Source organism: Lynx rufus, unplaced genomic scaffold, assembly GCF_022079265.1.
Source record: "Lynx rufus isolate CCGP_SWC_20201006 ecotype Redwood Valley unplaced genomic scaffold, mLynRuf1.p SCAF_2, whole genome shotgun sequence".
NCBI lineage: Eukaryota > Metazoa > Chordata > Mammalia > Carnivora > Felidae > Lynx > Lynx rufus.
Genome location: NW_025814834.1, coordinates 65,463,550 through 65,535,638, shown reverse-complemented (window position 1 = coordinate 65,535,638; position 72,089 = coordinate 65,463,550).

Genomic DNA, 72,089 nt, shown 5'->3' with positions numbered 1-72,089 from the left:
CAGCTATTCCAAATTTCCCACCAACGTCCGTTGATAGCTTGAAGTTGTAAGTATCTTTATTAAAAAAGACCTTCAACCGCTTTTCAAGCTCTAAAAACATATTCATTTAAAGTTACATTTATAGATAAATGTCCAGCCCATAATTAGGAGGGAAGACAAGGTGCCTGGGTGGCTCAGTCAGTTAAGCATAGACTCTTGATTTCTGCTCAGGTCATGATCTTATGGTTTGTGAGTTAGAGACCCACATAGGGCTCTGCACTTCTCTCTACCTCTCTCTCAAAATAAATAAATAAATAAATAAATAAATAAATAAATAAATAAATAAATAAATAAGCAAGCAAGCAAGCTTTTTTTTTTTAAAGGAGTAGGGATGGCATAAGAAGGTTTGCAAATAAAGTTAAAATATCATTATAGTAAATAGGACAATAGTTCCTGTCTCGTTGAACTTTTTATTGAGAATAATAGTAACAGTAAATAAAAGGGGAGTGTTACTATGTGTTAGAGAATTGCTAATCATTTTACAGGCATCATATGAACTAATACTTAGTGAAACTAAGCCACACCTGGGTGGCTCAGTCAGTTAAGCCTCCAACTTCAGCTCAGGTCATGAGCTCATGGTTCGTGGGTCTGAGCCCTGTCTTGGGCTCTGTGCTGACAGCTCAGAGCCAGGACACTGCTTCTGATTCTGTGTCTCCCTCTCTCTCTGATCCTCCCCTGCTTGTGCTCTGTCTCTGTCTCTCTCTCTCTCTCAAAAATGAACATTAAAAATTTTTTTTAAGAAAACTATTAAAAAAATACTTAGCAAAACTATTTAGGAGGCAGATGTCATTAACATTTCCATTTTATAAGTTGAAGCCGAGAAAAAGATATAGGTTAGGTAATAAGTCTCAAAAATGAGTTTTTGATAGAGCTAAGAGTTCAACATCAGATCCTCAACAAAAAGTGTATGGTTTTTGTTTATTGGCTTTTAGTATAGACTGATTGAATTTTCATCTTTTCCCCCTCTGCTGAACAAACCCAGTAAAGGAAGTGAAATTTAAAATACACAGGTGCCTGGGTGGCTCATTCAGCTACATCTGACTCTTGGTTTCGGCTCAGGTCATGATCTCATGGTTTGTGAGTTCAAGCCCCATGCATGGCCCTGCACTGACAGTGTGGAGCCTGCTTAGGATTCTCTCTCCCTCCCTCTCTGCTTCCCCCCTGACCTCAAATAAATAAAAAAAAAACTTACAAAAAATATACACACACATACACATGCACACACATATGCATATATATGTATATATGAATATGTATATGTGTATCTATACCATTAGAAAGGAGATTTCAGGTGAACAGGCACAGTGTAGTCTAATGGAAAAACAACTCCATTTTCCTCTTACCTTGGCTATAATTTCTGTCTTATTCATGTAGTTTACTATGCTGTTTTATTATTCCATATTTCAGTTTAAAATTGGGAAATGAAATAAGGGATATTTTAAAATCAAATCAGCGGGGCGCTTGGATAGCTCAGTCAGTTAAGCATCCTATTTTGGGTCAGGTCATAATCTCATGGTTCATGAGTTCAAGCCCCACATTGGGCTCTCTGCTATCTGTGCAGAGCCCACTCTGGATCTCTGTCCCCCTCTCTCTCTGCTCCTCCCCTGATCATGCTCTCTCTCAAAAAATAAACATTTTTAAAATATAAATAAAATAAAATTTGAAAATCCTCCAATAAGTTTCCCTCCAGTTTAAAAATGAAAGTAAGAGATCTGGCTGCTAAGCAAAGCTTTTGGTGGGGGGGGGGGTGGGGGGGAGGAGAGGAGGAGAGTGAGGAGTTGAGTGCATTGCTACTATTAGATCTTTTTTAAAGCCTCATTTTAAGGTGATAGTTTATTTTCCATTTTTAGTTGGTGATGGGAAAATGACATCCTATACTAAATTTCCCACTATAACTCAGATAGGATTTGAGAAATACATTATACCATCAGTGGCTTGGCAAATATTTATGATGGCTGATCATCTTCATGTATATTAAATCCTAAAAAATACCCCAAAATATCTAAAGCATGATTTCAGTATTCATAAACTCGATGATTAACTCCTGTTTGAACTGAGGGCTTACACCTGAAGCCTTGTTCCTTCGTTCTTTTAGTGTCATATTAATTGTCATATTTATATCTGCAGCTTTACCAGTTGCAAAAGTAATTTACTCAGCAGGACCTAGCTTAACATCTAAGGGGCCATGAATCACAATCATGATTTTTTTTAAACTAAATACATTAATATTGTATTTCAAGAAACCGACTTCTCATAACTTATGATTGAAGACTATTAAATGTAACCTGGTCTACTTTCTTACACCATACACAAAAATAAACTAAAAATGGATGAAAGACTTAAATGCAAGACAGGAAGCCATCAAAATCCTAGAGAGAGAGCAGGCAAGAACCTTTTTGACCTTCACCACAGCAACTTCCTCAACACATCTCCAGAGGCAAGGGAAACAAAAGCAAAAATGAACTATTGGGTTCTCATCAAAATAAAATATTTCTGCACAGCGAAGGAAACAATCAGAAAAACTAAAAGGCAACTGACAGAATGGGAGAAGATATTTGCAAACAACATATCAGATAAAGGGTTAGTATCCAAAATCTATAAAGAACTTATCAAACTCAACACCCAAAAAATGAATAATACAGTGAAGAAATGGGCAAAAGACATGAATAGACATTTCTCAAAGAAGACATCCAGATGGCTAACAGACACATGAAAAAATGCTCAACATCACTCATCATCAGGGAAATACAAATCAAAAGCACAATGAGATACCACCTACACCTGTCAGAATGGCTAGCATTAACAACTCAGGCAGCAACAGATGTTGGCGAGGATGCAGAGAAAGAGGATCTCTTTTGCACTGCTGGTGGGAATGCAAACTGGTGCAGCCACTCTGGAAAACAATATGGAGGCTCCTCAAAAAATTAAAAATAGAGCTACCCTATGACCCAGCAATTACACTACTAGGTATTTTTCCAAGGGATACAGGTGTGCTGTTTTGAAGGGGCACATGCACCCCAGTTTTTATAGCAGCACTAGTGACAATAGCCAAAGTATGGAAAGAGCCCAAATGTCCACTGACGGATGAATGGATAAAGAAGATGTGGTGTATATATAATGGAGTATTACTTGGCAATCAAAAAGAATGAAATCTTGCCATTTGCAACTACATGGATGGAACTGTAGGGTATCATGCTAAGAAAAATTAGAGAAAGACAAATATATGACTTCACTCATATGAGGACTTCAAGATACAAAACAGATGGACATAAGGGAAGGGAAGAAAAATAATTTAAAAACAGGGAGGGGGACAAAACATAAAAGACTCTCAAATATAGAGAACAAACAGACGGGTGCTGGAGGGGTTGTGGGAGGGGGATGGTGTGAATGGGTAAAGGGCATTAAGGAATCTACTCCTGAAATCATTGTTGCACCATATGCTAACTAACTTGGATGTGAATTAATAAATAAATTTTTAAAAATGTAACCTGGTCTATATTTGATCCTAGATGCTCCAGAATAGGAAGGTTAGATTCAGCATTAATCATTATTACTCACTTTTTCTTTCCTCTCATTTGCTTTGCTTTCTTTCTGGTTGCTTCTTATACATCTAGTGCTAGCTCAAAACTAAATTAATGTACTATAGGATCCCCCCAAAATAGCAAGAGTTCAGAATTTCTGAGAATGAAGAAATAGATGATATATGAACACAGGAAAGATGAAAATTTAGAGTTTATGTATCTTAGAATTATATACCCACTTCTTTGGTATTACTTTGTATTCCTGAACCACTTTTTATGTGTGGCAGAATTAGTGTATGTTGTACACACAAGTAAATGTCCTAGTGTTCATAGTTACATTGACTTCCTCTTAAAAATTATGTAGACTGTTTTTTAATCTCAGTCATCTAAATGAGTTAGAAAGTATTCAACATCTATATTCTCTTATGCTTTTCAAATCACATTATAATTCCAAGAGCCCAATTCATTAACAATGAAGAGTGAAAAGATAAAAAATGACTTGTAAAAAAATTTAAGTTGATGATTTTGAAAAACTTAATTTGGAAAATGCATATATATCTAAGTTAATATTGTATTTTCACTTTCATTTTTGAAATAGGTGTGCCATAAATAGAAAAAAGTATCTAGATACTTTTTCTGTTTATAAGTTTTATTAAAATTTTGTTTTTCAGCAAATGCTGAAGTGTTCAAAACCAGCAGGAACTGCAGTTCAAATAAACTAATAATAAATGGGTTAATGAATATTTCAATATCATATGTATGCAATAAGTGTTAGTTTTAACAGAAATGTCAAATACATACCACAAAAATAGTAAACAAGAATATGTACAAGATTTTCTATGTAGACATCAAAAGCAAACTGTTTTAGCAATGTGCAGCATTGTTTATGATTTAATTTTTTTCAATGGGATGCATTATTTTCACTGAACAACTTCTATTTGCACTGGTGAACCAGTATCTTCCTTATAGAGTATATTTGTGTGTGTGTGTGTGTGTGTGTGTGTGTGTATGTGTGTGTCTTTGGCCTAGGTTAAAAGAAAATAATTTAAAAATATTTAACCTCAATTACAGTTACGTATTCAACTATAGTTTATTTAGTCCCTATTATGTGCCAGGTACTGTTCTACTGAATGAGAATGAAGCAGTGTATAAACAAAGCCTCTCTCCTCATGGGATTTTCTTTTTAGTTGGGGTGGGGAGTCATAGGACAGGGAGAGGGGACAGGACAGGGCAGGAGGAGAGAAGCAACAATCATATAAGGAATATAATGACACATCAGGTAGTGTTCTATAAATAAAAACAAAAGCAGAGGAAGGGCATAGAGACTTTTGGAAGAATGAGCTATAGCTTTTAGGTAGGGTGGGTAAGAAAGGTTTTTCAGAAGATGTGATGTTGAGCAGAGACCTGAATTAAAAGAAGGACCATGCCATGTTGTGTCTGGTGAAGAATCCTCCAGGCAGAGGGGCTTGAAAAGGAATGAGCCTGGTGGATCAGAGACACTTTGGTCAACTTAGTGCTACTGGAAGGAATGAGTAAGGAAGAATGGTAGGAGGTGAGATTGGAGAGGTAGGCAGAGCTGGAGAATGAGCCCTTTGTAAGCTATGGAAAGGATTATGGAGTTTGACATGTGAACAGTAAGAGAGTTTTGACTGGGAAGATGGGTTGATAGGTTTCTGGCTGCCAGGTGTAGAATTGACAATAGGGGGAAAAAGCCTGGTAGGGAAACCATAGAGAGGCTATTTCAGAGACCCACGAGGGATAATTGTAGCCTTGGAAACATGGGCTAGAAACGCCTCAGCTGTGTTCAGGCACTTCTGAAAATGAACTTTCTTGTTTGCTAATGTCTCACTTTTTATTCTGCGTGTTACATAAGAATAATGACAAAAACCAAGGTGCTGTGGACTCAGTGGGGAACAGTATTGTACACTTACCATGTATGTGCATTTTATTTTTCCTAAGGCAGCTTATCAATAATAAAAACACTAAAGGATTTAGGTATGTGAAAATTAAATATGCTGTTAGCATTTCCACCCTTTCTTCTCTTTAGATTTAATTTCTACTCTACAATATACCATTTTATATGCCTTCTTCTCTTCCTTTGGCTCACTGATCTGCAAGTTCTGAGTGGAGACCTACTCTGTGCTTACATACAGAATTGAATTGTGTACATAGATTTTATCCTTATTTTTTTAAATGTTTATTTATTTTGAGAGAGAGAGAGAGAGTATGAGTGGGGGAGGGAACAGAGGGAAAGAATCCCAAGTAGGCTCCATGCCATCAGCTGTCAGCGTAGAGCCTGAATGTGGGGCTTAACCTCATGACTGTAAGATCAGGCAGGACCCGAGCTGATGTCAAAAGCTGTATGCTCACCTGACTGAGCCACCCAGGCAGCCAGGGATTTTAAAACTTTCTAATCAGGCTGGACTCTAAGTTGCAAGACAGAATTCCAATTCAAAATAACTTAGAAGAATTTCTTGGCTTCTTTAACTGAGTGACCCAAGGAATAAGTTCGGTTGTATCAGGATTAAGGTTTCAGCCAAGGATACGAAGGTATTCTATAACCCTACATCTTTGTATTATGGCTAACATCTGTGTAGTTTGATTCTCAGGCAGTTTCTCTCTCTTTCTCATACCTCACACTCCCACCTCCTCACACCACAACTGGCACTTTCCAAATTAAAGATGCCAGAAAAGGAGCGAGTCTCTTTTCCTCATAACTCTAGCAAAGGTCACAATTTGGGTCATGTGACTGAATTAATGTGATCAGAAGAGAGTGCTGCCTCACATTTGTTCTCTGGAACTACATATAAGGGCTGATCATGACCCTAACCAAAGTTGTTGAGGATACAAAAAGAAATTATATCCACTTCTTTTGAATCCCTCTATGGAGGGGGACTTACTGCAAATGAACTTCAGCTTTCTGGATTTCTTGGAAGCTACCACTCTGAATTTTGGGTTACTTTTTGTGAGAAGAAGTATTTAGAGTCCAAGTTAACAGAACAAACTTCATTATCATTTGGATGAATGGAAAAATTGCCCAATGGCCGTTAGATAACAATGGGCAGATCATTTTCTGTTAAACATAGCTTTCAACGATGATACACACATTAATTTGAACCACCCTTTGCATCACCAACACAAATTGCATGAAATTTAAAAGAAAATGAAAACATTCTTAAAAATAACAATGGGTTATAGTGCTGAAATCTGGGAGAGGACAGCTATGTGTCTACCATTTGAGTATATTTTTATCATCAAAAGAAAAATGTCTGAGAGATTGAGTTGCAATTTCTGTGATCTTGTGGGTCTGGGTAGAATCCAAGAACCTCCACAGGGAGATTCACTAGCTAATCATCCTCCCCTTGGGACTGAACTTATAAAAATCTGAACTTTAGGAATAAGTTTTTTTGGAAGCAAACTTGTCTTTGCATCAGTTGCAACCCACCTGCACATTATATGGATGGCCTGGAAAACCACAAACCTTGAAATCAGATTAAGGTGGTTCAAGCTGGCTAGCATCTTGATTGTCAGAAGAAAATGAAAATCCTCTCTGAGGGAAATATCATCTTAGGCTTAAAATGTTTTAGTAAATAATTTTCACATATGATATTCAGTATACATTCTGATCAGATACACATTGACCAAGTCATCAAAATTGGCATTGTCAATGAAGGGCCAATGGTCAGCATGTACCTCCTGATATAGTGTTCTGAGAGGGAGAAAATACCATTTATGTAGTATTATGGTTCAGAATGTATAACTTACATCATTGGGAAACAACAGATAAAGCTTAATGAGGTCATTCTATTTAAAAGAGGGAGAGCCAGACTGTTGCTCAAATATATCAGTGTCATAAAAGACAAAAGATGTGGAAATGTTCCGAATTAAAGGAAATTAAGGAGTCATGACAACTAAAAACTATACATGGAAAAGATAAAAGAGAAACAAATGAGGCAGCTCAAAGTTATGGCTCTCTATGGCTTGTAGGTCTCTCATACATTTTTGTAAAACGTATATCAGAGCTTCTGAATTGTTACCTATGCAAAGGTGACATAGCAGAATTGAAAAAGAATCATACTGAAATTATGAATTGAAAATACAGTAACTGAAACTGAGAAGTTGCTCAACTGGATATAAAAGAAGAGGGACTTACCAAGTTGAAAGTTAAGGCAGTAGAAGCAATCATCATTGTCAGATGAAGGTAAAGAAAGGAGGGCAAGAGAACAGTGGGAGGGCTTTCCAAATTTTTAATAGAGCTTAGAAGGAAAGAAAAGAAGGAAGCAGAAGCAATATTTAATGATATGATGCCTGAAAAATTTCCAGAACTGACTAAAAATTTTAGTCCAAAGATTTAAGGAGTCCAAAGAGTCCCAAGTAATTAAAAAAAATAGATCATGCTTAGACACATCACAATAAAATTATAAAACCAGTAGTACAAGAGGAAAAACACAGCTTTCCTTCATAAACTAGATTAGAACATCTACAACACCAGTGGAAGCCAGAAAATAGTGAAATATTATAGTCAGTATAATGAATGAAAATAACCGCTTATCTATAAATTTATGCTCAATGGAAATATTGTTAAAACAACAGAACATAATAAAATGGAAAACAGAAAAGAAAAAAATTGCCAGACAAAACCTGACTTCATCACCAGCAAACAACTGAAAAAGTTACTTTGTGTATGAGAAAAAATGATCCCACAGGTACAGGAAACAATAAAGACCAAAAAAGGATGAAAAGTGTGTACATAAATTTAAATGAAATTTGGCATTATAAAACAATAATGAAGTTGAATAAATTGAATTGAGAGAATTACAATACACACCAAAAAATCATCTGAGTCAAGGGGAAATTAAGTGGAGTTAAATTGGCCTTTTTGGTCCTTGAATTGTCTGAAGAAGGACATACGACTTTGATACGTTGAGGATGTGTGCTACAATTTCTAGCATAAATCTGGGAGAATAAAAATTGCATAATACTGGAGGAAAAATGAAATGCTAACTAAACATTCACTCTAAAAGGAGACCAAAAAATAAAAATGGCAAATAATTATAGTACAATCAGAATAAATAGAAAAGATAAGATGGTCAAGTCATAACAGTATTTTGGTAATAACATAAACTGTAAATTGATTAAATGATGTCAGTCTCAAAGTTTTTTGGACTGTGTTAAAAAATGTAACAATGTAGAATTTACAAAGGAATACCTTCCCCCCCCCCCAAATATTCTTTTTTTGAAAGAGAAAGTTACCACTACTCACTGATTCATGTGCAGGTATTGATGGCTTTTTTAAAGATAGCACATCAATTAGGCATAGCTAATTATAATAATTACACATCTATACATCTGAAATAAATATCACACCAGTATTAATATTTAAAAATTATTTGTGATATAATCATGAGGAAAATGCAAATCAAAACCATAATGAAATAATACCACGCACTTGTTAGAATAGCTGTCATCAAAAAGATAAGAATCACAACTGTTGGTGAGGATTTGGAGAAAAAGGAACCCTTGTGGACTGTTGATAGGAATGTAAATTGGTACAGCCACTATGGGAAACAGTATGGTGGTTCTCCAAAAGATTAAAAATAGAACTATACTATAATCCAGCAATCCCACTTCTGGGGATATAGCTGAAGGAAATGGGAACATGGCATCAAAGAGATGTCTGTACTCCCATGTTCATTCCAGCACTATTTAAAATAACCAAAACATGGGAACGATGTAAGTGTCCATAAATACGTGAATGGATAAAGAAAATGTGTCTATTATCTATCTATCTATCTATCTATCTATCTATCTATCTATCTATGTATTTATCTATCGACACAGGTCTACTATCAGGCCATGAAAAAGGAGGAAATCCTGCCTTTTGCAACAACATGGATGGACCTTGAGGGCATTATGCTGAGTGAAATAAGGTAGAGAGACAAATGCTATGTGATATTACTTATATGTGGATTCTATAAAGCTGAACTCATAAAAACAGGAAGTAGAATGGTGGTTGCCAGTGGCTGGGGTGGAGAAAATGGGGAGATGTTGGTCAAAGGTATAAATTTCCTATTATAAGATGAATAAATTCTGGGGATATATGTACCTACTGTACTTAATAATACCATATTATATACTTGAAAGATACTAAGAGATTAGATCTTATATGTTCTCACCCGCTCCAAAGTGATTATGTAAGGTGATAAAAGTGTTAACTTATTGTGGTAACTGTATTTTGCAATATGCACATATATCAAATCAACATGTACCTTGAATTTATACAAGGGTATATGTCAATTATACTTCAATAAAACTGGAAAAATTCTTTGTGATAAAACATAAGATTTCATTCATATATACTATGCATACATAGGTTAGTTTAAAAGTACTACAAAGAACAGATATAGAAATGTACCATTAGACTATTACTATAGTTCAGTTGTAGTTTTATTCCGTTTGTCTGGCATATAGACAGATAGACAAATAGAATTTGTCTTTCTCACTCCCTCAAAGTATACTCAATTATGTGAAGCAATGTCTCAACATGATGATCTGGTAGAGTACTTTACTTGCTAAATGCTGCCACATTTTGGATTTATTGTGTCCTTGATTTTCCTTCTCATTCATGAAAAAGCCAGTATAGCATCACTTTTGCCATTTTCTATGTAGATCTCACTAAACTAACTCTCCCTCATGATAACTTGCTATATATTTTTGTCTGTGTATTCTCTGCTTCTTATAGAGAAAGGCATAGGGCATATTTTGAAGTCCATATCTCAATTTCCACACCATCTTTCAGTAAATTACCCGGTGTGATTTAAATAATCTTACAAGGACAGACTGTCCTTGGCTATGATCAACATGTTAAATGATTTAATGTAATAATTTTAATTTAAACATAAGTAGATGTCTGTATATAGAAAGATTAAGGATATTTTTAGAGTCTCAATCCAGGCTGGATCTCCCAATCCAAAAGGACTCTAAGAACTCTGGTCCTCTGATAACTCTAATTAAGATGTCAGATAAAGTACCCCTCCAATGCAAAGTATTCAGTTTGTTGCTTTTTTAACTTTTTAAATTTTAATTTAATTTAATTTTATATTTTTGCCCTGGTTAAGGCAGGGAGAGATACAATTATTTGTTTACTCCAGCATTTGGATGCTGTCATATGGAATTTCTTGATTTGGGATTTTCTTTTTTCTTTTCTTTTCTTTTCTTTTCTTTTCTTTCTTTCTTTCTTTCTTTCTTTCTTTCTTTCTTTCTTTCTTTCTTTCTTTTTTCTTTCTTTTTTATATTTTGCATTTTTTTCTAATTTATTTATTGTCAACTTAGCCAACATAGCTTTAGGAGTAGACTGCCATGATTCATCACTTACATACAATACCTAGTGCTCATCCCAACAAGTGCTCTCCTTAGTGCCCATCACCTGTATTCCCCATCCCCCAACCCCCTGCCCCCATCAACTCTCAATTTGTTCTTTGTTTTTAAGAATCTCTTATGGTTCACCTCCCTCTCTGTATCTTATTTTTCCTTCCCTTCCTGTATGGTCATCTGTTTAGTTTCTCAGATTTGGGACTTTTTGTGAAAGGTGGTATCCACTCTTATTTCCCTCAGTTTTTGAGAAAATAATTCATTTGTTGATAATTGTTATGTGACAATTGAAATAATTGTGTATTTGATAGATACACAAAAAGTTAATATACTTAACAAAAAATATTCTTCTTTTTCAGGCTTGTCAAAGCCCAGATTACTTATAGTCACTTAGATTTTCTTTGTCCATGCTTTCCTTTGATGAAATAAAAGTGCCCTTCTATCTTTTGATTACATATCTGAAGTTCTGAAGTATGCAAAGAGTATCTCTTATGCTGCACCCACTAAAAATAGTGTGGCTTTGTCATTAGGTTAAAATCCTCAGTAAGATCATATCCTATTATGAGCATCGCTGGTCGGGAGATTGGAGGGTCCTAATCTTTACAAAAAAATTGTTGTTAACAATATTAGCCTGATGTGCTTTTGAACTGAGCTTAGCAGTGAGTATTTAAAATACTTCCTATTTAATAAGTATAAATGCTGCTTGGCATTGGTTGTCATATTTAAAATGTGGAAGAGAAAAAAAAAATTTAAGAAGAAGTTTTGGAAAAATTGGCCTAGATGCTGAAGAATCTAAGAGTCCTTTGGGAAGGGGAAAGAAAATTGTTTAAATGATGTCTTTGCCCTAATAATTTAACCTGGCTTCCTACCAGCACCAGACTCAAGTCTGTCACTGTGACTAACATATACAATTTTACTTTCACTTGTATGAACATTACAAGCTAATTGGTATGTTGTCAGTGTGTTCTTTAACAAGTGTCCCTCTGGTCATATATGTTCACTAGCTCTTCTAGTAAGGACACAGTTTGTGCCAGGAGTTGATGTATCATTTGTGGTTTTATCAAATTAATTGTGTAGAATCAAACTATAGATTTTTTTTGTTTTAAAAATATTCAGAACTCCTAATAGGGATTTATTTATCATTTTAAATTGTCATTTTTATTTTATTTTTTATTGAGGTATACTTGACATATACATTGTCATTTTTATTAAAAATACCTGTTTTGTCTTGGCTTGCCTGCAAATATGACACATTTTTTTTTTTTTCTGAGTGTGATAACACTGTTAACTTAGGCTGCTGAAATGTTTTGGTGCATTTATATGGATTAAAATAATGCTTCTATTTTATATTTTAAAACCCTTCAAGATTTTGGACCTTCTTTTTCTCATAAATAAAGGTTATAAGAGATGTTTTGCATAAATTATACGGATATATAATCTTATAATAAAACTTCTTTAAATTTACATAAATGAGTTGTTACATATTGACTATTTCTTTTTAAAAAAATTTTTTTTCTTAATGTTTTTATTTATTTTTAAGACAGAGAGAGACAGAGCATGAGCAGGGAAGGGGCAGAGAGAGAGGGAGACACAGAATCGGAAGCAGGCTCCAGGCTCTGAGCCATCAGCACAGAGCTCGATATGGGGCTCAAACTCACGGACTGTGAGATCATGACCTGAGCTGAAGCCGGACGCTCAACCGACTGAGCCACCCAGGCGCCCCTTGACTATCTATTTCTAATTAGAGAACTGTTTCATGATTCAGTTCAATGTGTCCATTAGATTGCAAAGTATCTCCAGAACAGGAATACTTACTAAATTCTCTCTCTTAAACATTATTAAAATAAATTATGCATATTTAGTAAGAACTCTGTTAAAGTGGTGTTAGTGATATATATCCATTGAGTCTTGAGACTTAATTGAAATATTAACCTTTTAAAAATGGAGAGCTTTTTCTACATAATAAAATATAAGCTGCAGAATAATAAACCATGCTTTTTGCTGCATGTCAACTCATGTTTAAAAGTCTCTTTAATATAGTGACTAAGTATAAATCTACCTACTATGAAGAGGATCCTAGAATAGTTGCTAACCCAGATACAAAATGAAGTGAGGATTTTTTAATACAGACTTGTTATGTTCTGTTACATGTCAACGAGAAACACTGGGCTTTTTCAGTCATAGATGGGATTCTTTGAGAGTGTATTACCCCGTGGCCTATGGCATAATATTTGGTTTTCTGTAACAGAGGTAGAGTGAACGATAGTAGGTACCTTCATCATCCCCTACATTCTGGTCCCTTGTTTTTTTTTTTTTTTTTTTTTTTTTGGTGGGCAGTTGGTGGGGTGTGGTGGCTGGCAGGGAGATCTTCAATAATCACTGAATTTTCTATCTAAAAAATGGAAAGAAGCAGCACTTTACCTCAGAAAAGTTTTATGAGGATAAAATGAGATACTTGTATCTTGAAAGTGCAGACTAACATAATACTTTATAATTGCCATGAAATTTAAAATGTCTTTCTCCCCCCCGCCAATCCTTCCATTGCCAAACATAATCCCATTTTAGCTCAGTGAGTTGAGCAGAATTAACTCCTTGCAGACTTGACTTCACAGCCTTTCTATTTACTTCCAAAGTTTATGATGAGAGAAGATCTTTTAAAAATGTAATGATAGTTTTATTTCCATATGGTAAGGAAAAGGTTTCACTTGGCTTGATAAATGAGAGGGTATGTTTTGAAGCATTTCTATGTACTATATCATATTTACCATCTATTTTTTACCTATTAATAAACCACAAGTGTTTTTCAGTACCTAGTCCATAATTCCTAATAGGATGAGAATAAATATACTACAATTGACCAGGATTTTCTTTCTCATGTAACCAGGCCTTGAAAATAAAACAAAAAAAAAAAAATCCTGAATTTCTAGTACAGTTGTGCTTTTACCAAGAATGTGAGAACTGATAGAGATGGAAGGGAGGGTGGGAGAGCTAGGGTATTTAGCGCACAAGACTCTATACCAGCTCTTTAGAATTTTTCTCTTTCTGGGAGGAAATGGTAAGGAATGCTTTATGCACACCTAAGTGTGAAAATGTATAACAATAGCAAAAACCAAGTGGGGATGGGTATTAGATGTGCAAAAACTTTTGCCACAGAATTCTTGCATAACGCAATGCTTTCTGGCCCATCGTAGGCAATTGGAAAACAATTATCACATAAACAGCCATCTTGCAAAATCCTTTATAATATGACTTAAAATATTTTGACATCACACTTGCTATGTAAAGAAGAGTGGTATCTGCCCTTTATTTGATTTCTGCCCATAAGTCATTCAGCATTGGCCATGCTGGCACATGCCATTGCTGCAAGTCTTATCACTCTCCAGCTGAGGGCTTTCAGCTTGCAGGGCAGACTGAGCATGCCCAGAGGTTACTGTACTCAGGAACATCTCAGTGAATAACATATTGAAGTCGGAGGTAAGTTCACAGCTTCCTGTTTCCGAGGTAGGATAAGTCTGAGGTATAGCCTATGCTGTCTCCTAGCATTCCCTAGCAAGACAGTTGCCTAAAGCAGTAACCTACTCCCCTATATATCCTTTATTGACTCCCCTCCCCGATCTTTATCTCACTTTGGCACTCCCTTATTAGTGCTTTCTGACATCAGCTCCCAAATACACTACTACCACTCAAACTCTCCTCACAGGTCTAATTCTGGGGGAATCCAAACTAACAGAAGTACCTTCTGCAAAATTCTGTAGGCACAAACAAGGGAAAATTTATAGCACAGGTACTGAAGGGATATACTAGTCAAGTTTTTTGTTTATTTGGTTGTTCTACCAATTCCTAGTTTACATCATTCCTCTGAGACTTGGTGATATAACTATTCCATTTCCCCAGGCCACTGAGGATTGACTGTGGAGGATGTCTTAGGATGAGAGGAATAAACAAAGAGATCAGTCCTAATTATTTCATGGTGAAGCAATATAAGCATTTAGAGGGCTTCATAAATAATGTGTTTGTGTCAGAGGATAGACTGAAACATGTGGGCTATTCCAGTATTGATCAAAACATAAATGAACATTGCAGACATGTTAGAGAGTCTGGATAATCAGCTCAGCTACCTGGGATAGCAGTTGAACAGACAAATGAGTGGGCAAATCCAGCTTTAGAGGGAAGCATTTGCTAATAGAACTCAGCCTACCTCCAGTGCCTGGACATTATGGAGAAGAAAAAGCTAGGGTGCTTTAACTCTTCTAATACAGTACAGTCACATTGTTGCTGGGGGTGACTTGAAGACACATTTAAAAGTATGTAAGCCTCCTGAGCACTCTGACTAAGATGATCTGGTGTACTCTATGAAACCATAAAAAAGAAACCTACCCCCTTATTTGAATTTCCAAAAGAAAGCATTATGTTCTCCTTGAGAAACATCACCACAATTTGGGGTGGATATAGATTTCATACTTACAATCCAGCATATTAACAAATTCCCTTAAAAATAAAAAATCAGATAATTAAGGATAATGTTTATCACAGCAATTATAGTAAAATAAATCAATACATCTTATGATTTTAATGTAAATGGTTGCTGCTGCTTGTGTATAAGAACGACAGGATTTTTTCTAAACAAATTGCAGAATTTAAATTCTGAGATTATTTCACTTAAAAATGGGAAACCTTTCAGAATTTCTGGAAGATGAGTTTTCACCTTGCAAATTAGACTCCATTCCAACATGAAAACCTAAATCCATCATTAGAAGCTGAATGAAACTTGATAAAATGTTGCAAATATACTCAAAATCAGTTTAGTTATATTTAATACTAAAATTATTATCCTGTGTTTTTTTTGTGATTTTAATATTCTGATGTTTACATTTAAAAAGTCCTGCTAAAACCCAAATAATAGCAGACATTTGCCCAAGCAAATCTACATACAAAATAGATTTCCTGATTACTTGTGTTATGGGACCCATGAGTGAATCAGGTTTCTACCATTAGTCTGCTCTCTCCAACTAGGCCCTTATCCTATTAAGAAATTTGAAGTTTGGGAAGGGTGGGGAGAAAAAAATCCAACTGTGTCTCTGCAGTTATTTCCTATAAAAGGTTATGTTGTTTTTTAAAATGTTCAGTAAGATTTTATCATTATTTAATTTAACATTCGTTGACCTTAATTATCCAATTTTGGTTCAGAAATGCAAGCCAACCACACTCCTTGTCTAAGGAGAGGAAAAAAATTCCTTCTCCAGCCTCCTGGATTCCCTGCGGTCCCTGGGCTTTCCGCCAGCCTCCCTGGGGGATGCGCTGTGCCACCGTGGCAGGTAGATTCTGGTGTGCATAGAGGCTGAGAAAAGTCCCTCTGACAAGCCGAAAATTGGCCCCAGAAAGCAAATGCAAACAGGACAACGGGTCCCTGGGCAGCCCGGAGGGTCTAGCCTGTCGTAGCCTGCAGGGTGCCATTCGCTGTCAAGAACACCTTTTTTGCCACCTTTGCTCTCAGAGGAGCTTGAGCCACTTCTATTTATAGCTGTGAAGGATGACTACCAGAGGTGGGTCAGACTGGCATTAGAGAATCCAGCGTTAGATGCCCTTGCCTTGCTTTGTGATGGGTTTTAGGACTCTTTGTGAGGAATAATAATAGCGTGGGCAAAGTGAAGGCTGACCTCTTTTTGCTCATGATGTCTATCTTGAGCACATTAGGGGTGAAGCTGCCATAATCTCCATGCCCTTGATCTCATTTCTACAATCGGTAGGGCTGTATGCAAACACCGCTAAACTTTTAGGAGGGCTTTCTAAACCTTCCATTTTTTTCCTGAATGTAGTTTACTTTTTGTAATTTTCTTCTCTGGGAGATGAAGTTTCTTTCCAGGAAGCCTAGGTGTCTTCTCACCTGATGGTCTGGAGATGGTACTTACGCACAAAAGCAGCAAAAGCAAAATTGTTTTCAGTTATTAGATACCTGTGCAAAGATGCAAGTGATAATAATTCCTTTCCACAGTGGCCATGGTAATGAGAAAATAGAAAAGCATAGAGGGTCTCTATGCCTTATGTTGAACTTTCTAAGAATTCTCTTACAAGAATAACACACCACTGACCTAATTACTTTTTTGACACAAGGGACAAAAAAAGAGCACATTCTCTTTAGTTCAAACAAAGAAGCTTATCTCCTTGTCATTTAAAAGAGGGACATACCAAGTCATAGTACATATGATGTTTGTAATTCATCAAGTATAGTTACTTAATCATATACAAAGAAAAGTCTTTTGATGATTAATAATCACGACTAATGGCACCCCATGTTTCCTGTGTGCCAAGGCCCTGTGCTTAGGACTCTGGTAAAGCTATGTAGTTGATCCCAATAGGCTGGGTGGTAGATACATTAGCTCCGTTTTCCTATGAAAACACTGTAGTTAAGTGACTTGGTTACTTGCATACTTTCTATTCCATACCTTGGAAGTGATCAAGTTATGATTTGAATCCAGATCTAGTATAATCGTATGTTGGTATGATTAATCACTGTTCTATATTGCTTGCTATTTAATATATGTATACATTGCAAAATGATTACCACCATCAAGTTAATTAACACATCTATCACTTTACATCCTCACATTGATACCTTTTGTGTGTGTGTGTGTATTTGTGTGTGTGTGTGTGTGTGTGTGTGTGTGTGTGTGTGTGGTGAGAACACTTAAGATCTGCTTTCAGCAAATTTCAAGTGTATAATACGGTGTTATTAACTAGTCACCATGCTGTACCTTAGAACCTTATTTATCTTATAACTGAAAATTTGCACCCTTTGGCTTTTCTTTTTGAAACACAATAAAACTTGCCTTTTATAATGAGGTTGAAGAATGTTCTGGTATTATGAATCTTTTAAGTATTTCCCCATTTATGCAATTCTGGTTTATTTATTTAAACTTATATAAATTCTGGTTTATTTATATATTTATTTATGACATACTGGGTTATTTTTTAAGACTGTCTCTGTTGCTCCAGACCTAGGCTTTCAGGTTTATGCTAAAGCTGGACATTGCCATGCTTATGTTTAGGAGTGAAATCCACTTTCCTCTCTTCAGAATGTCTTCACCCCAATACATGAGTATAAAAGCATTTTCAAGGCACTTTAGGTAATGTTTCCTGTATAGATTATAAACTGATATGATGTAGCTATATTTTTAGAAAACAACATGTTTTTAAAAAATCCATTGAAAACATTTAATTGGATAAATGGAAGGAAACAATTCAGAAGTGGGCATTGTAGCAGTATAATGACTCTTGAAGAAAAATGTTCGTCTAACATCTGCTTTTTAGGTTAAAAGGAAGACATCCAAGTTTAAATCTACCAATCACCAGAAAACAGAATCCTTACTCTCGAATATCCTAAGCAATGAAAAAGATAAAGTCACATTTTTAACATAGTTTGGGAATCAGGGCAAAAAGGAAATCGTTTAAAAGATTGAAAAGAAAAATGAACTAAAGTCAAAAAGCTAGTATGTATTAAAATACAGAAAAAGCTAAAATAGAAGAAAAAAATTAAGCCAAGGCCTTCATGTCACTTTTTTTTTTTTTTAAATTTTAAATTTTTTTTTTTTCAACGTTTATTTATTTTTGGGACAGAGAGAGACAGAGCATGAACGGGGGAGGGGCAGAGAGAGAGGGAGACACAGAATCGGAAACAGGCTCCAGGCTCTGAGCCATCAGCCCAGAGCCCGACGCGGGGCTCGAACTCACGGAGCGCGAACTCACGGAGCGCGAGATCGTGACCTGGCTGAAGTCGGACGCTTAACCGACTGCGCCACCCAGGCGCCCCCTTCATGTCACTTTTTTAAAAGACTTTATTTTTTTAGAGCAGTTTTAGGTTTCTAACAAAATTGAGAGGATGGTAAACATGTTTCCCACATAACCCATGCCCCCACAGATGCATGGCCTTCCCCAATTATCAACATCACTCACCAAAATGGTGCATTTTTTCAAACTAAGGATAAACCTACACTGACACATGATAGTCATCCAAAATCCATAGTTTACATTATGGTTCATTCTTGGTATTGTACGTTCTATGGGTTTGGACAAATGCATAATGACATAAACCCTTCATTATAATATTATATAGGATATTTTCACTGTCACTAAACTCCTCTGTCCTCTGCCTATTCATCTCTGTGACCCCTCTTCCTGCAACCACTGATCTTTCTTTTTATTTATTTTTTGTCTCTATAGTTTTTTCTGGAATGACATATAGTTGAAACCATACAGTACATAACCTTCTTCAGATTGGCTTCTTTCACTTAGTAATATGTATTTAAGTTTCCTCCATGTGTTTTCATGGCTTGTGAGTGCATTTCTTTTTAGCACTGAAAAATATTCTGTTGTGGATGTACCACACTTTATTCATTCACCCACCAAAGGAAAAGGACATCTTCGCTTGCTTCCAAGTTGTGACAGTTATGAACAGAGCTGCTATGAACATCTGTACAGGTTTTTCTATGGACATAAGTTTTCAACTCCTTTGGTTAAATACCAAGGACTGTGATTGTCTGATCATATGGTAAGACATGTCTAGTTTAGTAACATACCAGCAGACTGTTTTCTAAAGTGGCATTTTGCATTTTCATCAGCAGTGAGTGAGAGTTCATGTTGCTCATCTTCACCAACATTTGGTATCAGTGTTCTGGATTTTGCCCATTCTAATAGGTATATAGTGGTATCTTACTGTTGTTTTAATTTGCATTTCCCTGATGACATCACATGAAATATTTTTTTCATGTCCCTTTTTGCAAGTTGTATGTCTTGTTTGGTGGAGTGTCTGTTAAGGTCTGTGGCCAATTTTTTAATCAGATTATTTGTTTTCTTTTAAAAAATTGTTTTTAATGTTTAATTATTTTTGAGACAATGCAAGAGACAGAGTGCAAGCAGTGGAGGGGCAGACAGAGGAACACACAGAATCTGAAGCGGGGTCCAGGCTCCAAGCTGTCAGCCCAGAGCCTGATGCGGGGCTCGAACTCATGAACCGTGAGATCATGACCTGAGCCGAAGTCGGACGCTTAACCAACTGAGCCACTCAGGCACCCCTAGGTTATTTGGGGTTGTTGTTGAGCTTATTGTTGAGCTATAAGAGTTCTTTGTATATTCTGGGCAACTGTCCCTTATCAGATGTGTCTTTTGCTAATACTTTCTCCCGGTCTGTGGCTTGTCTTCCAACTCACTTGATCACTCTTTTTTCTTTCCAAGTTTATTGAAATGGAATTGATGTGTAACATTGTATAAATTTAAGGTGTGCATTGTGTGATTTCATACACTTCTGTCTTGCAGTATGATTACCACCAGAATGTTAACTAACAGCTTCACCATGTCACTCTCTTAGCAAATTTCCAGTATAGGTATTGTGACCTATAATCACAGTATTGTGGTTATTGTGATCTATAATCACAATGTTATACATTAGAGTCTCAGAAGTCACTCATTTCCTAGCTGGAAGTTTATACACTTTGACCAACATCTCTCCATTGTCTTCACCCATCAAGTCCTGGTACCCACCATTCTACTTTCTGTTTCTATGAATTTGACTTTTTTTTTTAGATTCTGGATATAAGTAATATCAAACATTATTCATCTTTCTCTGATTTCACTTAGCACAGTGCCCTCAAGGGCCATCCATATTATCACAAATGGTAGGATTTTCTTCTTTCTCATGGCAAGATAAGAAGATTCCTGTGTGTGTGTGTGTGTGTGTGTGTGTGTGTGTGTGTGTGTGCATGCGCCCGCGCGTCTACATTTACATCTTTATCCATTCATCTATAGATAGACACTTAGGTTGATTCCACATCCTGACCATTACGAATAATACTACAATAAACATGGGAGTGAAGATACCTCTCTGATATCCTGTTTTCATTTCCTTTGGTTATATACCCAGAAGTGAGATTGCTGGATCATACGGTAGTTCTATTTTTAATTTTGGGGGGAACCTCCGTACTGTTTTCCATCGTGACTGCACCAATTTGTATTCCCACCAAGAGTGCACAAGGATTGCTTTTCCCCCCACTTTCTTGCAGACACTTTTTATTTCTTTTTGATTATAGCCATGGTAATAGGTGTGAGATGGCATCTTATTATGGTTTTGATTTGCATTTCCCTAATAATTAGTGATGTTGAATACTTTTTCATGCATTTGTTGGCCATCTATCTGTATTTCTTCTTTGGAAAATTCCATTTAATTCCTCTGCCCATTTTTAAATCAGATTGTTGTTGTTGTTATTGATTTATATTTGTTTCTAATATATTTTGGATATTAGTCCCTTATCAGATACATGGTTTGCAAATATTTTCTCTCATTCCATAGATTGTCTTTTCATTAGTTTGATTGTTTCTTATGATGTGCAGAAGATTTTTAGTTTGATGTGGTCCTTACTGTTGTCTTTGTTGTTTGTATTTTTGGCATCATATCCAAAAAATCATTGCCAAAGAACTATGCCAAAGAACTTTTTTCCTATGTTTTCTTCTAGGAGTTTTATGGTTTCCAGTTTCTCATTTAAGTTTGATTCATTTTGAGTAGTAAGTTAGGAGTCCAATTTCATTTTTTCTGTATATGGTTATCCAGTGTTCCCAGTATCATTTATTGAAGAGACTATATGTTCCCACTGAATATTGTGGGGTCCCTTGTCAAATATTAGTTGTCTTTATATGTGGAGTTTATTTCTGGGCTCTCAATTCTGTTCCATTAGTCTATATGTCTACTTTTATACTAGTACCATACTGCTTTACCATAGCTTTGTAGTACAGTTTGAAATCAGGAAGGGTGATGCCTCTACCTCTGTTCTTTCTTAGGATTGCTTTAGCTATCAAGGTCTTTTGCGATTACATACAAATTTTAGGATTAGATCTAACATTTCCTTCATTAAATTTATTCCTAAATTATTTTTTATTTGTGATGCATTATTTTTATATGAGATTTTCTGTGTTGGTTAACATATGATAATGTGATCCTCAAAATCTATTAATGTAAAAAGTTAAAAGTTATAGAGTTACAAAGTTTTCTGTATAAAGTTAAAGAAAAAAGGATATTTATTGAAGTGAATGAATGCTGAAAAGTTAGTACTTACAATTCTTTTTTTTTTAATTTTTTTTAATGCTTATTTATTTTTGAGACAGAGACAGAGTATGAACGGGGGAGGTTCCGAGAGAGAGGGAGACACAGAATCTGAAACAGGCTCCAGGCTCTGAGCTGTCAGCACAGAGCCCGACGCGGGGCTCAAACTCACGGACCATGAGATCATGACCTGAGCTGAAGTCGGACGCTTAACCGACTGAGCCACCCAGGTGCCCCTAGTACTTAAAATTCTATTATAGAAAATAAATCCCTGAAAATAGTCTTGAAAAAATGTCTCAGCATATATAAAGTTACTAATTGTAGCATACAGACTATTAGATTAACTGTATTACACCATGAAGCTAAATATTTACTATATATGATGTCTATTTTTTCTCTTTGTATTCTTTTTTTTTTAATATTTACTTACTTTTGAGAGAGAGAGAGAGAGAGAGAGCAGGGCAGAGGCAGGAAGAGAAGGGCACACAGAATGCAAAGCAGGTTCCAGGCACCAAGCTGTCAGCACAGAGCCCAACGCAGGGCTCAGACCCACGAACTGGGAGATCATGACCTGAGCCTAAGGCAGACGCTTAACTAACTTAGCCACCCAGGCACCCTGCCTATATACTTTGAATCCCATGTTCCCACCATTTTCACCTTTAACATCTCCTGTCATTGCACAGAGAAAATCAAAGTTAGGAGCAGAAGATCTTCAATATCCAGATATCACTTTTACTGAGATACCTGCATTTCCACCAAGTCATTGATCATTTAACAAGGTCAGGGTGGAGGAAGCATCCTTCCACTTTGCTGTCAAGATTTTGCTTTCATATTTTATCAGGAATCTTATCTCTCTCTCTATTGATGCCTCTCATATGTTTAAAGATTTTCTATCTTTAAAACAATAACAGAAACAAAGTGCTTGTGTATCCTATTTCCCATTTTAACAGCTACACCTTTCTCTCTCCTTCCACTTATAAACATGTCAAATGACAATGTAAACTTGGGTCTATTTTCCCAACCTCTTTGTACCTTTCAACCAATTATAATCCAACTTTTGTAGTTACCACTCACTTAAAGAAGACCTTTCAATGAGGGTACCATTAACATTCAAGGGGCTAACATACAAGGCACTTGATCCATTTCTTGCTTGAAATCTCGGCATCATCCAATAACTTTGGCCATTCCTTTCTTATTCAGAAACTCTTCCGTGATATTTAAGACACTACAGTATCCTGGTTTTCTTCATAGGATTTGGTTGCTCAATCTGTTTCTTTTGTAGCTTCTCTTCTATTGTCAATTCTTTACATGACAAAGTGATATTTTAATTTGCTCGATCATTCTTCATTCTACTAATATTTAATAATCTACCTCATAACCAGACACTTTCCCATGGCTGAGTGGTCTATAAGTACCTCAGAGAATCAGGACAATTTCTCATTCTTTGCTCGTTCTTTTGTTCTTTCTTTCTTTCTTTCTTTCTTTCTTTCTTTCTTTCTTTTTTCTTTCTTTCTTTCCTCCTCTCTCTGCTTCCTCTCTCTCTCTCTTTCGTTCTTTCTTTCTTTCTTTCTCTGCCATGTCTTACCTAGAGCATCTGACTCAAAATCTGGCATTCAAAGTAATTTAAGTGCATCACTGTGCTATATTTTTCCTGTAATATAACAGACAATTTTACAGCTTTTATATGCACATTAATAGTGACTAGGTGGCAGAAGGTTGAAAAAATAACAGACCAAAAATGGAAAAACTAAAATTATGTCCTTGTGCTTCTAAGGACATGGTGATTTTTTTTCTTTTTCCCTATTTTTGTGGCAAGCATTTACATTGTTAAAGGATGATAAAATGCCATTTTATAAGATTGCATTTTCTCTGAGAGGATTGGCATGCAAAGCTATTAGCTATTTTATTGTACTAGACTTGAAAACAATAAAACACACTTTTAGAATAAAATAGCAAGGAAATTGTTACTTCTTATTTTTCAAACATTGAATTGAATGATTTAAAATTAAATTTATTTTGTGCTAAGGAAAAATGTCTAAGTCTAATTATTAACCATCTCTCCACCCTACCAATGAGCAGAAGTACACTCTGTATCCTGAGATATTTGGTCTTAAAAAGAGATGGTTGCATAAAACATTCCATAAAGAACTGGGCATGTCTTTCAAAGACTCCAGTGTAACAAAACCTATAATAAATCCCATTCGATTTAGCTTTTTGGGAATAACTTAATATACTTAACAAGTTCAAAAATATGTGCTATGCAATATTTATAAGGTTTTTAATAAAAAAGAACACTAATATGGAGTGGGAAAAATTGTAGGGATATTTCATTTGAGAGATGAACTATTTCTGAGGCAGGGAATTCTGATTTTTAAAATATTAACTTGTGAATGGGTCTAAGAATCCAGCCAATGTCCTAGTTATGGTGAGGTACTAAAGGTGAGACTTTTTCCTTTCTATTACCTATGTGATAAAAGGCACATATTTGCAGAAAGTTAGAATCTGGTTATTTTGAACATCTAAACAAATCAATTTAATAGTTAAATGTATTGCCTAATTTCTACAAGGAGAAATACTTATTATTAAATTATAACCTCCTTTCTATGAAAAGTTCTTCCCCAACATATTTTAAAGGGATTAGCCTGATATAAGGTGTCCCCTTCCTTCCAGGAAAAGGATTCCTGAAAATGTATTTGATAGTTGAATATCTGAAAGAAAAACAGTAGAATCTCACAAATAAGATTCAATTCCCAGAAAGTTAAAAAGATAAAAATCTGTAATTATTATATAAATACTGAATTTTTATGCTGTATGGTTTGTAACATTTTTAAAAATTGAAAACCAGATTAAGCCCTAAATATAGAGAAATTTATGTCTAATGGATTAGTTTACCTGATCTACTTCTCTAAATGCATGAATGTGCAATATTTTTCCTATAACTTACTAGATAATTTCACTATATATATGTATATATATATAGTCTTCATCCATAGTTCTGAAAATGTTTCAGAACCATAAAGGTGCCATGGGTGTTTTGTAACTAAGGAAGGTAACTTTCAGACCCCACCCAAGGATTGGGGGCTGATTGCCTGGAGGACCAACTTTGTGATTAGTGGGTTAGAACTTTCAGTCCCACCTGCTATATCTAGGGAGAGGAAAGGGGCTGGAGTTTGAATCCTCCAGGAGGCAATAACTAACTTAGTCAATCATGACTATGCAGTAAAGTCTCCCTAAGAACCCAAAAGGGGGGCACCTGAGTGGCTCAGTTGGTTAAGCCTCTGACTCTTCATTTGGGCTCAGGTCATCATATCACAGTTGTGTCCGGTTCTGAGCCCCTGGGTGTGGAGCCTGCTTAAGATGCTCTTCTCTTTTTCTGTTCCTCTGCCCCTCCCCCACTTGTGCGTGCAGCTCTCTCTCCCCCTCCCTCTCTCTCTTCCTATCCTAAAAACAACAACAACAACAACAACAACAACAAACCTAAAAGGACTGGATTCAGGGAGCAGAGGTGCAGGGAGGTGCAGGAGGACTAGGTAGGGGGAATGTAGGAAGGTGCAGGGGGAGGTGCAGGGGAGTAGGAAGCACCCTCTTTCCCCATACGTTGCCTGTGTATCTCTTTGTTTGTCTGTTGATTCATATCCTTTATCATATCCTTTAATAAACAGCTAAAACATGTTTCCTTGAGTTCTGTGAGCCACTCTAGCAAATTAAAAAAAATCTAAGGAGGATGTCCTGGGAACCTCTGATGTATGTAGCCAGTGGGTCAGAAACATTGGTAATAGTCTGAGGCTTGGGTCTGGCATCTGAAGTGGGAGTGGGGGCAGTCTTGTAGGACTGATCCCTTAACCTGTGGAACCTGGTGTTATCTCCTGGTAGACAGTGTCAGAAGTGGACTGAATTCTTGGGACACCAGTACGGTATCTGAGAATTGCCTGGTGTTGTGTGTGGAGGGAGGGGTGGGGGGGAGAACCCTCTCTCTCCCACTGAAAATGGGTCTGGGACTCCAAAAAGTGTTGGTATGGGGGGAATGGTTCATCAACTTCCTTGAGGAATGTGTCAAAATAAAAGTGAACTCCAAATTTTCTTTTCTTGGTATAAGAGCCTATAAAACTGTATAGCTATAGCTCTGTCGGACTTTAAAGCTCTCTCTGAATCCAAATTATGGGTGAGCTTTTGAACCTTTATTTTTTAAACTTATAATTTAAAATGCTTATTTATTTTCTCTATCACTAAATGGAGGCTTTCAGACAAAATCTTCAGTGATAGCAGTCTGGTAGTTCTTTTTCATGATTTTGGATTGTGCTATTTTCCCCTCACAATTGAAAACAGAGCCAATCAGCATAGGATTCATCACTTTTGGCATGACTAATCATTTTCATTTTGTCTCAATTGTATTATCTCTAAAACAATGCCTTCATTTTCCATTTTCTGGTCATTTTTTATAAAATAAAGGCAGAGTGCAATAAAACATTATTATGACTGCTCAAACAATCCTTGTTGTACAGACAAAAATGTATTTTATGTGAGGGCACAGCCATGAAAGCAGACAGACAGGTAGTCCCACTGTTCAATAGCTTGAAATACTTGTTCATCAGCTGAAGTTATAAAGGTCATAATTTAGCAAAGGAGAGAAAACTTAAGAGTATGAGTAAATAAGGTGTAAAACATTGTGTGGCATATATGTTGGCTATATGAAAGATCCATTTTAGGGTATAAAGTATATCCTAAGTGCAAGTTGGTTTCTCTTGTGGAAAATTCCATGGTTAGGGCCTCTGTATTCCTATTTGTACATACAACTGCCTGTGTTCTATCACTTTGAATAGGTTGGCGCTCAGAAACTGTTTCTTTAATGTATGATTAAATGAATGGATACTTTGCTAAAATGTCAGATTATTAAGAAACTCAATAACTGAGGAAGATAGATAGCCACATTTAACTTAGCACATGCAGAGGGGAGTATTAACTGTGAGCATGTATGGACAGAGGACGGAGAGTAATTGAGCTTCTTTCAGGAGAGACTGTGATGCGCTGTAACGATGTACATCTGTGTTCTGCTGATGACATTTCAAGCACTGGGGATATCAGCCAATTACTTAAGCTCAATATTTTCCAATTCATACAACTGAGCCTTAGTTTTCTCATCCATGACATGGGAATAATTGTATGTTTCTCATCAGGTTTTGTGTATAAAACTCTTGGCTCAATGCTTCACATTTGATAGATGTTCAACAACTGTAGCGTTCTCTTTTCTTTATATGAGAAATTGTACTTGTCCTTTGCCTATGACATCTCAGACCTTTTGCTCCGAAGTTGTACTGTGAGTCCAGAATTTAACATTAACTCAGTTGCCTTATTCCTTTTTGAAATATGACCAATGATAATGTCTTGCTTACCAATGTTCCCACTTGATAGAAGCAATCCAGGCCACCAATAATCTCCATTGTGGCTTATTGCTTCGTGGCTCACATGTAACTGTGATTGATTAGTGTTTCAGCAAGTGTAAGATTTGGCTACCCCGTTCCGGCTAGAAATGCACTAGTAGCCCTTTTCAGAGTGAACACTAACCTTGATTCAAATTGCAATTCAAATTATCATTATGGGTTTTGAAATCCCTATGGTTATGGGCTAGACTTACCTCACTATGATTCTTTTTCTTTTTTATTATTAACTTAACAGCTAAAATTAACAGTAGTAGTTTGGTTAAAAATTTCCAGGTATATTGATGGAAAATCTGTATCTACAGGAGTCTCTAGATATTCTGAATGCTTTAGTTCATGACATTAAGTTCACAGTACAAGGTGCATTACTTCATAATAGATGATAGACTTTAGGGTGATAATTATGAGCAATCAATTATTTATAGCTTGTCTACATGGCACCGAGAATGCATGTAACTTTGCTGCCTGCGGTGGTAGCTTTTATTTGTTTTGTTTTGTTTTTTGTTTCTTAAGTTTGTGTTGAGACTAATTAACGGCATGTTTTGATTTACTCATACTTGAGAATTTTATTTTATTAGGACCTGAAGCCAGCAAGTATGATTTTCATCTAGTAAATATAACATCCTAAATTGTTGTGCAGAAATTACTGAAGCAATATTATGAAAATGTAAAATTATATGTTGACCTCTTGCACTAATAGGGACAGTTAAATAGGGTTAGGCTGCTTAAGAGTCACAGGATCCAAAATAACAATGCATACAAATCTACAGTTTATTGCAGGAAAAATGATGAAATATAGGAACAGCATTTAATGAAGGAAAAGCGTCACATCCAAGGGCTGTATCACAGCAAGGGTTTAGGAAAAAACAGGTGCCAGCTCTAACTGTCCTCTTTAAGAAAGACCACACTGAATACAGTTTCCCTCCCAGATCAGAAACCATGGACACGTGCACAAGATTCCTTAGAACCAAGAACCCCAAATGGAATCTCAGCCCAGTTAGCTCTGTTCCTCATGTGGACAGATTTATGTGACATAACCAGCCCCAACAGCAGACCCTGTAAGAGTTTCCTGGAGACCAAATGCAAATCATCCATCTCACTGTTACCAATAAACAATACTGACAAGCTATTACAAACCTCCTCCAAACTCTTTGGACCTGTGGTTATAAAGCAACATTATTAATCAGTACATTTCATGCCTTAACCCAATGTCATTGCTGTGCAGGTACACTTATTTTAGTAACACGGCTCAGGCCAATTACAGGTCTGCTGAAATTAGCCCTCACAGCATACCTTTTCTGAAATAAGTTTAAGAAAATTTAATTTTGAGTAATGATGTCAAATTGGACATGTGCATTTTATTTCACTTTTTTTGCTGAAATTCTGTTAAAATGATAATAAGGGTAACTTTTTTTGAAGATATGAACCCACAAGGACAGAAAACAGAAGAGGAGACAACAGCAACATAATCTTGGAAACCAAAATATAGATGGACAGGTGATAGCTAACCTAGCAGTATTAAAAAAGTTAAATCCCAGGGTAATTGTACAGAAGGCCAGGAGACTACATAACTCACTTCCTAGATCTCCACAAAGCTTCAATTGGTGCTGAGAGGTACACTTGGAAGCAGGGCTAGGGGTGCCTAGTTGGCTTAGTCAGTTGAGCATTGGACTCTTGATTTCGGCTCAGGTCATGATCCCAGGGTCATGATCCTGGGACTGAGCACCGCATCTGGCTCTGTGCTGAGTGTGAAGCCCGTTTAAGATTCTCCTTCTTTTTCCCTCTGCCCCTCTCCCCAACTCGTGTTCTCTCTCTAAAATAAATAAAATGGGAAAAAAAAATTTAAAAAAAAGCAGGGCTAAAACCAAGGGAATTGGTCAAAAGTCTGTTTAAGAATAAGTCCTCAGATCTCTGCTTTCTGCCTGCCAAAGTACTACACAGATACAGAATTTTGCAATCTGAAGGTTAATGTTAGATTGACCTAATGTGCCTTCCTCAAGCTCAGATAGCTAGTTAGTGGCTGACACTTTACTAAAACTGGGTTATGAATTTCTTTCTGCCTACATAGAAACGATCTCATAACCCAAAATGATTCTTCAAAGGAATGCTTTGGATCTATGGGTGTATTCTATTGGTATCAGTATATGCAACCCAGGATTCAGAACTGGACAATGTCATGAGAAATAATTGGTTGGTGGTTTGTAGAAGGCACTAGGTTGAGAGTTAGATAGTTCAAAGATAAATGATTTACATGATTACCAATATTTCAGAGAACTTAACTAGGTTAGCCCAAACTCTGGTGAAGTTACTGGGAATGCAAGGATAAGGACATATTTAAAAGACTTAAAAGCAACTTCTCTTCTCTGGGTTGTGTTTGGTGGCACTGAGGAATCTTGCTATTTAGATTTAAGGAAGTTTTTTTTTTTTTATCTTTGTAATGTGAGAGCATTGCACTCTTCTCTCATTTTCTTACTAAAACTTTTATTCAGGTGCTGATTTTTATTTTATTACTAATGTCAATTAGTATCAATTATTATATTATAATTGGATACAGTTTAGCATATGACCCTATTTATATTGGATAATAAACATAATACAGTGAAATTCAACAAGTATTTTACCTACTTACTATGATTAGTCTACTAGTGACCCTCAAAAATGACTTACACACTATGCACAAAAGAACTTAATGTAGTATGGATCATTGGACATTTGACTGCCTTTAAGATTAGTATGGGTGGACAGCTAACCATCTGGTATCTTCTCCTAATCTTCCTCAAAGAGAAATAATAAGTTGGAAAGTAAAGGGACTCTATTCACTTTTAAATAGTCCCTGCAAGGTGATTTAACCATGCTTTGTAATTCATTATGTTAAAGACAGTTGATGAAGCATGAAGCAGTCATTTCCGAAGTTAGTTTTAAAAGAGGTCATGAGCTGATTCATTTAGGTTTGTAATTCCCTCTGAAACCAGCTTTGAACCAAAGATGTTTGGGACTGTATATATGCTATGTGTAATAACATTGAAACATATTCTGTACTGTTACTAGGATATTTTTTGAAGGAAGAGGAAGGTGAAATCGGCAATAAAAAGAAGTTTGCAATCCTTAAGTGAAAGATGATAGTATAATTTCTCTTCCTTCAGGAAAAGGATAGTATTTTAGGGTGTCATTATTCATGAGGAGTTTTAAGTTTTATTTACAAAAGTAGATGAAATATGGTGAATAAGGTGAATATAGAGATATTTTAACAAGTGGGAATACTTTAGCATAACCAAAGGTTTATTTGCACAGACTAATCCTGGAATCATCTCTTAAGAAGTATGTTACAGATATGGGATTGCTTTTCTTTGTGGCAAAAGTTTTCTTAGGTCTGTTTTCTCATAAGTTCCAGGTGATTGTATTCTGTAATTTTCTTTATTTTTTAAGTATTTGTCCATTCATGTTCTTAACTTTATTTCTCAGATTTGCTGCTGAAGCTCTGCTACTATTGTTTTTTTGCTGGGACATTCAGGCTTTCTTCCTCTTTTGTATTTCAACTTTAGGTATAACTTTTGGCTTTGTGTACATGGCTGGGCTTCTAGGTGAAGATCCATTCTCCTTAAAAGTCTAAATTACTTCTCTTTAGGTCTTAGTCCTTGGTTTGTTTTCTCTAAAACCTTCTCAAAAGAAAAAGAAAAAAATATAGCAGCACAACTTATTGTATTCTAAAAAAGTGAATTGACTTACTTGTCTTTCTAAGGACCACAGGTATTTTTGGGGTCATCTATTCATTTAATGTAGAAGTCTTATTTGTATAAAGATAATCACTTTTACTATACTATCTGCCTTCTCCAGCTCAACATCTTAGAAATAACTACTGAGAGACATTATCTACTTAGGCTATAGTTACTTACAATTTTAATAGGTAGGCATAATGGGAAACATAGAATTCCAGTATATCTTCAAGAACCATAGGGTTATAGTGCTGCATTTATTTTTAGAGATCATCTAATAATTTAACACCTTCATTTCAGAGATGAGAAATTAAGGACCTATGGAAATTTGGGATTTTAGCCAAATGGTAATAAATTCTAACTTACTTGTTAATTTACTGGTGACTACATTGTTGGGAGACAATTTAAAGCTTTTCTTAAAACAAACAACAAACCTAAACATTTTGTATATGTTATTGCTTGCTTTTGCCTTGCCTCAATTATATTCACTAGACAGTGGACTGTTTGCTAATATTGTGTTGGTGGGAACCCCAGAGAAAAACCTGATAAAGTTTACTCTATTTCCATGAATTTATGCCTACAGTGGCTCACAGATTGAAGTCAGTTTTTACACATCAACCAGGATCCTACTGTTTCAAGCCATCAAAGATCACTGTTACAGTAAACATCATGAAGTGGAGTTCTTAAAAATCATATATATTTTCCCCCACTTTCAAAGGGTGGGCATTGTGATTCATGCTTCGTGAGTCATTTAGGGTTTACCCAGAAAGAAAAGAAAAGTGTCTTTCAGAAGGCACTCGCTTTAATGGTCATCAACAAAGGTGCTGATCTGACTAGATAATTAGTTGGCATTCAAATTAATCTCTGAAAGGTGTTGCTGCTGGTGTACCATGAGCACAGCGTTAGGTCCTCTGGGGCATTCTTACATAAAAGTGGGTTGGATTAGTCTAGCAAGGCAGGAGATGATTTTTCTGCATTTCATGCTTTCCTAGGTGTTTGGCACTGTATTTGTTCTAGTTCTTTTTACAGGTGTAGAAGTTAGATGTCTTTGTTTCCTAGGTCCACTCTTTATCTCCTTTAAAATATACATACCTGTTAGTAATTCTTGTTTTTTTAAGCTCTTTACCAGTGTACCATAAAGTCTCTAAACTTGTAGATACAGGTTATGTAGTAATTTTAGTTTTTTCTTAAATCAATAAGTATCCTACAATAATTTGAAAAGTTCTAAATCTTTTCCCTCAAGGGTCCATATCTTGAAATTTGTGCTGAATTTGGCCCAGGTGATTGTAACTCACCTTATAGCCATGATTGAGCATAGAATCTACCTGGAAATCTCTTCCTCATCCGGTAGGGCTAGGTGGCAACAACAGAACTTCCATAATTCTTCTCTAGCTTTTCAAGATGTACCTCTCTCCTTGCTTCCCTGCCCCTTTTCCGTGGTAGGATAAGGAAGTAGAGGAGCTAGGGCTGGTTAAAGCAGGATCAAAATGTTGAAGTGTTATATGAGGGCAAGTTCAAAACTATAGTTAGAGGTGAATTTTTCCTTTAATTTTCACTGAAAAATATACTCCACTACAAGACAAAGGATGTCACTTTTGTGGCTTTCTATAATACAGGTGCTTGTCAGAGAATATAGGTAATATGCTGTGAGGTTTGGAGTATATAAAATTATTTCTGGAGAGTAACCATCTGTCATCCATTTCTTTATTACACCCCTCAAGCACACACACACACACTCACACCCTATACATATGCACACATGCATACACGCACACACACCACAACAAAACTTTTCCCAAAATACATTTGCTTTGTGTAGAAGTATCTGACCAGCTGGATTTCCTGTATAATTTATTTTCTAGCAATAACTTTAGTATTTGGGGTATATAATTAATTCTTTCAGGCTACTGAAAAAGACTTGAGTATTCATTTGCTGACTGCCATCCTAACAATTTAAAAAACAACAGAGAATCCACCTCCTTTAGTTTCAAATGCTGTCTCTTTGAGTCCTTTATTTCTAGAGACAATTTGTTGGTGCACAGTTGCTGCATGGGATATCTGTATTTAAATTCTGAACTTTAGGTACTTACAGCCATATAACTAAATATGCCTTTCTATTTAATGGCTTTTTAGCACTTACTATGTAAAAAGCATGAAAAGTAGTCTGTTTAGGAAGCAATATTTCATATGCATTTATTTTCTCAAGTTACTACTAATAAAGAATAATCAATGTTATTACCCTCATTGGGCCAATTCTCTGGGTTCCCAGAAACCAATTAGAGGAGGCTTCTCAAGTGCATACTACCCTCCTTTTACTCTGAAATCTAAGCAGACAGTGGGTCTAGCAACTCTTGTTGCATTTTCCTGTGTGAATAAGAGAAATGCTGAAAATGATAGACATGTGATAAAATTGCATATTTTCAAGATATTTTTGAAGGAAGTGACTTATTTTTTCATTTTAGGAAAAACTAATAAGGCCTACGTGGTTATACAGAGCAGATAGAATCTATCATTTCTTAGATCACAGGTGAAAGTATATAGTAATCATCAAAAGGGTAAGCTAGAGTAAACAGGCATTTTGTTATCTTAGTTTTTAGTCTTGACACACAGAGCTAGCCAGATACTAGATAGACTATCAAAGTTCATGGAGGAAATGCATCAATGTGCAAAATTAAGTCATTCTACTCTCACGTGGCTCTATTGCATTGTAGCCAATTCCATTTCTCCAAGTGGGATGTTTTCTAAAGAGAATCTAAATAGAGTATACATACTGCATTTATAAGCATAAATATTTAGTAATGTAAAGATAACAATATGTTTCCTTTCACCTCTTTTTTTCAACATGATATTGGAAGTTCTAGCTAATGCAATAAGATAAGAAAAGGAAACAAAAAGTGTACAGATGGGAAGGAAGATCTAAAATTGTACTTGTGGATAACATAATTATGTAAAAAAATCTGAATAATTGGCAACAAAATTTCCTGGAACTAGTAAATGATTATAGGAAGGTTGCATAATACAAGATTAACATACAAAAGTCAGTTGCTTTCCTATATACCAGCAATGAGCAAGTGAAATTTGAAATTAAAAACACAGTATCATTTACATTAGCATCCCCAAAATGAAATTCTTAGGCATATCTCTAACAAAATATGTGAGGAATAGTTTCATAGATGAGGAAACTTCCAAAATGCTGATGAATGAAATTGAAGAAGAACTAAATAAATGGAGAGATAATCCATCCATGTCCATGGATAGAAAGATTCAATATTTCAAAGATTTAGCTCTGTCAAACTTGATCTATATATTCAGTGCATTTGCAATCAGAATACCAGCAAGATATTTTGTGGGTATCAACAGCTGATTCTGAAATTTATATGGAGAGGCAAAAATACCTAGAATAGTCAATATAATATTGAAGAAGAATAAAGTTAGAAGACTGACACTACCTGACTTGGAGACTTACTACAAAGCTACAGAAATCAAGACAGTGTGATTTTAGCAAAAGTAGACAAATAGGTCAATGAAAGAAATTAGCCCTAAAATAAGCCCACATAAATATAGTCAACTGATCTTTGACAACAAAAAGCGAAGGCAACACAATGGAGCAAACATAATCTTTTCAACAAATGATGCTGGAACAACTAGACATCCATAGGCAAAAAAATTAATCTAGACACAGATCTTATATCTCATAGAGCACAAAGGATTTTTAGAGCAGTGAGCATATTCTGTAAATACAATAATGATTGATAAATGTTATACACTTGTGCAAACCCATAGAATGTATGACACCAAGAATGAACTATAATGTAAACTATGGATTTTGGATGGTTATGGTATGTCAGTATGGGCTTATTAACTGTAACAAATGTACTACTCTGGTAGGGGATGTTGAAAGTGTTCATTATTTGTGAGGGAAGCTATGCATGTGTGGGGGCAGTGAGTATATGAGAAATCTCTGTACTTTTCCCTCAATTTTGCTGGGTACCTAAAACTGCTCTAAATAATTAACACTTTAATTTAAAAAATCAATTATCTTAAAATATATCTATGAATTCAGTAACATAGAATTAAAATTATAATAGGTTTGCATAAATGTTTATACATATAGCAGAAACTGTGCACTCTACATTTCCCGGCTTTCCATACAGTTACTTTAGCCAGGTGATTAGGACTAGCCAATGGAACATGAGAGAAAATTATATGCATCTAGGTGGCCTTGAAGCCCCTGAGATGGCCATAGATGAAGTAGCCTAGATCCCTGATTCATCACTTGGAGGAGATCCACTTTTTTTTAAGCCACTAAATTTTTGCTTATGGAGCAGAGCCTTACCTACCTAGATTAAGAAAACTAATACTAAAAATTTATACAAAGAAGCAAAATGCCAACAATGGGCAACTAATGTTTTAGGCAGCTAATTTTGAAAACAAATATACTGTGGGAGACCAAATATGAATGGAATTGAATAGATATGCACAAAACAACACATGCATACCTAAAAACTTAGTAGCTGATCAAGGTAGCATTGCGAATCAGTGAAGGAATGCTGATTGCATTGATTCCATGTATGGAAAAGTAAAATTGGATAGTTACTTCATACCTGTTTCAGATATAGATGGATTAAAACCCAAAATGTGTAAAGTAAGCATTTAAGTGAATACATTTAAGTTTTAAATGTCTGTACTTTAAAAGACCCAATAAGCAAAGTGTAAGAGCCACCCCCCCCCCCATCCCAATAGACTGAGAAAAGATTTTGCAGTACATATAATCAAGAAGGCACTGGGATGCCTGGGTGGCTCAATCAGTGAGCATCCAATTTAGGCTCAGGTCATGAACTTGGGGTTTGTGAGTTTAGAGCCCTGCATCGGACTCCCTGCTTTCAACACAGAGCCTGCTTTGGATCCTCGGTCCCCCTCTCTCTCTCTGACCCTCCCCCAACTTGTGCTCTCTCGCTCTCTCTCAGAAGTAAATAACCATTTTTAAAAAAGCATTAATATTGAGCATATATAAAAATTCTTTCAATAAATAAGAAAATATAAATGTAGAAAGTAGCAAAACGAGATACCTGTTCATGCCATCAAATTGGCAAAACTATAAAGACTAATCTATGTTTAAGTGAGGATGCAGAGGAACAAAAACTCCTATAAAATGTGGATGGCATTTAAATTAATAGTGTCATCTTAGACAGCAGTTTGTCCAGTTTGAAGATGTACATAACATTTGACCCAGAAAATATCCTTTTAGGTATCAACTCCAGAGAAATTCTCACATATGTGAGAGGATAAACTGCATAAAGATATTCATATCTGTATTGACTGCAGTGGCAAAAGAACAAAAAATTTCAAATGCTTAGTGAAAGTGTATAGCAGAAACTACATGTATGAACACAATTAAATTTCAAAATAAGAATGTTGAATTTTTTTAATGCTTATTTATTTTGAGAGAGAGAGAGCAAGAGCAGGGAGGGGCTAAAAGAGAGGGAGACAGAATCCTAGGTAGGCTCCTTGCTGTCGGTGCAGAACCTGACACAGGGCTTGAACCCATGAACTGTGAGATCACAACCTCAGCAAGATCAAGAGTCGGATGCTTAACCGACTGAGCCACCCAAGCACTCCATGAATATTGAATTTTTAAAAAGCAAGTTGCACAAGGTAAATCAATGTATGATACCAACTATATAAAATTTAGGAAGAAACAAAAATACTAATTATGAATTTGTATCTGTGTGGGGGTTTGGGGGCATGTGGATGTGGTTGTGTGTGGGTGCAAACAAAAGTCACAAAGATGTGTATAAGACTGATAAATATTAGGGGCACCTGGGTGGCTTAGTCAGTTAAGTGTCTGATGTCAACTCAGGTCATGATCTCACAGTTCATGAGTTAGAGCCCTGCAGTGGGTTCCATGGTGAGGGTGTGGAGCCTGCGTGGGATTCTCTCTCTGTCTCCCTCTCCCTGCCCCTCCTCCATTCATTCTTCTCTCAAAATAAATAAACTTTAAAAAAGAATGATAAATATTAAATTCATGTTAATGAATAATTTTGGGGAAGAATTATATACATGAACCTTCTGTTGTACTTGCAATAATTTATTAAGTTGGGAAGAGGGTTGAATTGAAAACATTTACATCTTTAAAAATTTTTTTTTAATTATTTTACAATTTATTTTTTTTTCTGAGAGAGACAGAGACAGAGTGTGAGCTAGGAGGGTCCGAGAGAGGAGACACAGAATCTGAAGCAGGCTTCAGGCTCTGAGCTGTCGGCACAGGGCCCAATGTGGGACTCAAACTCACAAAAGGCAAGGTCATGACCTGAGCTGAAGTTGGATGCTTAACCAACTGAGCCACCCAAGCACCCCAACAAACATTTACATCTTAAACTGCGTGGAGGGTAAACTGGTGTTTGATACATTATTCCTTGTGTGTTGCTAGTCTTAAAATACTCTATAAGTAAATGAGGGTTTCAATTCCATAATGGAAATTCAAAACAACAGGATATTTCCTGGAAGGATAAAATAGTTTATAGTAGGCCAAAATTCTCACCAAAACAAACAGAAAAGCCAATTAATTACAAAAAGTATGTATTTAAAGACATTAGAGAGCAATGGAAACAATGAGAACTAAAAGGAGCAAAATTGAAGACAGGGAGAACATTTCAAAAGTGAGGTGTGGACCTCTGCAATAGTCCCTAGGGGTATTCCTGGATCTACACAGAGGCTACAGATTGCAAATACGGGTGAGGTTCAGACAGAAGGTCACTGCTAGAAATGAAGAATGTAGCAGAACTTTTTACAAACTCATTCGGCTGGAATAGCAAAACTGGAACTTGAGAAACGCATGTACAGTTTCCAGCTCTGACATTTACCGAATTCTGAAGCTGCACAAACTTTGAGCAAAAACTTTTTAAAACCATCATGAGTTCCTTGTATTTGTGTGTATTTGGGAAATAAAGGGTGGAGGCAAGGAGATGTGCACGAGAACACCAGGTGAAAGTTGAAAGCACTTGAGGGAGTGACACGTTGGCTTTGCTAATCTCAGCCTCTTTAATCTGAGGGTTATCGTCAAGGGGAAACCACTGCTGTGGAACAGAAACACACACACACACACTCTGCTTTTGACAATGGAGCAGGAACTTAAGGAACCTCAAAACAACATGCAGTCTCCCTCAAGATATTTGTCAAAATCTGAAGCTGTGCAAGGCAGGAGTTAAACAGCTAAGTCATAAAAGTCTTACAAAAAGATGAGATTTTTTGCAGTTTTTTTTAATGCTGAAGAGACAAAGATTCACAAAGATTTCCAAGCAGTCTTGAAAGACTATCCTGTAAGAACAAAGGAAACCAGAGGTAACCTGGATCTTACCAAAGTAACCACTCTCCTTCACATCACTCTCTCCAGGACTGGATTAAGGTTGTCATTTCACTGTATTCCCAGCAGAAGAAAGAATAAAACTTGTTTAGTTGAAGATATCATTATCTGGTGCCTCTACCTTTTTTTTTTTTTCAGTACACTGTGTGTAGCATTCAAACAAAAGTTACTGGACATGGAAATCAAAAATAGCACCGTGATATTGACCATGAAAAGAAACAGACAATAGACAAAATAGCACACACAAAAAAAATAGAGTGATAAATTTTTTGAAAACATCTGAAAGATACTGCTTTAAGCAATAAAGAGTTGTAAGGTTTTGGTGACTCAGTCGGTTAAGTCTTGGTTTCAGCTCTGGTCATGCTCTCATGATTTATGAGATTGAGCCCCATATCAGGCTCTGTGCTGATAGTATGGGGCTTGTTTGGGATTTTCTCTGCCCCTTTTTCTGTACCCCTGCCCAGCTCGTGCTCTCTTTCTCTCTCTCTGTTCTTCTGTCTCTCAAAAATAAATAAGTTAACTTACACAAAATAATTATAAGGTTTAAAAAATCTAAGTCTCCAAGAGAATTAATGTGAATGATATGAAAGATATTAACAAAAAAAGATATATCATGAAAATGTCTAAGAAGAGATAAAGGTCTTGGAGTCAATATTTCCTAATAGGAGTTAAGTTTATCAGTAGGGAAAAAGCTTCTAAAATATGCTGGAATTCAGTCATGTCACGTCACATTCTCTGGCTATTTAGTTCTTTTTTGGTTTGTTTTCTTCACACTGTAATCCCCTTTTTCAGTTTCCTATTTCTTTAACTGTAATTCCAGTTCCAGCTGTAGATAGCCCGATAAAGGGTTTGACTGATCATGAGACACCATTTTCTGTGTCCATTGTCATAGTACTTAGCACCTGCTTTCACTGCTTTCTTTTTCATTATCTTGAAAATTATGCTTCTGGGTTCTTAGAATTTTCTCAGAGAAGAAAAACAAAAGCAAATAAACTTACGATGGTCCAAAATATGTCCTGCCTTCAGGAGGGCATGCGGGATTTATTCATTGTTTCTTTTTTTTTTAAGTTTATTCATTTATTTTAAGAGAGAGAGAGAGAAAGAGTGCACAAGCAAGGGAGAGAAAGAGGGAGAGAGAGAATCCCAACCAGCTCCATGCTGTCAGTGCAGAGCCTGATGCAGGGCTTGGACCCACAAACCAAGAGATCATGACCTGAGCCAAAATCAAAAGTCAGATGCTTAACTGACTGAGGCACCCAGGCACCCCAGCTATACATTTTTTTTTAGATCTTTTTAAAAAATGTTTGCATCATAACATTTTTAAGTGTGAAGGAGGTTGAGTGAAAAATGAAATCAGTACCCAGGAAAGGAGTAAAAGACAAACTTGCTTTATATCCATGTTTTTGCAAACATGTAAAGTATGATTTCCGGTGTTGAAACCTAGTTTAGGGGGATTTTTATTCTATTAAACTTTTTTTTTCAACACTTATTTATTTTTTGGGACAGAGAGAGACAGAGCATGAACGGGGGAGGGGCAGAGAGAGAGGGAGACACAGAATCGGAAACAGGCTCCAGGCTCTGAGCCATCAGCCCAGAGCCCGACGCGGGGCTGGAACTCACGGACCGCGAGATCGTGACCTGGCTGAAGTCGGACGCTTAACCGACTGCGCCACCCAGGCGCCCCAGGGGGATTTTTATTCTAAAGCAGTTAAGTGATACAATCAATGGTAAATAAACGTAATTCATCAGTTTGAATTTTTTTTTCTTTTGAATTTGGCAATTTGAAACACTGAGGGAATGTCTACAGCTCCAAACATTAGAAAAATAGTCCACAGTGCCTGAAATAAACATTAACTCATTTTAAGCGGTCTAGGACTCGCAGGATAGCTCAATGATATTCAAAGGAACCAGGCTCCTTCTGTCTCCTGAGCAGCCATTTATTTTTCCCTTCTACTACTTAGCATGGTGTTCTGCTCTTCGTCAATGTATGTTAATGGTTTATATACCCTATGAAAGTTTGTCAGTTATCACATTAACCAAGAACCCTAATTTTGGTTTAATTCCAATATGCTCTATTAGTGATGAAAGGAGAGAGAGAAAAAAAGTTTGGTATTATGAGTATATATGGTCACCATTATGATTGCAAGATAACTTCTCTGTCTTTGGGTTTCAGTTCTCTTTCACAGGTTGGATTAGAAAGGGGAAGATGCAAGAAGCTAAATAGGAAAGGATAAAAGAGGATATACTTTAAGAAGCAATTGCCCAAGCCCTCCCCTCACACATACCCCATAAGTTTTAGTGACATAGCCCTGGCAGAACTGGATCACATTTCTAAATCTTGCCTCTATAGTAGAGGAAGACGAGGGAGAAGATTTGATGGTTTTGGGTGGTCAGTTTCTAATGTCTGCCACAATTATTTTCATCTCTTTCTTAATTTTAAAAAATCATTAGAAAAATAATATGTAAATTACAATTGTTGAATATGATGAATAAATAAATAAGAATGTCACAGGAAGAAAATATGATGATGTAATTGAAATAAATAATAAGGATTTAACCTATAAAAATCAGATGAGCTCTTGAGCCACAGCTTGCTCCTAGATGTCAAAAAGAACCTTGTAACGATTTTGCAATTTAAGATGTATCAGATCAACATGCTGTACAGGGTTGCCTGTTTAAATTTATACAATGTTAGGTGTCAATTATAGCTCAAGAAAGCTGAACAAAAAAAAAGAAACTTGTCCACTTACTGCCCCAAAAAACTCATCTTCACTTCCAAAAGTGAAGAGAAGGGACAAGAAAAGTGGCATAATTGAGGAACTGTTTTGTATCATTTAAATTCATTTCACATCTTATTGCACTAGTATTTTATTTTGATCATGTGCTTGTAATCAACGTGTTTTTTTCTTCCTCCTCATACTAATCAAAGATACTCTGAAATTAAATTAAACTTGGGTCTGTGGGTAAGTGAAAGAAATGACAATTGACAAACTCTCCTTGGGGAGGTTAATCTACTAGGTATTTAGCAACATGCTAAACAGAAAAAATGAAGAAATGTTTTGATCCTCTAGATAACAAGTCTAAAAAAATAGGCTCTGATATTAAGTGAAACACTTCTGGGTCATTCTTCATCTGTGTTAGGTGGAATTAATATTTTCTTTTAAGTGGAATAAAATCTTACTAGATTAACTGTGAGCACTTTGGTGAAACCTCAGTGGGAGACATAGAAATATCCTATGAAAATTGATTACAACGAATGTATGGTAAGTGAAAGATTTATTAAAGTACTTTAGAGGTTACCTCAAAAATCACATATGAAAAGGAATAAAAACTTCAGTATTTTACTTGGAAGGATCTGAAAAGACTAAGCTATAATATGAAGTTTAAGTTCAGTGAAATATTTACATTAACTTCAGTAATAAGGTAGTTGTCAATTTTAATAAAAAAGTAGTAATGTAACATAATTTTAAAGGTACAAATTTTTCATCATGCCTTAGGATTTAACCAAAAGACCTTTCCTGAAACCTTGAGACCATTTAAAATGAAATCTTTAAGTTACCTAAAATAAAATTCTAAATCTGTCCTCTGTTGTAAGAAAATGTATTATAGACAAGAGGCTTGTTATTCGAGTTTTGCAATAAAAATGCTGGTCAGGGATGTCTTCAATATTTAAATCACAAGCAGGAGTAAGTAGTTAAGTCAAAATCCTTGGAGAGCCTCCAGTTGCAATTTAAACAATGTAGCCATCCTGATTGTAGTTTGTCCTAATGTCTTAGTCCATTTGGACAGCTATAAACAAAAATACCATGGATTGAATGGCTAACAAACAATAGAGATTTATTTCTTACAATTCTGGAGTCTAGGGAACCCAAAACCAAAATGCTGCGTCCTCACAAGGTGGAAGAGAGGGAGAGAGCTCTTTGGTTTCTTCCTATCAGGGCAGGAATCCCATTTATGAGGGATCTACCCTTATAACCTAATCAGCTCCCAAAGGCCCCCACCTCCAGATACCATAGCTAATAGACTTAGGAGCTCAAAGGAGCAGGGTGGTCCTGATTGGGTGATATTATATGAAGCTCTCTTACCTTAATGACCATTGGAAATCCCTAGAGCAAATTCAGTTCCATGAGAAATGTCTTTTGCCAAGGGGTCTTTTCACGAGTGTTATCCCTCTGATTATCAGATCATCTTCCCAACTGGTTTCTAGGAATTGCATTTGATGTTCTGCATCAGTAGGTGTATGTGTTTTAATATAGGGAAATTAAATTTTATGTGTTTTGTGTAACCCTTCAAGCTGTATGTGACTTGGGATTCACAAGAACTGATTATACTTGAAATCGACTTGACATTTTTAAACATCAGTATTAGTGCCAGTAGAGTTTATATAAAAGTGTGAATAGAATGCATTCCTACAGAATCAGTAATTCTGTCTTGTCTTTTAGTATCCACTGGGCTTGCTGCTTTTCCGTAAAAATATCATTTATTTCTGTGATCAGGTAAAATAAGAAAATAGAAAATAATTCTCTTATTTTTTATCCTGGAAAAAGTTGAGTTAGTATCTGGGAAACCCAAATGTATTAATATCATCAGAGATCCAGGTTTACCTTTAGAGATATTAGGTTGGTCTTGGGGCACCTGAGTGGCTCAGTTGGTAAGTGTCCAACTCTTGATTTTGGCTCAGGTGATGATCTCAGAGTTGGGTTCATGAGATCAAGCCCTGCATATGCACTGTCAGCATGGAGCTTGCTTGGGATTCTCTCTCCCTTTTTCTCTGCTCCTCCCCCACTCACATGCACACTTTCTCTCTCCCTCTCTTACCCTCTCCCTCTCTCTTTCAAAATACATAAATAAACATTTACAATACTAGGTTGGTGTTTAAAGTGCTAAAAGGAAGTGACACTAGTTTTGCAGCTTGCCCAACTGACCTGAGTAACCATCTCAGATCCAAAACTTATTTTACTATGTGACCTTGGGCATTTCTGAATCTTAGTTTCATCTATAAAGTAGTATTAGCAATTCCCAAATTACAGAGCTGCTATGATGATCAAAGGTAGTGTATGTATACCCAAATTTTGTGTAACACCTGACCTATGTATTCAGAAAAGATTAACTCATATTATTAGAAATAGTGATTGATTTTTTAAGACAAAAATTTCAGTACAATTGAGTCATATTGGCATTCATCCATACATTTAGCCAATTTTGCTCTGATGCCTTTTCAATAATTTTTATATTGTTTCTATAAAGTTAAACGAGGTTGCATTGAGGCAAAGTTTTGGTAATAAGTTTATTTCTTTATATTTTTTAATGGACACTACTACCTTTAATTTCATAGAATATATTCATGCATAGATAGAACTGAGTAAGACAAATTTTATTGATGAAGATCTTAGTGCTTATGATTTGCCAGAAAACTGAAACAATTGATAGAACCTGGTATGTTTAACTGTATTAATTACCTAAATGCAAGTTTATGCGCCCATCGTTCAAAGACTTCTGTGAACTGGTTTCTTCTGTTCTGAACTTTTATTTTATGAAGGCACTTCTAAATACATAGGCTGAACTCCACTTTCTGGCTTCACAAATTGTATTTTATTCACCCAGGATATGAAGTATTTCTGTCCCACTCAGCATATTCACATTTCATTCCTTCTAAAAGATTTTTATCAAAGTCTTATTCCAGGAAGCCCTCCCAGATTCCCTTAATAAAAATATTGCTTTTCCTCTCACCCCCAGTGTTATTTTTCTATAGAGGTTTTATGATCTGTATCTTTCTGCATTGTAATATAATTATATTACCCATATCTCATCTTTCTTATTATATTAAAAGCTCCTTGAAAGTGGAATCATTCTTGATTAATCCTTGTGTCCCTGCATTCGGTGAACAGAGGGCTTTACTTCTAATATTCACACCATACATATTTGTTGAACTGGTCATAATTCAAAGTTTTCAGTTCATGATATAGGTATTGAAATATCATACTAAATGGTAAGTGATGAGATAGATAACTATGTATTTAGTGTTCTATAAAGACCCAGCCTGTAACAACTTCTTATATTAATTGTTAATGGAGCATATCCATATCTGTAACAGTTTATCTTTAAAACTCCTTTCATGTCTCTCTATATATTGAAGAACTAAAGTTTACAATTAAAACCTAATTCCAATCAATATGTTCCACAAATTAAATACAAAAATACAATTCCAGTCATAAAATGCTTTAAATAAAAGGTCTAGTATCAATGCAAACTTTAAATGTATCTTCACGCTATAATTGCCAATAAGGACTAATCAGCATTTTCACAGAGATAGCAAAGCATTATCATATCCAATCTTTTAAACCTTTAGTAAACCATGGTAGTAGAAAAGACATTAAACGCATCCCAAATTGCGTCCCAGAATCATAACGTTAAGTAATTCCACCACTCATTTACAGTGGGCTTTTTGGTAGATTCCTAAATCTCATTAAATTACAGTTTATTCTTCATTTGAAAATGAGGATTATTGAACATAGCCAGCCTATTCTGTGGGTTGTTGAGAAGATCAGCTATGATTATATAAGCAAAGGGACTTTTAATCTCTGAATTGTTTATAAAATATAAGTATTATAATTGATTATAATACTTGTTTGTAGTCTTTTTTTTTTAATGGTTTATATCAGTGTGGGCAGGATCCAAGTGCAGCTGGACACCTCCTCTGTGTTCCCAAGAAGAACCTTGTGTTCAGTAAAGGACACGCGGGCAAACACATGAATCACATCGCAGGCAGGGAGCTCAGAGCACAGACAATATACATTTCTCTGTTCCTTCTGTATCTGGCACAGGCAAACTTTTCTTGGAATTGAGTGGCTCTATATGCTACTCCGGCCCTTGGCCATGCCCCCAGCTCTTTTTGTATTTCAGAACCCACTCGGTCAGGGTTGGGGTTCTTCTGCTGTAGCCAAAGTGGGGTGCGTGCAGCTGCACTGCCCACATTGGCGGCAGAGTGAAGCCGGCTGTGGGGGACCAGCACATTGCAAGGAGCTGGATCTTGTGTACTCTCTTCTCTTGCTAGAAATAAACACCGTGCCACTTGAGCCTGGTGTGCGTGTTGTCTGTTCTCAGGGATCTCAAAGCATGCACCAGTCTCTTCCCTGAGTGGCACTTACCTGCCTTTTAACCTTGACTGTGCTCATGTTATATTCTATCCTGGGGCATAACCTGACCACTTAGTGAAACAATATCATTTTAAGTTTCATTGTCATACTGGAGGTGTTTTTGTACCAGCTGTTAGGTCTCCATGTTGTCATTGATAAAGACGATATTTATGTAGTTCCTTTTAGAGCAAAAATGAAATATGTCCCTTGACAGTAAAAATCAACCTTTGTAGTTTTGCATTAATTCTTATTTATGGCATGAACAATAAAAAGCAATTTTGCCTTGGAAAGTAGACTTGGCTTTGTGAAAAGAGATTTGGTGTGACAAATCAAATAAAGTACACAAGTGTGTGTGGAGGAACGGTCAAGATGGAAAGTTTGCTTAGTATTCAGGAATATCTTTATATTTCTGGATTTTGCATGTTTAATGAGTAATATGCTGGTAAGAGAAAGTAAGATGGAGGTCAAGGGTATTGAAAACTTTGAGAATATGAAATGACCCACTTTCCTTTCTCCCTTACTTTCCATGCCTCCCTCCATTGTCGAAAAGTGTTACTTATGTTTACTAATGTGGGTACAAAGACACATATAACAACCACTCTACTTGATTTTCGCCATTAACACAGCTAATCAGCCTATATGGTTATGTAATAATAGCTATGACTAGCAGTGACTAGCAGAATCTGTCAATACTGTGAAACAAGAAGGTTCCTTTTGAATTATTTTCAAAGTCCATTGCTATTTGCTTCTCTACATTATCATTTATTAAGAAATATATGAGTAGTTTGTTTCTCTGTCACAGACATGGCTCTAGAGTTTGTCTATGTAAGTAGACTGGGAGTATGTGAGATAGTTCAGGAAATGTACAAACTGTACCTAGAAGAGGAAGGACTAAAGGAATGATTAACACCAGTGGTCACACTCAATGACCTGGCATAGACAGTCCAAAAGAATGTCTGAAAGTGATGGATAACCCCGCTGTCTCAAAAGGAAAACCACTATTGAGCAGACATCTCCCATTTTCTGGGAGAATGAATCCTAGGATAACAACAATAATTATAATATTTTGGCAATGAGGCATAATACTGTAAATAATAAACCCAGTGTGAATTTTGGGTGCCAAGTGTTTATCAATAATAGAGATTGAAAAAAGAAGCCCTGTGGGGAAAAGTTAAGGTGAGGAACTAGAAATAACAGATTGTATCTTGGTATTATAAGTGTCAGATTTTCATTGGTTTATTAATTTGATCAAGCTATGACAATAAATGGATTTCCTCCAGAGGCTATGATTTCACTCAAATGTTAATAGAAGTAGAAGTAGTTCCTCCTTCTTTATTTCCTCTCCCAATTGGGGTAGAAGACTGATTGTATATGAGATGACTGGGAAACAGTTATTTCTTAGAATTTAATTTTGGATTGGTGATTTGAGGTCTTGAGGCCATGTATTTTAAGTGCAAGATTATTGATAAAAGTTCCCAGTGTAGAGACAACAATTTGTTCAACAGTGTCCACTGAAACTGAAGTCATACTGCAAATTAGATGACCTGTGACTAAACTGCTTCACAGGTCTCTCAAATATTGCTTGAAGTTGAAGCTTAATACTGTTTTTTTTTTTCCCCCCAGTGATCACATTTTCAGGTGGACAAATGGCTGTTTTGTGGTGTTTCGCTATTTTTATACCACTGCTCGAATGTTGTTAGGTAGGATATTTTCTAAGGTCTTGGGGTGTCTTATGAATTCAACTTACATAAACAGGTCAGCTAATACAAGCATCATGAAGGGTAATTTTTTTTTATTACCATAGCTTGTATCATTGTAAAATCTGAGTACATCAAATAAACAGTTTACAGTATGGATCTATTTTAAATTCTGAAATCAGGGGTGCCTGGATGGCTCAGTCTGTTAAGCATCTGACTTCAGCTCAGGTCATGATTTCATAGTTTGTGAATTTGAGCCCCACATCGGGCTCTCTGTGGTCAGCTCAGAGCCTGGAGCCTGCTTCATATCCTCTGTCTCCCTCTCTCGCTGTCCCTCCCACCCCCACTTAAAAATAAATTAAAAAACATGTAAATTCTGAAATCATATTAGAATAATATCAGTTTAGGAGACTTGCATGATTTTCCAGTTCCCTGTTTTCTTACTGTGTTGTACCTGGCTGAGTCACTTGGAATATCTACTATATGCCTAATGGGTGCTGTCTCTGTTTTTTATCTCACACTTCCTAGAGGTTTGGGGGAGAAATTTAGTGTTGCAGTTTTGAATGATGGAATGTTAAGCCTCGTTTTATTTCTTGTGATAATTAAGGATGATATAATCATAAACATGGTACAGCACATAACAGTGAAATCTTACGGAGCTAATTAAATTCTTAAAAGCGTAATATGTGGATACGAATATGGTTTCCCCTTTTTCTGGAGAGATGCTACCATCTTGGCATACTGTGTTAGGATGCAAACAGTCATGAGGAAGCTCCTACAGGTCACCTGCATGTCAGCTCTTTTCCAGATAGGCACATTCCACAGCAATGCCCTGTCCAAGATGCCAAGTTGTATAATAGCTCTCAGTTTTATATACATCTTTTCCTGACTTATGATCAAACCATAGTGGCATCCTCTCTCTGAAACAGCTAAAGCCTCTTCAAGTTACTGCCAAATCTTCATATTTCCTTCCCTCTCATAGTAATACAAGTAGAGTTTTTTTCCTTTGTTAACTCTTTTGTACTGTCCTTTTTGTTCTACTTCCTTTGCGCTATTTAGGCTAACACCTTTATAACCTACTATTCCATTTATTAAGAGCCCATTAATGGGGATTTAGTCTGTCATGATATTCCATGAAGGTTATTCCCTGCTTCACAATCCTTCAATTGTCTTCAGTTGCCTCTACCACATTTACTATCTGCCTGCCCAGTCTAATTCTGACTTATTTTTCCATCTTTATTTCTCATAATGACATTATAGCAACCACTGATTCCTAGCAAATTGGTTCACTAGAACATGGCATGCGGAGTCACCATGCTTTTGCTCATTCAGTACCTTTCTCTTTTCCTTTTTCTAAAATGTCTTAATTCCTTGCATTCTCCATGGCTAACTTCAAGTCTTATCTTCTCAATAAAGTCTTGCTACATCTATCAGTGCTGGGTCAACAAGAGCTTTATTCATGTGGGTTTTAAATAAAAAATATAGGAGAATAGAGGAAACTGTTACATAGAAAGTGGTCAATAAACATGTTTCTTTGCCTGCTTTCTTTTCAAAATACTTTTCAGGATGATGATGAATTTTCATTTTAACCTTGTAGGTGACTATCTCAATGACTTTTGAAGGCTATCAGAGCCTTACCAGAAATTTGCAAATTACAGTTAATCTAAAAGTGGAAACCGAATTGATGAAAATTGCATTACATGGGTGAACAAGTGAGGGCTGAGTGGACTCAATGCTCTCTCATGGGACACTGCTGAGTGACCAGAACTTACAAAGTTGGATTTGACAAATAACGGGCAAACACATATGTATTATATTTAACAACTTTGTAAAGTCAATAAATAAAGAATACAATCTAGAAATATCAATCTTTTGATTTCAAGTAATCTGAGCTATATGTGATATTTGGACATGATGCCGTTATATATACAGTCCTAGATTTATTGTTAGCTTGGAATTTATCTTTCATGAAAAATATTTATTGAAACTAGTCCCTGTCTTTTTTATATTTCTTTTTTAATATTTACTTATTTATTTATTTTGAGAGAGAGAGAGAGCACACATGAGTCGGGGAGAGGGACAGAGGGAGAGGGAGAGGGAGAGAGAGAGAGAGAGAGAGAGACAATCTTAAGTAGATTCCATGCTCAGCACAGAGCCTGACACAGGGTTTGATTCCATGACCCTGGGATCACAACTGAGCTGAAATCAGGAATCAGATACTCAACTGACTGAGCTACCCAGGCCCCCCTGTTTCTTTTTATTTCTGAAATTTAAAAAGCTTTCTTCCTTATAATGAGGTTTTTTTAGTCTTTTGTGTTTTTTAGACCAAATGATTTCCTCAACCATTGAGTTTCAAATGAGTGCAATGTTTGAACATTTGTACTAGATCCCAGATACTAATGATGGATACTTTTCATGTAATAAAATGTAGAAAAATGAACATTCACAGCTTTCCTTTTCTTCCAGAGGAATAATTCATGGTAATACACTGAGACATGCATTTGAAGTTGTATAGGTGGGAGAATATTTTTGTTTTCAATGTGGAAGAAAGGTACTGAGAATAATTCATACAGTACAGTGTTTCCAGGTGTGGCACAGCAAAGTTTATAGAAACTGAGTATATCAAGTTTTCCGAGGAAAAATGAGAAACTAAGCAAACTAGTGGAGTGTGAAGCCCGAGATTGGTTAAATCTCCTCCAGCAAGAAAGTTACTACTCTTAACTTCTCTCCCCTGTTTGCTGCAGGAATTGCTCTGGATTTGGTGGTAAAGGCAATACTTCTTTTATAATACATTATGAACAGTGGTGTCTGAAATGGAGATATTGTGCACATATCTCAGTACCTATTGTTACTTTGTTTTCATACTGACTATGCCAATGGATGAAAATGAAATAGACCCTCAGTACACATATGTCTGTAGCCAAAATTTGGAGAATGAAAGGTGGATGAGGATTTAGATTAGAGTGATGTATTTGACTTTTTTTTTCTTTTGTATTTGACTTTTTAAAGTATCATTGTCTTGAAGCCATAGCATAGGTGTGTTATTTTTCATAGATAAAAATATATTAATATAATTATGCTAAATTACATCTCTTATGTTATTCTAATTTTAAATTCCTTTGTCTGCAACGCTGAATAAGTAGTGGTATAATAAACAAATACTGCATACTATTGGGAGTCTTTTTTAAATTTTTTTTTTCAACGTTTATTTTTATTTTTGGGACAGAGAGAGACAGAGCATGAACGGGGGAGGGGCAGAGAGAGAGAGAGACACAGAATCGGAAACAGGCTACAGGCTCTGAGCCATCAGCCCAGAGCCTGATGCGGGGCTCGAACTCACGGACCGCGAGATCGTGACCTGGCTGAAGTCGGACGCTTAACCGACTGCGCCACCCAGGCGCCCCACTATTGGGAGTCTTATATTTAAAGAAAGCTGGGTTTGAATCTTTTTGTAAAATGAGAAATTTTTGATCATCAAAAAAATATAATTTTAGTTAATATGTTCTCTAATTTTAGACTTTTCTAAGATTTGCTTAGGCTTTGGTTCTAAAGTAATTGCTAAAGGTTGGATCTAATAAAATTTACATAGTCATATATATTTATTAAATACATATGTTTAGGCAGCAACTTATTGCTAGTTTCCAAATAATAACGTACATGAGTCTAGCATTATTAGGTTGGCATTTCAGTTCACTTATAGTCACACAACAAATAACTCTAAAATGGTTTCATGATTTAAATGTAAGTAAGGAAATCATAAAAATACAAAACAACAACAAAGTAGATACATCATTAAACTTATGTTTAATATGACTGTTGCAAATAATCTTTCCAGTTTAAGTTGTGTGCCTCTATACATACGTATGATCATAAATATATACCTGTGAGTATGTATGTATACAGAACTACACTTCTAGTGCTTTCTGGAACTTTGCAGATAAGTTATATAAAAACTATAATAAATATACAACCATATTTATATTTAATATACCACTTTAATATTTATCTTGAGAATTCTTTGTATTTTCCAAATTTCTTCAATTAACTTGCATTTCTGTTATGATAAAAGCATTTTTGAAGTAGAATAGGTACAAAATGTTTAATTAATGTTGCAAATCCAGGAGAAAAATGTGTGGCCAAAAAAATTCCCAAATATTTAATTAACTTTTAAACACATTTTTCTTTTGGAAATTCACTTCAGTGTTGTTATTATTACTGTTGCTATTATTATTTAAAGTGCCAAAATATAATAGTGCTGGTATTTATCTTAGCTTCACTCTAAACGAGAACATTTGGTGTATTGAATCACATTTGGATACAGTTTGTCACTGCGGTAGTTTGTTAAAGAAGAATTTTCTTCTTTTTTTAATATCTGCCACTATAACTTTGTGTCAAAAAGCCAATCAATTCTGTCAGAGACCAGGATGGTGCTTAAGAAATTGAAAACATTTCTGCTGACAGGTTCACTATTCATTTCTGACACCCGGCTGGTACAATATTGAGCACTTTAATTTATTGAAGTTGCTATTTGGAAAATAAAAGCCATACATTCTCCTACATGGAACCTATTTCAATATTTCCTTATATCTGTTTGGACACAGTTCATAGCTTTGTAATAAAACATTGCACATCCCTCTTTTTAAACTGCAATATCAATTATAGGTAAAACTATTAACTAATTTGAATCCGGGATAGATTTTTAAGATTTGTAGACATCACTGGATATCAAACTAAGAGCATTTTATATACATGATAAATTTTTATTTGGTTAAATCTTCAAAATATGGGTGTTTTGAAAAAGATTTAAAATGTAGATGTCTGTTTTTAAAAAGCCCACTTATTTAATATCAAAATTATTATGTACTTTTTTTTGTTTCTGGTTTTTGGTTTTTTTGCAAAGGATGGAGCAAAATCTATAGCTGTCCTGATCACTTGGATGAATGCTAGGAACCAGAGCTAAGATGGTCAGATATTGAGTTTGAACCATACTTTATAAAGAACCAAAGTCAAGGCAGGGGAACCAAGATAAGTTCATAAACCCCAAATCTTAGAGATAGAAGCATGTATAAGGAGCAAGTATAATTTAAAAAAAAAGAATAAGGGATGAAGGGTTCTGGGTGATTTTAATGAATGGCATTGAAGTTTAGGACTTATTTTCATAGACTGTTCATTTGAAGCACGTAGGCAAATTAAGCTGGCATAATGGCAAAACCTCAGGCACATTCTACTTGGTGGATTTTGTTTTGTTTTGTTTTGTTTTATTTTGTTTTTGGAGACAGTATATGCAGAATTTTTCATTACAGTTTTCTAATTATCATTAAAGGTAAGAAAAACTAACCAACTTTGTAGAGCATGTTGGTAAACTTCTTTTCACTAATAATTTGAGAATTGTATAAAGGACTCAATTTGAAATTGTCAAACCTTTTACTTACTAGATCATACATTAACAATCCTTTACTTTGATTTGATATCTAGATCAGTAACATAATAGTGTGACAGGATTTTAATAAATTTTACTTATATGGGTTGCTAATTTCTATTAAGTTAGACACTGTAGTTCTTATTAACTAAGGGAATAGTTGTTTTAGCAACAAGCATATAATTATAATTCATACTGTATATGCAGAGATCTACTAAGAATATCTTCCTTGTAAATGAAATAAAGTAGCTCAATGAGTTCTGTCGTTAATGCTATTAATGTCATCTTTAAAAAATTTTTTTAATGTTTTATTTATTTTTGAGAAAGAGGGAGAGAGACAGAGCGTGAGCAGGGGAGTGGCAGAGAGAGAGGGAGACACAGAATCTGAAGCAGGCTCCTGGCTCCGAGCTGACAGCACAGAGCCCGACGCGGGGTTCAGGCTCAGGAATGGCGAGATGATGACCTGGGCTGACGTCAGATGCTTAACCAACTGAGCCACCCAGGAGCCACACAGGAATGTCATCTTTAAGTGCATCTTGGGTCAACCCTAACAGATTTTAGAATATGTGAAGGCAAAACCTCAATCTGTTGAATCTATTTAACACCCTCCCCAAGTACAAAATACTAGGAGCATACTGCTCCCTTCTGCAGAGAAGTAAATCTTCTCTGCCATTACCCACAACTTCAGTGATTCTGAAATTTTAGGGTGCAGACTTTCAGGTACAGTTTAAAAATGTTCATTCCTGACACAGAATACATATACATTGTTTATACATATCCTGGGTGATTCTGATGCAGAAGATCCACAGACCACATTTGAAGATCACAGTACTGGCTAAGGCAACAACTAAGCTATTGACTGTGAATAGTGTCTCCTGATAACCGACAGTGGGAAAAATGTGGCCTAAGTTTGAACACTTATAAGCACTCTCTTTTTGCCCATTCAGGAATACCACTTGCACATACTCCACAAAGAGTTTGGCTAAATCCATCTCAAGAAATATATTTACTGGTTTATGTGATTTTTGTCTTTTGTAATATTGCCTTGTTAAATCCAGAAAACATTACAGTGGTAAAGAAGAGAAGTAAAAGGTAAAAACTCTCACCACAACAGGAAAGCATAAGAAGTAGTATTCGTGTTAATATGTTACTAGGTAAAAATAGAGCCTTTCATCTTGAAATGAATTATAATAATAATCAACTACTGGCATAAAGAAGCACTCGAAATTATCTTTCAAATTTCCATGAAGGTTTATGCCTTCTCCATTTATTTCTGCTTTTCTTATACTTATTGATAACAAAATAAGAATTAAAAATTTTCAGACAATGGTTTGTATCTAAAAGTTCTCTCCTTTTATTTAAGCTAAAATCCACAGGAATATTAGAGGGTTGCATATGAGGAAATGTGTTATGAAGTGCAAAATGTTGATATTTGCATACTTTGGTGTACAAAATTTATACTTAGGAACAGAATTAGGAACTGTTATATTCTGCCAGACACAAATAGGTATGTACTAAGCCATTATTTGTCTCCTAATAGTGGTGAGGAGTATTTTAAGCATTCCTTTAAATTAATGATAGGAGTAGAGAACATTGTTGCTAATCAAAGGGCCTTAAGTTCACTTGCTGTCATTCTAGATATAGGAGGAAGTCTTTTGAGAAAATCTTTTTTAGTAGGAATGATCTAAGTCAGTGGTTCCCAAAGTGTGGCTCCCAGACCAGCAGCATCAGGATTATCCTGCAGCTTCTTAGAAATGCAGACTCCTGGGCCTTGCTACAGACCTGCTGAATCACAAACTGCAGGTGAGGCTTGGGGATCCTGATGCGTATTTAAGTTTGAGAACTACTGATCTGCATAAATGGAGCTGTCACTTAATGTGGGGATTATATGACCTTTGTACCATAGAAGCAAGAAAATTCTCAACGAATCATCTCTTCTAAACGATACAGACAGAATTCTTCATTAAGGAAAAAAATCAAGTGATCCAGCAAAAACTGACAATGCACGGTAGAGTGGAAACCACAAGAGGCAGGAACAGAGCTAAAAGTCAGGTGTTAGGCAGAGTACTGGCAGTTGCAATGCCGCACGCAATGCGGATTGTGATCCACGAACAAAAACCAAAAGGACGAATCAAAAGAAAAAAAAATCTCTCTGCTTTTCCTTTGTCAGAGCGTCTTACTGCTTAGCATTCTTGGTGACTACTCATCTGTTTCCTTCTTGTCAACATGCTGACAACCAGCACCAATCAACACTTATCCTGTTTCCTTGTTTTTCTCCCTCCCTTTGTTTATCATTCTAAAACCTTCTCTGTCCCAAATCAGAGTTTTAGATTCTAAGAAAATTACCTGTCACTGTTGCAGAGATTTTTTAAAAAAGAAATACATATTTCACTGTTTGAAGCTATATCTTGTAAATCCTCCAAATAAACAACCGCTTTTCCACTTTTGACTTCAAAGAAGCCTTTTTTAGACAATGGGCGGAGAAAGAAGTAGTAACATATAAGAATATGAATAAAATGTAATTAGTGCCATGAAATATATCTATATTTTCACCTCTTTTTCCGTGCTTGCCTTTATTCTTTTTTCTCCTTTTCTTCACATCTGCCTTTCTGCACACGTTTACTTCTGATCACTCCGGGATGTTCTCTTTCATTTCCACTTCATTATCCTCTGTCCTTTGTTCCCCCATTTTCCAGCATTCCTTTTTTAAAATGAGCATCTTCCCCCAGATCTCAGTACAAGAGTCTTTTTTTGATTCATAGCCTCATTTACTCATTCACATATTCATTTTTTTGTCTCCAGTTTCGTGCATTCATGTCCCTGTCCTTTCTTCCACCTCCTTTGTCTCTCCCTGCCATGGCCTCCTCATTCTGCTGGGCTTACTTATCAGTCTCCTGATCTCACCCTTCAGAGTGCTCTCTAGATCTTAATTTTTTTCTTTTTATTCACTTTCTTCTTCTTTTCACTCCTTTTCAATAAAACAGTTAATGCTCTGAGAAAAATGCATACTGTATACAGAGTTCTAGATGTATACTTATCCTAGCAAGATGAATCAGGCAGAGTTCTCACTCACAAGAAGGCAGCATTCACAGTGACTTTTGACACCTGCCTCTGAAACGTAGGCTGAGCCTTCAGATTTTACTCATTCTTAACTCATGCATTTTCATACTTGCTTCATTTTGTTTTCTTCCCTCAAGCCCTGTCTCTGTGTTCTCTGCTGTTAGAGGATGGCCTTTTCTCCAGATTCACACACACACCCAAAAAATAGACAACGTTGGTCATACAGTTTCTTAGGTTTTCAGCTGCCCCTGCTTCTCTCTCACACTTTACCTGCTAAACCTTCAAGTCCATCTAAAGTTAGATGTATTCCTACTCCACTTTCTATTATTTTGCAAGAGGTGACCTACCTTCTCTCCTGGGTCGTATTTATTGCCTGGCTCACAAAAGGAACTTCATAAATGTTTGTGGAACCAAATTAAAGTACATTTTCTCTACCCACACACTCCGTAACTTTTCTTCCCATCCTCTGTGTCCCATGCACTTATTACTGTCAGGTTTTTGGGGGTTTTTTGACTTGACTCTTGTTGGTTTGTATGTTTGTATGTTTTTAGTTTTTGCGGGCAGGATTTCCATCTCTGACTCCCAACATCTTAGTATACAGTACATAGCAGAAGTTCCTACCACCATTTTGTGTAAAGGAAGAGTAAACACTGAGTCAATCCATCATTTTGCCTGCTGTGAAAAATGAAGGCATATCAACTCAACTCCACTGGTGGCCCTTCTTCCATTCTGCACATTTTCACCAAGGGGACTAGGAGTGAGGCAGAGGTATGGTTTACACGGGCCTGACGACTGCACCATTCATAGACGGGTGTTCTCTTACTGATTTTATATACACACATACACTTGCACAGCATTTGTGCTTTATGTTTGGTCTAAGTATTGATGTAGCTCATATCTTCATTTTCTTTACTCTGTCCCCTTCAGCTTATATGCCATGTATATTGCTAAACGAGGTGGAATTGAAAAATGCATGAGATCCTTTTAAAACCCACTGTTGTTTCTGGGAATACGGGGTATTATTTTGATGGACAGTCTAGATGGCCTTAAGGTACTTTGATTTAAAAGTGCCTCATTGGTGCTGACAGTGCAGAGCCTGTTTGGGATTCTCTCTCCCCCTCTCTCTCTGCCCCTGTCTCCTGCCCACTGTTTCTGTCTCTGTCTCTCTCAAAATAAATAAATAAATAAACTTAAAAAAAATGTTAAAGTGCCTCGTCGGTAAGTGAAAAATTTTCCTTGGACTCTAAATGCTTGAAATGTAACAACAACAATAAAATGTGGGCTGTGTGAACTTGCTTTTTGATGAATATTATACTGTGTCTGGATTTTGATATTAGCTCAATAACAGACTCCAGAACAGCTTTGGACTTTTTTGACTACAGGTAGTTGCTGGGGCTTCAGAGAATGAATTACAGTTGAGGAGTTAGAACCAGAGACTGGCATCTAGGATCTCTGTACACCTCCCCTCATAGATTAGGAACTGAAGTCTGAGAACAGTCTTGAAGTGGGAAAAGATCAGAAAGAATTATGTTCTTCCTGCTCTTTCAGTTTGAAGCATTTGGTAAAGCTGCCAGGAAATCTGGCTTCAAAAACAAGGAATAAGACTTCACGTTATGTTTCATTTATTCTCACTAAAATATGAAGAGTGTATTCCACTGTGAAAGGATCAGAGACACGGGCTCTTACATATCTGTTCTTATTGTTGTTGCTGCTGCTGCTGTCATGATGATATTGTTCTTAATCACCCCTAGTTTGCAAGATGCTGAACAGAAGATACACGAAGATCATATGTCTTTCCGTAGGGAGCTCATATTCATAGTATGAGACACACACACACACAAATACACAAATAAAATCCCTTTTGCCAGATTTTTGGGGACAGAAGAAAATCTGCCTCTTTTCCCAGTTTTTGAACCTGATTTTATTTCCTCAGAGATATAAAAACAGATTGGCCTAAAATCTCTAAATCATAAAAATGAGGCATACCTGCTCATATGGTACACAAAAGAAAGCAGGGTGATAATAATGATGATAATTATTGACTACCACTTACTGAATGCCTTTGTAGCGCCTGTAACAATAAGTACTTACACAAAACAGCAAGGAAGAAATAGTTATTCTTAATTGATGTAGAATGGAACTGAATCTGAGAATGATTAAATGACTGGCTAAAGGCTACACATATGGAAGATTCCCATGTTCCTTTTGGAAAGCATCAGAAGAAAGAGCAGAATTGCTTGCAGAGAACAATATTGGGAAATGTCTTCCCAAAGACAAAATATAAAGTTTGAGAAGCATTTTTGAGATACTAATAATTTTGAAACACTTTGTAATTGCTTCTCGAAAATGTAAATAGACCCACTCTGTGTACAAGTGTAGCAGCACCTTATTTAGAAAGTGTACCAGTTGCTCTCACCAGTGGCTCAAGTTGAATCATGTACAAAATCAAGTATACGGATGCAAAAAAATTAAAAAAAAAAGCTACCTCTTTGGCTCCAAAATTTTACTTTTATGTAGATTATAATAGATAAGAAGTTAGAATGGAGACTTAAGGGTAACATGCTAACAGTGAATAGATTCAGATGTATGAAATAGTTTTGAAAGTACTGTGATGTGTTTGTCACTCACTTTGTACAATAATCCTATGGGCTGGTCAGGATTTATACATGTGGAAATTGAGAATATGAATAGCCAAGCAACCAGACCATAAGAGGTAGACCTAGAATAAGAATCCAGATCTTCTGATATCTGCTGTTGTGCTCTTCAAAAACTATCGTGACCATGAGTCATTAAGAAAAGATCGACTGCAGTGTTTCAGTTGTCTGCTATCCCAAAACACAGTGGCTTAGAACGACAGCAATCATTTATTTGCTTCTATGTCTGTAGTTTGGGCATGACTCTAGGGGGCAGCTCCTCATCTCTGTTCTATGGGACAACAGCCGGCTCAGTCCAACTGGGGAAGAGCCCCTTATAAGGCAGTTCACTTATATGTCTGGCAAGTTGGTTTTGGCTATTGCCTGGAAGCTCGGCTGGGGCTGCCGGCCAGGGATTTCAGATCCTCCTCATTGTGGGCTCTCCCTGAGGCTCAGGGTAATTGGACTTCTCCTAAGGATTCCAACTACCTCTAGAGCACAAAAGCAGAAGCTGCCAGATCTTCTTAACTCTTAGACCTGGAACTGACACAGTTTCATGTTTGCCACATTCTGCTGCTTGAAGCCAGTCACGACACTAGTCCAGATTCTAGGGAAGAGACTACATAGTGCTGGTGGGTAAATAATGGGAGGTGTGGTCCACTGGGGGCCACTGATATAAGTGACTATTACATTACATAGAGTTTAGAACATTCTGCTTAAGAAGAACAAAGACATAGTATGCATTTTTTAAAAGATTTCCAAGTCAGGTATTTACAAAAAGAAATTTTAGTTAATAGGAAATATCATTTATTTCCTGTAATGAGACAGATAAAAGAATCCACTGTAATTTGAAAAGGATCCCAAAATAATATATCTTAATTGTTTTTTGTTTTTTGTTTTTTTTTTCCTGTTAGCAGTTTGGTAATCTGCCTTCAACTAGATCTTTTCAATGAGGGTGTGATGGATTACCTATTGCTTAGTTTTGGATCTTCTTTGGGAGAGTGTCCAACATTTTTCAGCATTCTCTACTGAATATAGAGCCAAGAAAATAGTCTCTCATTCATATTACTGTTCTACCTTAGAGAAATCACTTATATTTTATAAAGGACATCTTTTTGAAGAATAAGCTAATAAGATATCTTAGACATGAAATGTAGGTTTGTGTGTTATTGTATGTGGCTCTATTCAGCAAGAACCTGCAGTTTTATTAAGAATTGAAGAATCAGCTATTGTTATCAACTTTACATCTGGGAAAGGCAATGAAGTTCTTTCCCGTCAAACATGTAATCTGGTCATGAAGGAGTTTGATCAAGAATTTGAACATTTATTTGCCAACTGAATAAAAATCCACCCAACTCTCCCCTGAGCAAGACTAGCCACCTTCATGGGATATTTATCAAATGCAATGTCTCCCTTGCTAACATCCCCTTACAGTGGTCTAGTCATTCTTTAAATCATAAATAAGAATCTCTGGAGTGTTTCAAGGCATAGCAAATCAAATATAACAGGACTGCAAAGCAAGAATTTTGCCGTTTATTCTTCCACCAGTCTTGCGAGCAGGAAAAAGAATTCTCTGTCAGTTAACACTAAACTGTAGCACTCTTCTCTGAATGCTCCTTCCTTTAGCAGCCAGACTAAAAAGCAAGAGGACCAAATAGCTATAAGGAACACTTTTTTTTCCTAAGAATGAGAGAGTATGATGCCTTCATCTCAAGTCATCTATACCAGAAAATGTGAAGATTCTGGAAGCAGTTCAGTGGGAGCCAAGAAAAAACTAATTTCAGGGAAACATTGTCTTCTGGAGTGTGTGACCACAGTGCTCAGGTTCACACTAGTTTCATCCTTGGGTGTCTTGAAGTTTTATCCCTATTTTTTTCCCTTACTGCTTTTTCCCTTACTGCTTTCCCTTACATTTTACAATGTAAGGCATGCATAGTTTAGGTCTAGAATCTATTAAGAAAAATAAAATTCTGTTGAGTCATTATTTGTGCTGAAACATGAATAAATCTTGAGGGTTGTATTTCAACTTTTGAGGCCTTGAATCCCCCTTCTCCCTGCACCATGATTTCCACGTGCCCTATTCTCTTTACCTGGTTCCTGAGATGGCAAGATTAGCTAAGACGGCTGTGGTTACTTCATGGTTATGCAGAAATAATGTCAGTAAAATAAAATTCCCAGCCAGTACCTGCTGCACTTGGTTCAGACAACCCTCGTTCTCCAGTTCTGCAAAGGTCTGGCACTTCCGTGACTCGCTATTTAAGCAGCTTGCTGAGAGGAATCACGTTTACCTGAAACATCTGATTAGGAAGTGTTAATTAAGACGTTATATGATTCACAATTAAGTCTCTAAATTTAACCTTGTGTATGTTCAAATAAATATTATCCTTACTGTCTTGCCTCACTATTGATAGGCCTGTTGTGAACCCATGCTCTTTTGAATCTTAGGACTGCAGGCATCCCCTCAGCCCCAATGAAAAATGCTGCAGTATTTTAGTTTGCCCATTACTTATTGCTTTCCCCAGCCCCATCAGTATTCTTAACATAGTAGAAGGTATGTAAAAAGCAGCCAGTTTAAAATGAGGAATTTAGGGACACCTTGGTGGCTCAGTCGGGTAAGCATCCGACTTCAGCTCAGGTCATGATCTCATGGTTTGTGAGTTCAAGCCCCGTGTCAGGCTCTGTGCTGACAGCTCAGAGCCTGGAGCCTGCTTCAGACTCTGTCTCCCTTTCTCTCTGCCCCTCCCCTGCTCATGCTCTGTCTCTCTCTCTCTCAAAAATAAATGAACATTTAAAAAAATGAGGAATTTAGTCAGTACAACAATTATTTATAAGGAAGTATCTTGACTTGTTTAATTACAAAATTTACTTTTTCAACACTAAGTAATAAGATCTTTTTGTATTGGATAGATACAACTCATATCGTGTGTGTGTGTGTGTGTGTCTATGCATGTGTGTGTACTCAGTATCTTTGAGCAGGAGAGAGATCAGACTGGTTTTGTATGTGCTTAGCTTTGCATAGAATGGTACTTGTGTGTGTTGATATTTTGGTTGGTGCTGGTGCTGATGTTTTGGAGGCCTTGCCTTTTACTATCTCCATATTCAGAATAGTGGGAAGGAGTGAAGAGTAGAATATTCTATGACTTGGAAACACTGTGTGGGGAAATCAAATCAAAAGTTGCTAAGAGTGATAGTGTTTGCAATATTTTATATTTACTATTTGTGGAAAAGATGAAGAGGCCTTTTAGGGAATGATGGTAGGGAGCATAGATGTTTTATTTTGAATGATAACAGACAAGATTAAAGTTTGAAGTATTGCGTTGAGTAAACTAGGGATTGGAAAATATTATACATCTGCTCACTACCGAATCAGCTGAGCTGTGAAACAGTTGAGTAAAAATATATACTTTACAAAGGTAGTGATAGTATTACTCAATTTTGTTTTAGCCATCCAAGCATAGACTGGAGTACATTAAATGGAGGAAATGAGGCTAGGGTAATTTTGTAGGTCTGGAATAGGATTGCTTTTAGCTTCAAGACTGCTGTAGCTAACAAGGAAAGGAATATGTGATATTAAGTATAATAGTGATTATAATTAAATAAAAACCAAGTTTCAGAGTTTCTTAGCACCATCACACTGGATCAAAGTGAAATTTACCTTAGTGCAAATAGAAATATCCTTCATAATAGTTTTTAAATTTTATTTCTTTATTTTTGGAAGATGCTAAAATTTTTTTTTTATTGTTTAAGTTTAATTAACAAAAGAGACCAGATGATTTAGTTCCATTACTGAGACTTGGTAATCCTCTATGGGTTTTATGTTGTTGTTGTTGTTGTTGTTGCTTTAATAATGGATGCAGCGATGGTTGAAATTAACTGTAATTAAATGCAAAGCAGGTTAGTGTTAGTTTTTTTTTTTTTTTTACAAAACCAAGGTTTCGATTGCTATACAAATGTTAGTGCCTTCCCATTGCTTTCATTATGAGATTTTAATATACAATGATTATGAGGACACCTCATTACTATATATACGCAGTTTAGTTTAGATCCCAGTCTCTTAAAAGGCCAAGATTGTATGCATTTAATTGCTGAGCCCATGCACATGATTGTTCATTTTGTTAAGCATATTTCTTGCAGAGGCATATATTATATCTCATGGCAACGTCTGCAGAGACTGAATGACAGAACCATGAGTTCCTGTAATACCTCCATTCAGCAAACATAAACTAAACACATACTCTGTGCCAGTCCCGTGCTGGCCTGGCCCTGTGGGAAGAAAATGAAGAAGATACAGCTGGCCCTCCAGTAGAGCATACAACCACTCAGGCTGTTTTGGTGCTTCTAAGATGGGAAGATTAGTCTACCAGAGGAATTAAAAGGTGGCTACACGTGGTTGAGGGGCACTGAGGTGGAGTTAGGGAGTAGAAAGCATAGGTAGGTATCATTCATCATATTCTATTTATTTGGGTTGGGCTCTCTCTTTGTAGTGTTTATTATTTTTTGAAAGAAAATACCTAAATGATCAATTTCATGAAGCAATAATGAAATTGTATCATCACCATAAATTTCAAAATTTCACTTTTGTGTACTGAATACCCTCATCAGTGAGACTGCAGTAATGTCATAGAGATAACACATAACACACACACACACACAAATAGAAATTAATGGAAAGGGCTTTGCAAATTTCTACTGCGAATCAAGACTGAGCTAATTCACTAGTCTTGTTCAATCTCATTTACATGACAGGAATATTTGCTCTGTGAGGGCTTTTTATATATTTTTGTTCACTGCTCTATCTTTGGTGCCTTGTATATAGTATGTGCTCAAAAATATTTATTGAATGGTAGCATCATATGTCATAAAATTCTTTAGTCTCAGTAAGTCATGTATCTTTAATATTTTTCAAAATTTAGTAAATATGTTTCTGTACTAAATAGTCTATATTTCTAAAAGGGCAACATTTAGATATTGAAGATGTTGTTTGGCTTTTTTTTTAAAAAATTTGTTTTTCAACGTTTATTTATTTTTGGGACAGAGAGAGACAGAGCATGAACGGGCGAGGGGCAGAGAGAGAGGGAGACACAGAATCGGAAACAGGCTCCAGGCTCCGAGCCATCAGCCCAGAGCCCGACGCGGGGCTCGAACTCACGGACCGCGAGATCGTGACCTGGCTGAAGTCGGACGCTTAACCGACTGCGCCACCCAGGCGCCCCGATGTTGTTTGGCTTTTAATAGCAATGTGATTAAATAGATAATACTAATATTCTACCCCCATATATAATGATAAAGTTCAAAATTGCCTAAAATGTTCTTGTGAAATATTTTAAAAACTTTCAAAAATAGATTTAATTAAGATTATTGGCAGGCAAAATTTATTCAATCTTTAGGTAAAACATTTAACACCTTATCTAAAGAAGGTAATAGCATAATTTGGAATTAATAGGCTATTGTGGTTGGGTGAATTCTTAGAGATTATTTAATCCAATCCCTTCACTTCATAAATTAGGAAACTGAAAAGGAGGTTAGAAATTATGAATTGCTAAATTACATGTATTTTAAGGAGAAATAATTGCTTTTCACAAATTCTTTTGGCTTAATTCTGAACCTTTAATAGAAGAAATAAATAATATTTTTGCTATATTCTGGAATTTCTCATTAGAGATGTGCTGACAGCTCAGAGCCTGGAGTCTGCTTCGGATTCTGTGTCTCCCTCTCTCTCTGCCCCCTTCCCCTCTTGTGCACACACACGCTCTCTCTTTCTCTCTCCCTCTCCAAAAAAAATATTAAAAAAAAAAATCTTTGGGATATATAGGACACAAAGCACAAACCATACAAGAAGTAATTAATAAACTGAACTAGGGATGCCTGGGTGGCTCAGTCAGTTGGGTGTCAACCTTCGGCTCAAGTCATGATCTCACAGTTAACAAGTTCGAGCCTGCATTAGTCTCTCTGCTCTTACCACAGAGCCCACTTCAGATCCTCTGTCCCCCTCTCTCTCTCTGCCCCTCCCCAGCTCATGCGCACTCACTCACTCTCTCTCTCTCTCTCTCTCTCTCTCTCTCTCAAATAAGAAATCAACATTTAAAAATAAATAAATAAATTGGACTCCACCTGCTCTTTGAAAGACACCCTTAAGAAAAAAAATGAAAAAGCAAACTACAGGCTGGTAGAAAAATATTCTTAATACATATATCAGACAAAGAACTCAATACATATATCAAAGAAATGACTGGTGTCCAGAGTATATAGATAATTTCTATCTATCACCAAGAAAAAACAAACAGGCACATAAAAAAGGGGGGCAAAAACCTTGAACAGACACTTCATAAAAGAAGTAGATTAATGTAATCATGGTTTGAGGAAGCAAAATGATCAAATTAGTATTCAAGGGTTGATTTTTAAATGCTTTTGTTTTAATGTAATTTTTTTTCCAAATCATACTCTGATTTATTACACATATCTAAACCAATGATTTTCAATGCTGGTTGCATATTAGAGTCACTTAGGAGCCTTGAAAAATACCAGTGCTCAGGTTGCATCCTTGACCAGAATCACTGGGGTGAGGGTCTTGAGGATATCAGTACTATTTGAAAGTTTTTGGCGATTATAGCATGCAGTCAGAGCTGAGAACCCATGTGCTGATACTCACTTGATGTGTTATACTTCTGACTCCAGGTCTGAGAGAAGCTTACATAAACTGTGCTGAATTTGTACTATGAAAATCTGATTTATCATTGCCAACTTTCTGGACATATATTAGGCATTATACAACAGGAACCTACAGGGAGTGAGTAATGCCAGCTGTTAGCTAGAGAGGGACTATTGTTTCAAGGATCAGGTAAAAGCCTTTGTGGTGTTGAGGCTGCAGAATTGGCAACCAACATCTCATTTAATGGTTTATTTACCTACCATTTTTATCAATTTATCTTTCTTACTCTGATGATGTAGACAGCAGGATCCTTTTAAATTTGGATCAAATATGTTAGGCATAGCCTATTACCTCAGTAACCAGTGCTGCCAACTGTGTTTTATTGGAGGTTGATGGTGTGAGCCAAAGGTGGCTTGTTGTAACAACAGTGGCAGGAATAACTTACTGGGCTTAAATTGAGGCTATTCGTTTTAGTTGCAGGATGCCATTTCCTCCTATCTCCGTTTACAGACTTATCAAGTTGCCTTTAAGTCACACTGTCACACTTATATAATGTCAGTGATTCCACCATTAAACATTTTTCTCTCACATGACAAAACTTCATTACTATTATTTAGAACTGGTCTAATCATAATTTTGGCATTAAAGCTCTTCTCATTTCCTTTCAGTCCTCTGCATGAGTCTTTTCTCCCTTCCTTTTCTTCCGTAAACAATTGTAATGAACACTTTCTTAACCTCTTTACTACCTCTCCATTACTTTTTTCTTTTATTAAGGATGTTGCTTATGGTTAAAAATTATATTTGAGCTGGGTCCCTGCCTCTCTCTTCCTCCCTCTTTCCCTCTGTCCTTCCCTTCTTTCCTTTCTTCCTCCTTTCCATTCCCTCGTATATTTATCAAGAACTTCTCCAGGAGGATCATTCAAGAGCTAATTGGGCTTTTACCTTAGAATGGAAATCAGTAGTTTTAAAAAACAATCAGTTAGAAATACAATAGGGAAAAGAAACTGCAGTGAAATATATACCTAGAAATCAAACTGGATGAATATGGGGTATGGAAACCTAGCCAACCTTCTTTGCAGGTGGAGAGGCAGGGGGCAAGTCATGTCTGAGTTTGTGTGTCTGCCAGATATTACTTTTAATAAGTCATCAGGTAGGATTGCATCTACTTTAATCTTAGATGCTGTACTCTATACCTCATTTGTAAACATCATCTACATTCCTAGGTTGCTTATATATCACACTAAAAAGGTTAGATTCAATTTGTTTCCAGCTCTAGCACTTTGTAATTCTATGTGCAGTGCCTTATTTAGACCAGAATTCACTTGGTAACCTCTTTACCACGGTTTGCCACCAGAGGACAGGAGAAACTATGGTTTAATTCTGAGTAATTTCTAATCATAGGAGGAATAGCTGTTCAAGAAAGGTATCCCAAAGTAAGTCAATATGAGGGATTCAATTCAGAGATCTGTCCAGGAAGTAGGAAGTCTTCAAAGAATGGGAAGCAGGCTTTGATAGTTCCCACTGTTTAATAATATACTTGCCCAGCTTTTATCCTGGTTAATTCCTACACATCCTTCAGACTCAGGTCACTTCCTCTGCAGGCCTGCCCTAGCTCTAGAGCCTGCGTTAGGCACCATTCCTCTAGATTTCCTCCTTTATAACATGTAACACATGGTATTGCAATAATAATTTCTTGTGTACTTTTCTGACTCTTCCACTGGACTGGGATCAGGGATCAAGTTTTTCAGCTCCAAAACACTAGCACATAGTATAGTATGAAATACATTGTAAATGCACAGTGATTTTTTTTTTAATACATGAATGAGTATTCAGATATTCTGTCTGGGTGGTTATAATGTCCATAGTTCTCTTCTGCTGGTGGCAGCTTCAGTACTGGGGAGCCAAACACTTCATGGCCCTTTGCAGTGTAAACCTTTAGTCATTGACATTGGCAAAGTTTTTCTACACATTTTTCTAATGTACCTTCTCTCAGGTTTCAGTTTTATAGTTAAAGTTTTATATTTTATGGCTAAAAGTTTTTATTGTGTGCTTAAAAATGTATTACAGCATTACTCTAACACTTTAGGTGTCCTACATTTACAATGTGAAATATTTATATATACACCTTTACATAGATGTTAAATATATAGCTATGGTTAGAAACAATGTGGATTCATGTAAAGAGCACCAGCTCTCTCAGTAACCAGTTATTTGAACTCAAGCAAACCTTTCCATTTTAGTTTTAAAATAGTAGCAACAAAGCAACAAAGGCAGAACTTGCCTCAGATAATGAATTTGGAAGAGTTTGAAAGCTAGAACAACACACCGTGTTAATAAAATGGCACTACCTGATGATCTCTTCTGGATCCTTAATGACTCAGAACTGTTCTCGAAAGCATCTTCCTCCCTGAATAATACAGATATGTGCTTAATAAACCTTGTTTATGGGCACATTGCAGTTTTCCTCGGATAAACTAACATGTGAACACACATGCTCTCTCAGGGAATGCTTGGGGGATCCTGCAGGAAGCTTGGGAAGTTTAAATTCTAGACTCTTATTTTTGAAACCCTTTGTTGATGTCCACCCACTCATTGTGCAGACACGCTCCTATATTGCCTGGTTTACCTGTCAGAAATCATTATCCAGTCAGCTGCCCAACCCAGAAACCTCTGATCTTTCTCACTTCCCTCCCATGTGCTGTCAGTCACTTGCTGCTTTCCGTGTCTGTGCTATCATCTCCTCTCTCCATGCACGCTGCTGCTGCTCTAGGGCCAGCCCTCCACATCTCTTCACTACACTATTGCCATGGCCTCCGCTCTGCATTGCTCTCAGCAACTGGCCTTTCCTTTCTCTCATCCAAGCCATCCGCTGTGCTTCACGCCTCCCACGCATGTACGAAACCTCCATTTTACCAGTTTCTGGGAACTAAAAGCCAAATCTTCTTTATCTGGCCCAAAAGTTCCCCACAGGAGGTGGTTGGTCCCCTTTTTAGCTTCTCAGCCCCGGCTTCCTCCAAATCATCAGCATTGATATTGATACTCCCAATCTCATCATCATCATTCCCACCACCACCACCACCACCACAGTAACAACTTACCATGGGCCACACACTGTGCTGAGAACCAACCAGAGTCTTCTCAATTTGTCTTCACCACAGTCAAACATAGTGGTGATGTGGAGGAGAAAATTAAGGCTTGAGGAAACTCAGTACAAGCTAGGAAGCAGGTCCCCAACTTGGGACCACTGAGACTTCAGAGAAAACTTTAAGTCACTGCTTCCTTGCCATTCTTCTCAAAGAGGAGGCACCTTTACTGCCCCTCTGTTCATCCATGCTGTCCCAAATGCTCTTTCCTCTTCTCTACCTATCAACTTCCAACTCATCCCTTAAGATGCTGCCCGTACTCTACCTTTCTCATGGTAGAGGGACTGTGGAAGATTCTAATGGCCACAATGCTAGGAAATAGCATAATTGGGGTTGAAATAAAGACACAGCACAACGGTAGCTTTCCTTTCATCCAAATAGTTGTTTTGATGGATACCACTAGCACAGGTTTGGAAATCTATCCAAGACAACTTGTTGATCACAGTAGCATTCTGTTTTGCAGCATAATCTCAGGTTTCTTGGAAGGTGACCTTTAAGAGTTCTATTAACCCATCTCCCAACTTTTCCATCCTGCAAACACAGAAATCATTGGAAGGAGGACTGTTTATATTCTTGGGGGACATGTTCCAGGTAAAGCAAAAATAACCAGTTTCTTAGTTCTCCCCTTTCTTATTTTGTCTTGCATAATGCAGCTGTTAAGTTAAGTCAAAACGGGTTGGTCCCCTACAAGGAGACTCTAAGCCGTTAGTGGCTTCTGCTAATTGACATAGACTGGAATTGAAATAGATGCACAGTGGGAAGTCCAGTTATCTTTTCACCAGCAGAAACCTCACACTCTTGTTCCTTAGAAGATGCTAGTAAAGTTCAGCTAGATTTTGAAAGCTCTCTGGATGCCTGGACAGGCCATTTTGTGTAAGATTGCACTGCTAACTCTTTATGAAGAAAGTTCCTTAGTGTAAAATGAAAATTCTGCTTCCCTAAACTAGTTAATTAAATTACTGCAAATAATGGCATTATTTTATGGTGGGAAATCAAATAGAAAACTAAGGAGTGAAAACACATAAAACAATAGTATAAATAGTGGTTCTTAATTGAGGATGAGCAGCAGAATAACTTGGGGAAAAGTTTCTAAATATATACCATGAGAGCCATCTCTCATTTCCCCCAGTTCTAACTCAGTATACCTGGGATGTTGCCAGATATTGAATTTTTTTTCCCCAAAAGCTTTTTAAGTAATTCTGATGTACTTATACTGGATTATAAATGGGGGTGATGGTCTCAAACCATGTTACTAGCCTTACACAGCCTTAACTTTTCATCCTCTTATATCAAAATCCAATACAATATCACTGTCTGATATGCAAATTCAAATTTCCAGTCAGAGGCTTAGGACACATGACCTAGGAGTTTAGATCCTATAATAAAATGTTCTTCCACTTCTGGAATTAAACAGGACCTTGGCCAATCTTTATTTTAATGGTATTTCAAACTAGTTTTGGAAACTGAAACCTTTTTTCCCCCCCTAATAAAGGTAGTACTGACTGTAAAAATAGATGAAACAGGAGATCACTTGACTGAAGTGAGGCCTGTATAACTGCCTCCCATTTCCTCTGGGCCTTGAGTGACTTCCTTGATTCCCTTGGGGCTCCACAGTTATAACTGCTGGTGGTATAATCATCCCATTTCACAGGTGAGGAAATCAAGGGCAAGTGAAGAGAAGCACCTTGCCTTGGAAACCGTTGTTGGAACACGAGAGTCCAAACTGCCAGTGGAATGCATTTTCCTTTACTGTAATTATGACTTTTGCTGGGAGAGGATATTAAGAGATATAATGGGCTGCTGTTATCCTCATTAACATTTTGAACAACAACATGCCATTCCTACTCTTGGACTTATAACTGCTAAAATAAATGGAAAAATACATGTAAAATTAAATTAGCTTTATTATCCCATTAAAGGAACCATTTGATTTTGTCAGTTGGGAAAAATCTAATAAAATCAGATGTTATATTAATTAAGTAGAGTAATATAATGAAACTTCAAAATTGTAAAATTGGATCTGGATAGGGCCCTGTAGAGGAGGTGATATGTTATCTCATCATATGAAATCTCATGGGGATTTCTCTACTATACATTCTATGGCAGAATGTAGAAATTAGTTGAATCTCTGCCTCTAGTCAAAAAAAGACTAAGAAGCATTACAAAGGGAAATTATGATGTTAGAAAAAAAAAAAAAACAAACAAACATTTAACTCAATGTGCTCTCCTTACTTTGGCAACAATTGGGCTTATCTTAAAAACTTCCAAAGCGAGGCTGCTTCAATTTAAGTTGTTACTAAACTTGTGCATTTCAGAGTTGTTTTTTTTTTTTCACATGTCATTTTTAAATACACCTATTTACTAGTTAAGTCATAGAATGTGTTGATTTGCATACATTCAATTTAGGTCAAATAACTCTAAGCCATATAATACTGTGGACATTTTATTTGAAAAAGGAAAACAAAAGAATAATGTAAATCTCCACTGCCAACCCTCCCCCCAAAAGGCTAATCCTGCCTTATTTTCTCCAGCTGGCAGAATATAGAGCATTGCATTTCAAACTTCAGTCTTTATTTTGTGATAGCATTAAAGCACATTTGAAAGGAACATATGTAATTTAATGGGATGTTACCTATTATATTACTAATGACATTTAAGCAAAACTTAATAAAAATATGAAACAAATATTGAATATTTTTGAATAGCAGGTGACATTGGACAGAAAAATAGCTCTTCTGTCACCAACATTAAATGGAACATTTTAGATGGAGGGGAATTCTGAGGCATTAGAATACTAAATCCCGGGGCGCCTGGGTGGCTCAGTCGGTTAAGCGTCCGACTTCAGCTCAGGTCACGATCTCGCGGTCCGTGAGTTCGAGCCCCGCGTCGGGCTCTGTGCTGACAGCTCAGAGCCTGGAACCTGTTTCAGATTCTGTGTCTCCCTCTCTCTGACCCTCCCCCATTCATGCTCTGTCTCTCTCTGTCTCAAAAATAAATAAACGTTAAAAAATTTTTTTAAAAAGAATACTAAATCCTGCATTTATTGGGGGATGCAAGATGATGAGATAAATAGATATGACAAAATAAAGGGAGGATGGAGTTGGTGCTAGGTAATTCACTGAGGAGGGGGGAATAATCTGTACTTGGTAGGATTTAAGATTGCCGTGAGACCCACTGAAGGCTTCTGCGCAGCATGAGGAGAGAATCTTGTCTTAAATTATCAAAAAAATTAAAAATAGCAAAATTTTGGTTAAGACAATCCATCTGTTCCAAAGCGTTAGACAGAGAGAGACTGAGGAAACCTCCAGGAAGGCTCCTGGGGTCTGAGATAGAAGGATGGTCACCCTGCAGCTGATTCTCCTCTGGGCCTCATTCAAGTTTATTGTGCCTGATCTAGCCAGGCTTGAAAGTAATACTTGGGAGTTAGAAAGTGAAAATACCTGAGATCAATATTTTGTAAAGGTACCCAGGATTCCAGTGCTCAATAACAAGGGAAGACAGAGACAAACTGATGCTGTAGCCATGGTTCCCAATGCTGGGTCACAGTAAAATTGCCTGGGGAGAGCTTTGGAAAAAAAAAATCCCACTGCCTGGGCCCCTCCTAGGTCATTCAAATCAGTCCTTGGGGGTGATGCATAGGTATTACAAGGATTTGTTAAAAACTCTGCAGGTGATTTAGTGTGCAGCCAGCCTTGAGAACTTCTTTTCTATAATAAGAATACAATAGCAATACTTCCCATAGAAACAGGGAGAGCCATCTCTCTAATCAGACCATACACTGCTATTTGGCAAATTTGATGTCTGTAAATACAAGAGAAAGATGG